We start from the raw sequence: 72,089 nt of genomic DNA, 5'->3' as shown, positions 1-72,089 counted from the left end.
TCCTCAAACCCCCGGGGTTGCTTGACATATACCAACTCATTAAGAGGATCTTTAAGAAATGCACTATTCACATTCATTTTTAGCAACTTAAAATCATGATGAGATGCATATGCAAGCAACATGTGAATAGATTCAAGGCGAGCAACGGAAGCAAAGGTTTTAGTGTAGTCTATACCCTCAACTTGGGAGTAGGCTTGAGCTACCAATCTTTCCTTGTTGCGAGTGACAACACCGTTAACATCTTGCTTGTTCTTGAAGATCCATTTGGTTCCAATAACATTATGGTTCTCCTTTGGCCTTGGCACCAATTGGCACACCTTGTTGCACTCGAAGTTGTTGAGTTCATCATGCATGGCCTCAAGCCAATCCGAGTCCTCGAGTGCCTCATGTACCTTTTGGGGTTCAATGCAAGAAACAAATGTGTGATGCTCACAACAGTTTGTTTATTGTTTACGAGTAGTTACTCCTCTCCTTAAGCTTCCAAGCACATTTTCCATGACATGTTGTTGACGTTGTAGAGTGGAAGCAACTTTAGCGGCACGACGCTCCAAAAGCTCTTCAATAGGAATTCTAGGAGCATCCTCTTGATCATCTTGAGCATTGTCTTGAGTTTGCTCTTGATCTTGAGCTAGCTCAGAGTCATGAACTTGATCTTGGGCATCATTTGGTACATCATCGTCATCTTGAGGTTGATCCTGCCCTTGATCTTTTCACTTGGTTGAGGGCCTTCACTTTGTTCTTTGCAAGTGTGTGGATCCAGCACTGGTGATGGTTCCACTTGTAGAACATTGTCCTTCTCCTTCGGCCACAAGGGTTTTCTCAATGGGTAGGACTTGACCAACCCCCATTCTTCTTATGGCTTGGGGAGGAATTTCATCACCTACATCACAAAGACCACTCTGCTCCACTTGGGAGCCATTATTTTCATCAAACTCCATGTTACACGTCTCCTCAATGAGTCCATTGGACTTGTTGAGAACACGATAAGTATGAGAGTTTGTAGCATAACCAACAAATATGCCCTCTTGAGCTCTAGGTTCGAATTTAGACAAATGAGAACCTTTCTTGAGAATGAAACACTTGCACCCAAACACCTAGAAGTACTTACCGATAAGTATCTCGTATGGAGTCTTGTTCAAGCCTTTGCGAGGCAGAGACAATTGGATGCATGACATGCAATGTTGATGGCTTCGGCCCAAAAGTTGTATGAAGATTTGAATTCCGCCATCATGGTCCTTGCAGCATCCATCGACGTCCAGTTCTTCCTCTCCGCAACACCATTTTGTTGAGGGGTATATGGTGCGGAGTATTGGTGCTTGATCCCCTCATCGCTTAGGAACTCATCCAAGGTGTAGTTCTTGAACTCGGTGCCGTTGTCACTTCTAATCATCAATATCTTTGCATCATGTTGATGTTGAGCTTCATTTGCAAAGTCGATGAGAGTTTGTTTGGTCTCACTCTTCCTCTTGAAGAAGTATACCCAAGTGTATCTTGAATAATCATCCACAATCACTAAGAATTTTTTTAATTTCCCCAAGACTATCAAAAGATGGAGGACCAAAGAGATCCATGTGAAGGAGCTCTAAGGGGCTCTTCGAGTAAATGATAGTCATGGCTAGGTGAGCCGTCTCATGTAGCTTTCCTTTGATACAAGCACTGCAAGCACCGTCTTTGGCAAAACTCACATTTGTTAGTCCACGAATGCAATCCCCTTTGAGGAGACTTTGCAAAGATCTTATATTGCCATGGGCTAAATGGCGATGCCAAAGCTACCCCACGTCAACTTTAGCCATTAGGCAAGTCGTAGTCTTAGTGGGTCGCTCTGAAAAGTTATTAACCACATAGAGACCGTTCTTAACATGCCCAACAAAGGCTACTTTAAGAGTATGGATCCACAAAAGGGTCACAGAATCAAGAATGTTGCAAAGTCCATGAGTGACAAATGGAAAGTAAATTGTATGCAAGGGTCTCAACAAGCATGGCCTTCTCAATTGATAAATCTTGAGAGATGACCACCTTGACAAGACCCAATACCTTAGATGTTGAAGCATCACCGAATTGGACATGGGTGGGCATAGATGGGCTTGGTTGCACGTCCACCACCAAGGCCTTGCTCCCGGTCATATGATTTGTCGCTCCACTATCAAGCAACCATGACACCCCACCGGAATCAAACTCCTACAAGAGATCAATGCTTGGATTTAGGTACCCATTTTTAATGGGTCCTTTGATGTTAGTAACAAGGGTCTTAGAAATCCAAATAGACCATTCAATGTACTCATAATAAGAACCAAAAAATTTGGAATAAACATGTCCATCACTAGCGCGACATAAAACATAAGAAGGATTAAAGTCGCCAACTTTGTTGGTAGGAGTGGCCTTGCCCTTCTTGGCATTACCACCCGCAACCTTGTACTTCTTCTTCTTCTTCTTCTCATGAGAACCCCCCTCCTTGAAAAATACCTCCTTAATAGGGAGAGATTTCTTGGTCTTGTGGGTGCAACCCTGTCGGCATTCTGGGAACGGGGGTCCCCAGACTTGCCTGCTGCGGCCCACGGCATGGCTTTGCGAGCGGGCCCGTATGGCCCATCTTCACTAGCACGGACTCAAGACCCTCGCGAGGGGCTAAGCCTCATGAGGCGAGCGACACAAGACCTCCTCAGGAGCGGCCTCATGAGGTTGGCTCATGAGGGGTGAAGAGTTCAAGGCCAGGCGAACCTCACAAGGTTCTAGTGACATGAGCCATGACGACCAAGGCCAGGCGGGCTCCAGGCGGGCGCCAGCGCACACAGTGTCCTTATTTCCTCTTCGGTGCTAAGGAAGCAGGCGCAGGCGCGAAGTACCGAGGCGTCAAGCAAAGGTTTCCATATCAGTGCAACAAGACCAAGACCAGAAGGACGGCAAGATGGAGGTCACCGTGGAGCCCAACACGACATCACCACCAGAGCCTTTGCCAGGCGAAGACTGCTTTTGTCAGGATAAGTTGTACTAGCTGTCCCCTTTCAAATTGGCCGCTGTTGGCTCCCTTCCCGCTCAATATTTGGGGAGGGGACCAGGGCCTCTATAAATAGGACTAGCCACCACCGTTGCTAGGAGAGATAGGATCGATTGACCGGTCTGGCCAAGAGAGACCAGGACAACCACAAGTTCACCAAGAACAAGAACACCTCTCCTCAGGAGGCTGTTCTTCCCCTTGTACCATTCATCCTCAGCCCAAGAGGAAATCCACCACACCACACTGGAGTAGGGTATTACACCACAATGGTGGCCCGAACCAGTATAAATCTTGTGTCCTTTGTGTTGCGAGTTTGTCGAGTTAGTTCGTAAGATCTTAGCTGAGTTAGGACGTGGATCGGTAGGGGGGAGATCTTCGCGCACACCCCAGTGTTCGAACCTTGAGGGTTTTGCCGGAACCCATGATCCGACATTTGGCGCGCCAGGTAGGGGTGCGCCGAAGCTTCCCTTCCATCGCTCTGCATCTCTTTGCCCCATCCTCTCCATGTCGGATGCTCGCCGCGCTCGTGCTGAGCGCTGGGCTGCCCTCGCCGCCCGCGTTGCTCAGACGGCTCCCGTCGGCGGGCCGCCCCATCGTTCTCCGTCGCCTGCCGCCAACGCCGCCACCGGCTCGGCGGGGAACGAGAAGCAAGCATCCTCGCTACACCCCTCGATGCGGCGGTATGGCTGCACCGCCACCACCAAGAAGGAATGACGACCATCACCAAGACGAGGGGGCTGGCGGCTTCCAGGAGCCGCGTGCCGTCGCCTTCATCTTGGGCGGAGCTCAAGTCCTAGCCTCGCAGTGTATATTCAAACAGTTTGCTCGCGAGGTGAACGCATTCCTCCCCAAGCTTGAGGCCACGCGCCCGCTCTGGTGGTCCCAGTGCGCCATCACGTTGAGCTGAGCAGACCAGCTCAAGTGTGTGGCTACTGCCGGTGTCCTCCTGATGCTTTGTTCACCCGTCATCAGCAACATGCAAATCACCAAGACCCTCATCGACAGCAGCACAGGGCTCAACGTCCTGTCCGTCGAGACGTTCGACAGCCTTCAAGTGCCGTATGATCAGCTTCAGCCCACCAAGCCTTTCTCAGGAGTGACCGACGGCTCCACCACGCCGATCGGTCAGGTCTGCCTCCCAGCCACCTTCAGACAGCGCAACAACTACCGCACCGAGCTCATCGACTTCGACGTCGCCCACATCCGTCTACCATACAATGCCATCCTCGGGTATCCGGCCCTGGCCAAGTTCATGGCCATGACGCACCACGGCTACAACGTCCTCAAGATTCCAGGAAGCGGCGGCATCATCACAGTCCCCTGCGAAGAAAGAGATGCGGTGTGCTCCCTTGAGCGCGCCTTCCAAGCAGCGTCAATCGAAGACCCCGACAACAATGCAGCTCGGTACCCTCCTGAGGTCGCCCCCGAGAAGAAGAAGCAGCAATTCCGTGCCGGACCTCACACTACAAAAAAAAGACACATCCGTGACATTTTGGGCCGAACGAAATTTTTTTCTGTCATACATATGACACTTCTATGATGATAAGAGCGACAAAACCCGGTATCATCATAGATGTGGTGGGCTCCTACTTCTATGACAAAAAATCATGACAGAAAATGGGCTTTTTGTCCTGGGCAGGCCGGAGACGCCGCTGCATGACATTCTTTGGGCCGTCCATGACGGAAAAAACCATGGTAGAAGCGAGGGCGAGGAAAATTTCAGGGAGTTCCCGGTTACGGTGGGAGGTCGGGGGCCGAGCGATGCGCGCTTCTCTCGTACACGTACGTGCGTGTATGCGAGGCGTTGGCTCTAACTAAACCCGAGCGAGGCGTTGGGCTCTAACTGAACCCGAGCGATTGCACTGCAGGCTATGCGCTACTGAACCCGAGCGATCGATCGATGGATGTTAACTGAACCCGATCGAGCGATTCTTCGCTACTGCTGCTAACCGAAGCCAATCGATGCTGCCTCTGGATGAACAGTGAGCGTTGCGGGGGGGGGGGGGTTGGATGAACAGTTCCCGGTGGGGGTGGATGAACAGGACCCCGTGGTGTTGCCTCTGGATGAACAGGACCCCGATCGATCGAGCCGGTTGGGGCTAGATGAACAGGACCCCGTGGAGGGGTGGATGAACAGGACCACCCCGTGGAGGGCAGGATGAACAGTAGAAGGTGGAGGGCAGGATGAACAGTAGCTCGTGGAGGGGTGGTTGAATAGGAGCCCGTGGAGAGGGCTGGTTGAACAGTAGCCGGTGGAGTAGTGCGCGGTGGAGGCTGGATGAACAGGAGCTCGTGCATGAACAGTCGCAGGTGGAGGCTGGAGGAGGTCGACGGTGGATGAACATTAGCTCGTGGAGGTTGGAGGGGGTCGACAGTGGAGATGAACAGTATCCCGTGGAGTCCCGTTTTGGGGTACGCCACACCCCTCCCGATGAACAGGACCCCCGTTTCGACCGTAGCGCTCCAACACAAGTCTGTTTCGTTCGTTTTGCGGTACGCCACACCCCTCCCGATCAACAGGACCCCCGTTTTGACAGTAGGAGGTCCGTTTCCTTCGTTTTGCGATATGCCAGATCCCTCTCGATGAACAGGATCCCGTTTCGAACGTGGCCGGTCGAACACAAGGCCGTTTCCTCTGTTCTGCGGTATGCCAGGCCTCGTTTCCATCGCCTATTCCGTCCAAGCCCTCCCAATGAACACGACACATTCTGTTGCCTCCCCATGAACACGACGCATTCCGTTGCCTCCCCATGAACACGACGCATTCCGTTGCCTCCCCATGAACACGATGACGACGCTATTTCTCCGTTCCGACCCAGCCATGTACACGAGCCCTGGCCGTACGTATGCGCGAGTAGGCGTTCGAGACCCCGCCCGTATGTACACATACGTGGTCGTATTTTCTTTCTTGCACCCTGGCCGCTGTACGTATGTGTACATGCTATGTGCGTGCCTCTACTATGACACGTGCGCACCTCTACATTGACCAGTATATATGTACGTACACGTTCGCAACCAGAATGACAACGCTACGTACGCTTCGACCAGGTGGGTCCCGACTGTCAGGCACTTCCTTGCATGCAAAAATGTAGCTGGTGGGTCCCAGCAGTCAGGGGCAGACGTTTTTTTCATGAAATACGGTGGCCCGTTCAGTGGGTCCCCGCTGTCAGGTGGAGGAATAATTATTTTGCGCGTAATAAGGAGGCACTTCCTTGCTGCGGCCGTGGAACCAGCTGTCAGCGTCTCCATGCACAGTACTCTTCCGATGGAAGTCGGTCGTTGACCACATTGACCACGCCGCGCCGAGAGCACCATGGCGGTGGACGACGGTGAGGCCTAGGAAGGGGACGACGCGGAGCCAGGGAAGACACGGCAGTGGAAGCCTGAAAACCCACAAGTATAGGGGATCGCAACAGCTTTCGAGGGTAGAGTATTCAACCCAAATTTATTGATTCGACACAAGGGGAGCCAAAGAATATTCTCAAGTATTAGCAGCTGAGTTGTCAATTCGACCACACCTGGAAACTTAGTATCTGCAGCAAAGTGTTTAGTAGCAAAGTAATATGATAGTGGTGGTAGCGGCAACAAAAGCGAAGACAGCAAAAGTAATGTTTTTGGTATTTTGTAGTGATTGTAACAGTAGCAGCGGGAAAGTAAATAAGTGAGAACCAGTATATGGAAAACTCGTAGGCACCGGATCAGTGATGGATAATTATGCCGGATGCGGTTCATCATGTAACAGCCATAACATAGGGTGACACAGAACTAGCTCCAATTCATCAATGTAATGTAGGCATGTATTCCGTATATAGTCATACGTGCTTATGGAAAAGAACTTGCATGACATCTTTTGTCCTACCCTCCCATGGCAGCGGGGTCCTATTGGAAACTAAAGGATATTAAGGCCTCCTTTTAATAGAGAACCGGAACAAAGCATTAACACATAGTGAATACATGAACTCCTCAAACTATTGTCATCACCAGGAGTGGTCCCGATTATTGTCACTTTGGGGTTGCCGGATCATAACACATAGTAGGTGACTATAGACTTGCAAGATAGGATCAAGAACTCACATATATTCATGAAAACATAATAGGTTCAAATCTGAAATCATGGCACTCGGGCCCTAGTGACAAGCATTAAGCATATCAAAGTCATAGCAACATCAATCTCAGAACATAGTGGATACTGGGGATCAAACCCTAACAAAACTAACTCGATTACATGATAAATCTCATCCAACCCATCACCGTCCAGCAAGCCTACAATGGAATTACTCACGCACGGTGGTGAGCATCATAAAATTGGTGATGGAGGATGGTTGATGATGACGACGGCGACGAATCCCCCTCTTCGGAGCCCCGAACGGACTCCAGATCAGCCCTCTCGAGAGGTTTTAGGGCTTGGCGGCGGCTCTGTATCGTAAAACACGATGATTTCTTCTCTCTGATTTTTTTCTCTCTGAAAGCAAATATATAGAGTTGGAGTTGGTGTCGGAGGGCATCTAGGGGGCCCACGAGGTAGGGGGGTGCCCCCTAGGGGGGGGGGCGCCCCCACCCTCGTGAGAAGGGTGTGGCCCCCCTGGTCTTCATCTTTGGCGAGGATTTTTTATTATTTTTTCTAAGATGTTCCGTGGAGTTTCAGGTCATTCCGAGAATATTTGTTTTCTGCACATAAAACAACACCATGGCAATTCTGCTAAAAACAGCATCAGTCCGGGTTAGTTCCATTCAAATCATACAAGTTAGAGTCCAAAACAAGGGCAAAAGTGTTTGGAAAAGTATATACGACGGAGACGTATTAACTCCCCCAAGCTTAAACCCTTGCTTGTCCTCAAGCAATTCAGTTGACAAACTGAAAGAAAGAAAAACTTTTACAAACTCTGTTTGCTCTTGTTGTTGTAACTATGTCAAGCCAGCATTCAAGTTTTTAGCATAGATCATAACTAACCACATTTGCAATAATTCTCAGGTCTCATAATTGCTCATATCAATAGCATAATCAACTAGCAAGTCATAATAATAAATCTCGTATGACAACACTATCTCAAAACAATCATAATATGATATAACAAGATGGTATCTCGCTAGCCCTTTCTGAGACCGCAAAACATAAATGCAGAGCACCTTTAAAGATCAAGGACTGACTAGACATTGTAATTCATGGTAAAAGAGATCCAATCATAGTCATACCCAATATAAATTAACAGTGATGAATGCAAATGACGGCTGTGCTCTCCAGCTAGTGCTTTTTTATAAGAGGGTGACGACTCAACATAAAAGTAAATGGATAGGCCCTTCGCAGAGGGAAGCATGGATTTGTAGAGGTGCCAGAGCTCAGTTTTGCAATAGAGATAAATTGTATTTTGAGCGGTATACTTTCATTGTCAATGTAACAACTAAGAGATGGCGATATCTTCCATGCTAAACACATATAGGCGGTTCCCAAATAGAATGGTAAAGTTTATACTCCCCCTCCACCAACAAGCATCAATCCATGGCTTGCTCGAAACAACGAGTGCCTCCAACATACATCAGGTCCCAGGGGGAGTTTTGTTTGCAATTAATTTTGATTTAATTTGCATAAAGCATGGGACTGGGCAACCCGGTGACCAGCCATTTTCTCGTGAGTGAGGAGCGGAGTCCACTCCTCTTGAGAATAACCCGCCTAACACGGAAGATAAGGACAATCTTGGTTGATACATGAGCTATTCGAGCATACAAAACAGAATGTTTATTTGAAGGTTTAGAGTTTGGCACATACAAATTTACTTGGAATGGCAGGTAGATACCGCATATAGGAAGGTATGGTGGACTCATCTGGAATAACTTTGGGGTTTAAGGGTTGGATGCACAAGTAGTATTCCCACTTAGTACAAGTGAAGGCTAGCAAAAGACTGGGAAGCGACCAACTAGAGAGCGACAACAGCCATGTACATGCATTAAAATTAATAAACATTGGATGCAAACATGAGTAGGATATAATCCACCATGAACATAAATATCGTGAAGGCTATGTTGATTTTGTTTCAACTACATGCGTGAACATGCGCCAAGTCAAGTCACTTAAATCATTCAAAGGAGGATACCACCCCATCATACCACATCATAACCACCTCAACAGCATGTTGGCACACAAGGTAAACCATTATAACTCATAGCTAATCAGGCATGGCACAAGCAACTATGATCTCTAATTGTCATTGCAAACATGTTTATTCATAATAAGCTAAATCAAGAATGAGGGAATCATCATATTTACAAAAACAAAATAGGTCGAGTTCATACCAGCTGTTCTCATCTCAGTCAGTCCATCATATATCATCATAATTGCCTTTCACTTGCACGACCGAACGATGTGAATAATAATAAGAGTGCACGTGCATCGGACTAAGCTGGGATCTGCGAGCATTCAATAAACAGGAGAAGATAAGGCAATATGGGCTCTTGATTAATTCAACAATAATGCATATAAGAGCCACTTCAACAATTTAATTATGGTCTTCTCCTACTGACCCCCAAAGAAAAGAAAAGAAATAAAACTATTTACACGGGAAGGCTCCCAACAAGCAAAATAAGAACGGGAAATATTTTTGGGTTTTCTTTTTAATTATTACTACTATAGCAGAAAAATAAACTACTACTTTTTTTGTTTTTTCTTAAGGTTTAGCAAACACACAAGAATAAAGCAGGAAAAAGAAAATAAACCAGCATGGATATTACAGTGAAAAAGTATGAGCACCGACATCTAGCAATGAGTGTGTGTGAACATAAATGTAATGTCGGTGAGAAATACGTACTCCCCCAAGCTTAGGCTTTTGGCCTAAGTTGGTCTATTGCCAGGGATAGCCTGGCGGGTACCCATAGGTGTAGCTGGGGTCGTACTACGACGAAGAATAGTTGGGATCATACTGATGTGCAGCGGTTATCGCTTGCTGAGCTGCAGTGTGGAGTCGAGCTGCCTCTGCTCTCCTCTCGTACTCTTCTGCCTCCTCTTTGGTAATAACATATCTTCTTTTTTGTCTATGAATCAAAGAAGGCAGGAGCAGGGAGAGTAATACGGAAAACACGTCGTTTATCAAAAATTAAACGATATAAGAGAGGTGATTCAGGCCTCTCGACAAACTGGTGCGAAGCCATAGATTCGTAGTCTAAATATGCAGGAGGCAACTCCGTATCACCCTCACGAATGTCTATTTCAAGAAAATGAGCTAGGCGGGTGTCGGTGTTCTGGGAACGGGGGTCCCCAGACTTGCCTGCTTGCGGCCTGCGGCGTGGCTCAAAGGGGGGCCCAGCACGGCCCATCTTCATCAACGCAGACCCAAGACCCTCGCAAGGGGCCAAGCCTCGCGGGGCGGACGACGCGGAGCTTCCTCAGGCACGGCCTCACCAGGCTGGCTCATGAGGAGGCGGAGAGATCAAGGCGGGGTACCTCATGAGGTGCCCGTGATGCAAGCCATGACGACCAAGGGCGCCAGCCCGCGCAGTGTCCTCCTTTCCTCTTTGGTGCAAAGGGAGCAAGTGCAGCCGCGGAGTACCGAGGCGTCAGGCAAAGGTTGCCATTTCGGTGCAACAAGACCAAGACCAGGAGGACTGCAAGACGGAGGTCATTGTGGAGCCCAAGACGGCGTCACCACCAGAGCTTTGTGCAGGCGAAGACTACTTTTGTCAGGATAGCTAGTACTAGCTGTCCCCCTTCAAATTAGCCCGCCATTGTTGGCTCCCTTCCCGCTCGATATTTGGGAAGAGGAGCAGGGCCTCTATAAATAGGACCAGCCACCCACAGGGTAAAAGGGGGCAGAGGTAGAGGCGAAGGACGAAGAAGAGAAGATCGAAATCGGAGAGAGAGAGAGAGAAGGGTGACTGAACTCCTCCTAGCAGTTCGTCCCCCCCAGCCAAGAACAGACCCTCGCGAGGCTGTTCTTCCTTGTATTGTTCATCATCATCAGCCCAAGAGGCAATCCACCACACCACACACTGGAGTAGGGTATTACACCACAATGGTGGCCCGAACTAGTATAAACTCTATGTCTCTTGTGTCGTTCTTCCCATAGCTTAGATCTTAGCGAGGTAGAGAGGTGCAGGTAGGTAGGAGGCGAAATCTCCACGCGCACCCCAGTGTTCGAACCTCAAGGGTCTGCCGGAACCCGAAATCCGACATTTGGCGCGCCAGGTAGGGGTGCGCCGGAATCCACCTTCTATCGCTCCATGCCCCATCGCGTCGTCATCACCATGTCCGGCGACCAGGCGGGCAACCCAGATCCATGGGCGGCGTGGCCCACCCGCGCAGAGCCGCTCGCCTCGGGCGACCCTGTGCCCCAGGCAGCTCGTGGTCCGCAGGGCGCTGCGGGCCGCAGGCGACGCGGACAGGCTTCGACAGCTCTCACACCGCAGTAGACACGGTCGGCAGCAAGGGCCTCTAATCATGCCGTGACCACGACACCGTACACCCGCCGGGAGTAGGCGAACTCGAGGGCCGCGCTCACGGTGGCCCGAGAGCTGCTGCAGTGCAGGCTACTCGCGACGTGCTGCTGGAGCGGGTGGCAGAGCTCCTGGGCTTCGCCGCCTCAGGGGCTCACCCCTTCTGCACCCAGCTCCCATCTCAAGCCCAGGGCGGCCCGCGCAGGGGCTCTGCGCGTGCACGCAGGCTCCAAGGCTACTCCAATGCCAGCGAAGCTGTCAGCACCGGACCGGCGGCGGCACTGCCCCCGCTCCCGGTCCGCGAAGAAGAAGGACTCGACGCGACCCGCGGCCCTAGTGGACAGCCACGCTGCCACCGCACGGTGGGCGCGTCAGGCAGGACCGTGTGGCACGCGGAGCACTATGGCGTGGCCTTCGGGATGACGGCGCCAGAGGAATACGTGCCCCTCATGATGGACCAAGGACACCATCACGAGGGCGAACAAGGCTCGCCCCTTAGCCCAAGCTGGGGGGACGAGGCGCCAGAAGCTGAGCCCTTCCACGAGTCCCGGGACGGTCCCACTGGGCACGCTGGAGGCAACGATTATCGGGTACCGCTAATTCTTCAGGAGCAGGCATACGCTAACCATGGATCGTAGGAGGTGCAGGTCGCCACAGCGAGCAGCTGCCCCGCTCCCACAGTCTCCTACCCCTCGGAAGGAGGGCGCAGGGGGCTGTAGGAGAGGGGCCGAGATCCGACATCACCACCGCGGCGTTCGGAGCAAGGTGTTCTCAGGAGGTAGGCCCTCTGCTGGGGAGGTGCCTCAGGGCCTACCCCTGGCGGAGGACCCGTGGTCGTCGGGGGAACCACTGGCGACCGCTCTACCCCATCGGCGGCATCCTGGTTTCCGGTCGTCGTTGATGGCACTAGAGTGTGGCGCAAGGCGGGGCCCTCGTCTGGCGATATGAAGCAAGGCCGGTACCTATGAAGAAGGCCCAGTGCCTGTGAAGCTCGCCGCCCCGTGACACTCTCACGTAATAATGAGTGGGGCTGTACACGCCCCAGAGTCTCAGGGGTGCCGGCCTCAGGCCCTGGGGCTCCCTCCCACGCCCAATGGCAGCACTTAGCTCTGCGCTGGTGAGAAGACATCCAAGACTAGATTAGGTGCCGGACGCGGCCTTTTGTCTGCTTTTGTTGCTTTTCCCTTTGGTTGTCGCTTTCCCCTGCTGGATTCAAGTTGGATTCGAATTTGAGATTTGCGTGTGTTTGGGGAAGGGGTGCTTAGTCTCGTTCGAGCAATTTCTCGCGTTTTGGTTACCACTTCGCCTCAGCTGCCTCCCCTCGTGAGCCCCTCGCGAGCCGGGTCAGGCCTAGCTTGCGCGCAGCCCAGACTGCCGCCGCCGCGTCCTCTCAGGAGGGTGTTTTACTGCAGGTCTTACGGATCCAATCAGGGAACACTCGGGACACCACAACCTCCCACAGGCTACCTCAGGGCCAGCACGGGACCAAGGTAAACTAGCCGACCAGCGCGTCGCTTAAGCCAACCACTTGGCGTGGGCGCATGGGCAATGTAGCGTCTACTGATATGATGAACACAAGTTTTACATGAGGGGCTCCCCCTCCAAAATGCTCTCACAGCCATCAGGCCAAAACCTGAGTTCTATTCATGCAGGGTAAGGAAGCAGTAACGATGCACAATCAGTCGGATAAATCCCCCAATGCATCCTCAAGAGCACCACCCGAGCCGTTGCTGGCGTCGCCGAACTCGCCATCGCTGTCCGCGTCGCCGCCAGCGGCGTCAGGGCCGTGCACCACACCGCCCTCGTCGGCAGCCACGATCACGCCGTCGTTGTCTGAAGCGAAGGCCCTGATAAGAGCATCCACATTGTCTTCCACCCAGTGCGCCAGGTTGTCTCGGACGGCCTGGGGGACTGGGGCGATGACGGTGTCGAAATCGAAGTGGGGATCCATGTTCAGGAGATGGCTGAAGACGCGAGAAAAGGCGCGCCCGAGCAGGGCGTGGCCCCTCTCCTCCACCAACCTGTCAGCCCTGACCGACCGTGCCTCCAGCTGCGTCACCACGTTAGTGAAGAACTGAAGATTGCGGCGTAGTTGACTGCGTGCGGCTCACCAACAGCCGCCTCGCAGATGTTGCCCAAGGCTGCGTTGGCTCTCTCCCGGAGCGTGGTGAGCATGGGGCCGTGCTCATGCTCCAGGATCCGCCGCTGACGTATCTCGTCCGCATTCTGGTGCGCGACGACCTCAGCCTCCTCCACCCCCTGGCGGAGAAGGAGCACCTCGGCCTGGGAGGTGGTTAACTCACCTTGCGCCACCTCGGGCGGCCCGGAAAGCATCGGCCCACCGCGTCGCCTCCTCCAGCTTGGCCCTCAAGGCAGCAGCCCTGCCTTCAGCCTCGGCCCGGATCAACCCCAGCTTCTCCTCGAACTCGTGCTCGAGGTTCAAACACACCATCGCCACCCGACGTCCGACCTCCTCCAGGACACGGGCGTCCTGTGCAACGACATCATCCTCCGCCTGCGTCACCAAGCGCTCCCTCGTCTCCAAACACTCGTACTCGTGGGAACGTTCAGCGGCTTCCAGCGTCAACGCCTCCTCACGCTTCTGGAGCTCTGCTGAGTCGCCAGAGGCCACCTTCATCGACGCGAGGGTTGCCTCACGCAGCTCCACCAGCTCCTCCAGTGAGTGGCACCAGGCCAGGAGCTCCCGAGCCCGCTCCTCCGCCGCCTTTCGCCGCCGGTCGGCATCCTGGGCCTCCTCAGCGGCCCAAGATCGGGCCTCCCGAGAGGCCACCAGCGACGCCTTGGCCTCTGCATCGTCAAGATCGCGCTGACGGCGCGCAAGGGCGATGGCACCCTCCAGCTCGCGCCTCTCTGCAGCCAGGCGCAGGCCCTCGCTGAACGAGTAAAGAGACTTGCCGGTAACGAGACTGAACTAGGTATTGGATACCGACGATCGAATCTCAGGCAAGTAACATACCGATGGCAAAGGGAACAACGTATGTTGTTATGCGGTCTGACCGATAAAGATCTTCGTAGAATATGTAGGAGCCAATATGAGCATCCAGGTTCCGCTATTGGTTATTGACCTGAGACGTGTCTCGGTCATGTCTACATTGTTCTCGAACCCGTAGGGTCCGCACGCTTAAGGTTTCGATGACAGTTATATTATGAGTTTATGCATTTTGATGTACCGAAGTTTGTTCGGAGTCTCGGATGTGATCACGAACACGACGAGGAGTCTCGAAATGGTCGAGACATAAAGATTGATATATTGGAAGCCTATATTTGGATATCGGAAGTGTTCCGAGTGAAATCGGGATTTTATCGGAGTACCGGGAGGTTACTGGAACCCCCCGGGAGGTATATGGGCCTTAGTGGGCTTTAGTGGAAGAGAGGAGAGGTGGCCAGGGCTGGGCCGCGCCCCTCCCCCCTAGTCCGAATAGGACAAGGAGAGGGGGACGGCGCCCCCCTTCCTTCTCTCTCTCCTCTTTCCCCCCTCCCGAATCCTAATCCAACTAGGAAGGGGGGGGAATCCTACTCCCAGTGGGAGTAGGACTCCTCCTGGCGCGCCCTCCTCTAGGCCGGCCGCACCCCCCCTTTGATCCTTTATATACAGAGGCAGGGAGCACCCCTTGAGACACAAGTTGATCCACGTGATCATATTCTTAGCCGTGTGCGGTGCCCCCTTCCACCATAGTCCTCGATAATATTGTAGCGGTGGTTAGGCGAAGCCCTGCGACAGTAGTACATCAAGATCGTCACCACGCCATCGTGCTGACGGAACTCTTCCCCGACACTTTGCTGGATCCGAGTCCGATGATCGTCATCGAGCTGAACGTGTGCTAGAACTCGGAGGTGCCGTGGTTTCGGTGCTTGATCGGTCGGGCCATGAAGACGCACGACTACATCAACCGCGTTGTGCTAACGCTTCCGCTCTCGGTCTACAAGGGTACGTAGATCACACTCTCCCCCTCGTTGCTATGCATCACCATGATCTTGCGTGTGCGTAGGATTTTTTTTTGAAATTACTACGTTCCCCAACAGTGGCATCCGAGCCTAGGTTTTATGTGTTGATGTTATTTGCACGAGTAGAACACAAGTGAGTTGTGGGCGATATAAGTCATACTGCTTACCAGCATGTCATACTTTGGTTCGGCGATATTGTTTGACGAAGCGGCCCGGACCGACATTATGCGTATGCTTACGCGAGACCGGTTCTCCCGACGTGCTTTGCACAACGGTGGCTAGCGGGTGACAGTTTCTCCAACTTTAGTTGAACCGAGTGTGGCTACGCCCGGTCCTTGCGAAGGTTAAAACAGCACCAACTTGACAAACTATCGTTGTGGTTTTGATGCGTAGGTAAGATTGGTTCTTGCTTAAGCCCGTAGCAGCCACGTAAAACTTGCAACAACAAAGTAGAGGATGTCTAACTTGTTTTTGCAGGGCATGTTGTGATGTGATATGGTCAAGACATGATGCTAAATTTTATTGTATGAGATGATCATGTTTTGTAACCGAGTTATCGGCAACTGGCAGGAGCCATATGGTTGTCGCTTTATTGTATGCAATGCAATCGCGCTGTAATGCTTTACTTTATCACTAAGCGGTAGCGATAGTCGTGGAAGCATAAAATTGGCGAGATGACAACGATGCTACGATGGAGATCAAGGTGTCGCGCCGGTGACGATGGTGATCACGACGGTGCTTCGAAGATGGAGATCACAAGCACATGATGATGATGGCCATATCATATCACTTATATTGATTGCATGTGATGTTTATCTTTTATGCATCTTGTCTTGCTTTGATTGACGGTAGAATTTTAAGATGATCTCTCACTAATTATCATGAAGTGTTCTCCCTGAGTATGCACCGTTGCGAAAGTTCTTCGTGCTGAGACACCACGTGATGATCGGGTGTGATAGGCTCTACGTTCAAATACAACGGGTGCAAAACAGTTGCACACGCGGAATACTCAGGTTATACTTGACGAGCCAAGCATATACAGATATGGCCTCGGAACACGGAGACCGAAAGGTCGAGCGTGAATCATATAGTAGATATGATCAACATAGCGATGTTCACCAATGAAACTACTCCATCTCACGTGATGATCGGACATGGTTTAGTTGATTTGGATCACATAATCACTTAGAGGATTAGAGGGATGTCTATCTAAGTGGGAGTTCTTAAGTAATATGATTAAATTGAACTTAAATTTATCATGAACTTTGTCGGAGTAAATGACCACGGGTAGCCTAGCCGGCTCCCCCTGGCCTTTCTGAAAAAATTACGAGCCGATCTGGCCCTCAAGAATCCAAGACACGGGGCCGCCTTCCCCTGGCCGGTTGTCTCCCAGGCCGACTGTCGGAAGGCGGCCCGACCCCAGCCCTCATGAAGAAAGCCGCAGGAGGGCCGGCTCCGAGGAGCCGGCTGCGAGAAGGCTGACTCCAAGAAGCCGGCTCCCACAAAGCGGTCAAGATCGCACCCTCGAAGTCTACACCCACAATAACGGCGATGTGACGGGGTGTGGCTACAGTAAAGCCTGCCGCCCCCGAATCCCGGAGCACGCCTGGCACAGTGCGCCGTACGGGTGGCCATGACCCGTCCGGCGCGACACTGTTGCCACGTTGACCCTGACGTCATCCACGACGGGCTGCCAGAGTGGCCCACGGGCGGTGGGCCCCTTCGGGCAGAGAGACACCCGAAGGCGGCCCGGCCTCCCCCAGTCGGCCCAAGACCTGGCCGGCTCTCCACAGCCGGCTTACCACCCCCTCGAAGGAGACGCCCCATTAAGGAGACAAGACGCGGTGAGGCTGCAGTGATCACCCGCCGGGCGGCGGCACTGTAGCCACGCCCACCTCGACGAAGCCCTCGTCACCAGGATTGAGCAACAGCACCCAGCCGCCGACAAGGCCCTGGACAGTGGGGCCAGCTTGTCGACCCAGGAGCCGGCAGCCGGCGGGACCCACCAGCCGGCGCAAAAGCCGGTGAGTGTAGACCCAGACGGCTGGGCCCCACGCCCAGCCGGATTACCATTTTACCCCCGGGGGGTAGGCCTATATAAACCCCCGGGGCACCCATGCAAAGGGTTGATCCCTGCTAGTTCTAGACACCACATAGGGAGGAGAAGAGAACGGGCAAAGCCCTTCTTCCTCCTCTAGACACCACATAGGGAGGAGAAGAGAACGGGCAAAGCCCTTCTTCCTCCTCTCGCCAAACAGCTCAAGGAGCATCGTGTAGCTACTTGTTCATCTAGTGATCATGCGGAGACCCCGTAGAGCAGCAGTAGGGGTGTTATCTCCACGGAGAGCCCCGAAGCTGGGTAAGATTCACCGGCATGCATGTCTTCGCCTCATCCCGTTTCCATGCACCGGCGACGTTTTACTGGCTCCCACAATGATAGGCCACCCGTTGGCATATGTCGCACCTACCACCCGACATTTGGCACCCACCGTGGGGCCAGGTGCACCGTCGTCCGGAGACCTGTTCTGGACGGGAACCCTCTTCCTCCCCCGCGAGCGTAGCCAGCCCGGCACGCCCGATGGCGGTTGCCACGACGTGCTGCAAGGCGTCACCAATGCTTGCGCAGCGAGCAGCCTCGCTGATCTCCTCGACAAGACCCTCATCTCCGACGAGCTCGCCTCTGACTCGGGCACCGACCACCTCGTCAACCTCCTCGGCCGGCTCCATGTCTCCGGCGAACCTGCTGCGGACTTGGAGTCGGTTGGCTCCACCGATCCGATGCCTGTCGACTCCGACACGGCCTCACTCGACACCTTCCCCAGCGACGTCACGATCTACAACGACCCTCTTCCCCGGGGCGATGGCTGCGACACTGTCACCACCAAGGTGATGTCATCGGCCACGGCGGCGCTGCTGATGAGAACGCCCACGACGCCCCACACGCGGCGGTCCACGACTTGTCCATCCCCCTCCCGGCCGATGCCGATGCTGAAGCACTGGAAGCTCGCCGCCTTGCCCTCCTCGCGGAGGGCCGGAAGTTGGCTTCCATGAGACGCCTCGCTGAGGCCCACCGACGCGAAGCCGACCGCGCCGCCTTTGGCACACCGCCCCCAGGTGGGCCCAGCCAGGTCGGCATTGTCAGACAGCGCGGCGCTGTCATTGCCGACACGTTAGGAGTCGACCGCCCAGTCTACGCCACTCCACTCGAGAACCTGCGCGCCGCCCAGGCGGCCGTAGACGAGCTAGACGGACTGGGGGCCGAGGAACTCCCCCACATGACCCGACGCATCCAGCAGCTGATCGATGCAGCCGCGCAGCGGCACGAAGCCAACGCCCGCGCGGAAAGCCCTCCCCCGCGCCGAGATCATGGCGCGACGTCCCGGATGCCGACTACGGGTAGAGACCGCGCGTGGCACGAGAAGGAGCCGGCTGCCAGCCGAAGCCAAACCCAAATCTCCATCGAGCGAGACGCAGAAGGCCACCCTTGGGCCGTGGAGTGGCGGGGCAACCCGCCTCCGCCTCGGCCCCGTGGAGAGAGATATCCCACCCCGCCGCCTGTGGCGCATCCGACTCTCAGCGGCCGGCTAGGTCGCCGCGAAGGAGTCGGCGAGAACGACGCCCGCCATCGGATCGACCGCCTGGCGCGATCCCTGGCGCTGGAAGAAGAAGACGATGTCGGCCCGCCTTGCTTTGGCCCCCGCATCCGCGACGAGCCCTGCCCCAAAGGGTTCTCGCTCCCAAGAGACAAGCCCAAGTACAACGGCTCCGTGAAGCCGGAAGATTGGTTGATCGACTACTCTACGGCAGTTAGCATAGCCAACGGCAACAGGCGCGTTGCCGTGAAGTACGTGCCTCTCATGATGCAAGGCACGGCGTGGACCTAGCTCAACAGCCTCAAGCCACATAGCATCAACAGCTGGCTAGATTTCACAGAAGCTTTCGTCCGCAACTTCACCAGCACCTACAAGCGGGCTCCCAAGCCCAGATAGCTCTCCTTGTGTGTACAAGGCCCCGCCGAGTCTACTCGCGACTACCTCACGCGTTGGGCCGAGCTCCGCAACTCTTGTGAAGGGGTGCATGAGGTGCAAGCCATAGAGTACTTCACAGCCGGGTGCCGAGAAGGCACCCTCCTCAAGCATAAGCTTCTCTGCGACGAGCCGACTACCCTCGACGAGCTTCTGGACATAGCGGACAAGTACGCCACCGCCGACTCCTCAATGAAGACCGAGCTCCGGGTAGACGCGTCCGGGAAAGTACTCAACCCGGCGCCCAAGACGCCGGCTAGGGATTCCGGTCGACGCCCACACCCGAACGACCACAAGCGCAAGGGCCCTGCGCCGCCTCCCGCCAGTCGGCAGGTGGCTACAGTCGAAGACGAGCGGCCCGAAGGGCGGTCCGCACCCAAGAAACCCAAGGGCGGCAGGCCGGCTTGGCAGCCTGCCTTCTCCTACGAGCAAACTCTCGACGCCCCGTGCAAGTTCCACAGCGGCGCGAAGCCGTCCAACCACACAACCCGGAAGTGCCATTGGCTCACCTGAATCTCCAAAGGCGAAGGGCTCGCGCCGCCTCCGCCTGCCGGTCCGCAGTCGGAGCCGTGCATGATGAGTTCCCCGACGAGCATGCCGCCTATATCATCTTTACAAGTCAGCCCGAAGACCGGCGTAGCAAACGCCGAGAGCACCAGGAAGTCAGCATGGTCGCTGTCGACCCCGCCGAGCACATGCACTGGTCAGAAAAACCCATCAGTTGGAGCCGGGCCGACCACCCAGAGGTGATGCCATCTCCCGGCTCTTACGCGTTGGTTCTGGATGCCACCCTTGCAACGGACAGACGCGCCGCCCGTTTCTCCCGCGTGCTGATAGATGGCGGGAGCAGCATCAACATCTTATACCGTGACACCCTGGAGAAGCTGAACGTCAAGACGAAGCAACTCATGCCTACTCGGACAGTGTTCCATGGCATCGTACCCGGCTTGTCCTGCGCCCCCATTGGCAAGATCAAGATTGATGTACTCTTTGGGGACAAGGAGCATTTCCGCCGGGAAGCGATCTGGTTTGAAGTAGTGGACCTGGAGAGCCCTTACCATGCATTGCTTGGCTGACCTGCCTTGGCCAGGTTCATGGAAGTTCCCCACTATGCGTACCTCAAGATGAAGCTGCCGAGCACCAAGGGCATCATCACCATAGCCGACGATTACAAGAAGTCCTCCGAGTGCGCAGCGGCCAGCAGACGGCTGGCCGAGTCCCTTGTGATTGCCGAAGAGAAGAAGATGTAGGACCGGGTCGTGGCCATGGCCGGCAAGCAGTCGGCCCTGTCCCCCGATCCCAAGGAGTATGATGCCCAAGGATCTTTCCAGCCGGCCAAGGAGACGAAGAAGATACCTCTTGACCCCGAGCACCCAGAGAGATTTGCTGTCATCGGGGCAAACCTAAACAGCAAATAGGAAGGCGAGCTCGCCGACTTCCTCCGTGAGAATCGGGACATCTTTGCATGGTCCCCCAAGGACATGCCGGGTGTTCCGAAGGAATTCGCCGAGCACAAACTACACGTCCGAGAAGATGCAAAACCACTGAGGAGAAAAGAAGGATTGTGGGAGAGGAGATAGCCCGGCTTCTGGCAGCCGGCTTCATTATTGAAGTTTTCTTTCCAGAGTGGCTCGCTAACCCGGTCCTCATGTTAAAGAAGAACAACAAGTGGCGCATGTGCATAGACTACACGAGCCTCAACAAGGCCTGCCCCAAAGATCCCTTTGCCCTGCCGAGGATTGACCAAGTGATAGACTCCACCGCCGGATGCGAGCTGTTGAGTTTCTTGGATGCTTACTCAGGATACCACCAGATAAAGTTAGATCCGGCTGACCGCCTGAAGACCGCCTTCATCACGCCATTTGGAGCCTTCTGCTACCTGACTATGACATTCGGCTTGAGAAATGCCGGTGCCACTTTTCAGCGTTGCATGTAGAAGTGCCTCCTCAAGCAACTCGGCAGAAATGCTCACGTCTACGTAGACGACATTGTGGTGAAGACGGAGAAGCGCGGCACCTTGCTGGAAGACCTCAAAGAAACATTTGAGAACCTACGCCGGTTCCAAATCAAGCTCAACCCCGAGAAATGCGTGTTTGGAGTGCGAGCCGGCCAGCTCCTAGGCTTCCTGGTCTCCGAACGCGGCATCGAATGCAACCCGGTGAAGATCAAGGCCATTGAGAGAATGGCGATTCCCACTAAGCTTCGAGACATCCAGAAGTTCACCGGGTGCTTGGCCTCCCTGAACCGCTTCATCAGCCGGCTCGGAGAGAAAGCTCTCCCCCTCTACCGCCTCATGAAGAAGACCACTCACTTCGAGTGGAATGACCAAGCCGACCAAGCTTTTCACGAGCTGAAGAAGATGCTGGCCACACCGCCGGTCCTGGCGGCGCCGACTGAGAAAGAGCCCATGCTCCTCTACATTGCCGCAACCAGCCGGGTGGTCAGCACCGTCATCGTAGTCCAACGCCCAGAAGAAGGCCGAGCCCAGCCGGTCCAGAGGCCGGTGTACTATTTGAGCAAGGTACTGTCTGCCTCGAAGCAGAACTACCCGCACTACCAAAAGATGTGCTATGGCGTGTACTTCGCCGCCAAGAAGCTGAAGCCCTACTTCTAAGAGCATCCCATCACGGTTGTATGCACCGCCCCACTGGCCGAGATCATAGGCAGCCGGGATGCATCCGGCCGGGTGGCGAAATGGGCCATCGAGCTGGCCCCTTACACGATCTTCTACCAGCCTCGCACCGCCATCAAGTCCCAGGCATTGGCCAACTTCCTCGTCGACTGGGCCGAGACCCAGTACCTGCCACCGGCTCCCGACTCCACTCATTGGCGCATGCACTTCGATGGGTCCAAGATGCGCACCGGCTTGGGAGCCGGCATCATCCTTACCTCTCCCAAAGGCGACAAGCTCAGATACACGCTGCAAATTCACTTTGCCGCCTCCAACAATGTAGCCGAGTACGAGGCGCTCATACACGGGCTCCGGCTTGCCAAAGAGCTCGGCATTCGCCGGATCCTATGTTATGGCGACTCGGACTTGGTGGTCCAGCAATCATCCGGCGACTGGGATGCCAAGGACGCAAATATGGTAAGCTACCGCTTCCTCGTTCAACAAATCAGTGGGTATTTTGAAGGATGCGAGTTCCTCCACGTACCGCGAGCCGACAACGAGCCAGCCGACGCTCTGGCTCGAATAGGCTCCACCCGGCAAGCAATACCAACCGGCGTCTCTCTACAACGCCTCCTCAAGCAGCCGTCTCCAGAGTCCGACTCCATCTTCGTGCCGCCTGACCCCGACGCGGCCGGGTCCGGCTCGAGGAACCAAGCAGGTGCCCCGGGGACTTCGATAGTCGGCCCGGGGACGTCAGTAGGCGGCTCGGGGACTTTCGTAGTTACGCCCGACCCGGGGACTGCCACACCCGGCTTGGGGACTACGGTAGTCGGCCCGGGGACTGCACCAACACAACAGCCGGTGGCCGACTCTAGCGTTTCACCGCCCAGCCCACCCGCCCTGGTCGCAGTAGCCTTGTTGGCAATAGAAGAAGTCGCAACTCCATCATGGGCTCAGTCCATCCTCAACTTCCTAATAAACCAACATCTGTCGGCTGACGAAACAGAGGCAAGACAAGTCCAACGCCGAGCCGGAGCATACACAATCGTCAACAGAGAGCTTGTCAAGCGCAGTGTCACTGGAGTCCTCCAGCGATGCGTCGAGCAAGAGAAGGGCATTGCAATCCTCAGAGACATCCACCAAGGAGAATGCGGCCACCATGCGGCCTCAAGATCACTCGTCGCCAAGGCCTTCCGCCATGGTTTCTTTTGGCCGACTGCTTTGGATGACGCCAAGGAGTTAGTTAAACATTGCAAAGGGTGCCAACTCTTCAGCTCCAAGCAACACATGCCGGCTTCAGCACTCAAGACTATTCCCCTCACTTGGCCCTTCGCCGTTTGGGGACTGGACATGGTGAGCCCATTCAAGACGGCGCGCGGCGGCATGGCACATTTGCTTGTCGCCGTGGACAAATTCACCAAGTGGATTGAGGCAAAGCCGATCAAGAAGCTGAATGGGCCGACTACCGTGACATTCATCGTAGATATAACAACTCGGTACGGTGTGCCACACAGCATCATCACCGACAATGGCACGAATTTCGCCAAGGGAGCCTTGGCACGTTTCTGCGCGACGCAAGGCATCCGGTTGGACTTAGCATCCGTTGCCCACCCGCAGTCAAACGGCCAGGTCGAGCGAGCCAACGACCTCATCCTTTTCGGCATCAAGCCCCGACTGGTCGTACCACTGGAGCGTTCAGCCGGCTGTTGGCTCGATGAGCTGCCGGCCGTCCTCTGGAGTCTGCGCACTACCCCAAACAAGTCAACCGGCTTCACTCCTTTCTTCCTTGTGTATGGTGCCGAGGCGGTCATCCCAACTGATATCGAGTTCGACTCGCCTCGGGTAGCCATGTACACGGAGGCGGAGGCCAAGGAAGCACGAGAAGATGGCGTCGACCTGCTGGAAGAGGGCCGGCTATTAGCCCTCAGCCGGTCCGCCATCTATCAGCAGGGCCTGCGCCGCTACCACAGCCGGAAGGTCAAGCCAAGATCCTTCCAAGAGGGCGATCTTGTGCTCCGGCTGATCTAGCGAACAGCCGGCCAGCACAAGCTCTCTGCCCCTTGGGAGGGCCCCTTCGTCATCAGCAGAGCTTTAGGCAACAACTCCTACTACCTAATCGACGCGCAGAAGCCAAAGGCACGAAAGAGAGACGACTCCGGCAAGGAGTCGGAACGACCATGGAACGCCAACCTCCTCTGAAGATTTTATAGTTGAAATGCAGTATGTATCACGCTAACTTTTGTACTAAGTATGAGACAATAGGCCCCCCGAGGAGAGCCCGGGGACTGCCATCTTTTATCTATGAATGAAGAGTATCATGCTTATGACCTTGTCATTTCATTTACTTGTTCCGTCCGGTACCGGGTTCGACTAGTCGGCCCGGGGACTGGCCGCCTGGAGTTATATTAGAAGTCCTACCCGCGGTCAGACAAGTAGTGTGCCGGCACCCAAGCCTTCTCTTGCCAAAAGTCACAGTTCGAAGAACCGGCTGTCCGGCTGGCAAGAGTTAAAGGCAGGAAAGGACGCCCACACGAAAAACGGCTAGGGACTAACGGACTAATATAAAAAAAATCCAGTTTCTCTCCCACCGCCGACCGACTACCAGAGTAGCCGGCCGGCCGGCTTCCATTCACTTCACTTCAATCCAAGGAAGCTCGAGTACTTGCCTCCCCAAAAGGGGAAGGCGGCAAAGGAAACAGCCTAAGGATAAAAAGCATACATGAATGGAAATCAAACATGCACATAGTCATATTTACATAAAAGACCTTCAAAAGGACAGCATTCGACATAGTTTGAATACACCCCTAGTGGGTGGAACTGCGCAAATTTGATAAAATTGTTCAAAAGGCAACAAGCAGGAAAAACGAAAGACGGCAGACTAAGCCAAGGGAGCGACTGGCGAGTCGGGTAGGTCGGTGGAGACGGCAGTGCCGGCTGGAGGAGTGGCCGGCTGGCGAACCTCGGCATGATCACCGCCTCCCGCAGAAGGCACGCTTGCGCGTGCCTCGTTGCTGGAGGCATGGTCAGGCTGAGGCTGGCTGGCTGTTCCACTGGTCGGCTCGACGTCTTCGCCTTCCTCTCCTTCGTCATCTTCGCCTTCATCGCTGGAGGCGATCTCCTCTGCCGAGTCTTCACCCGCTGCCGGGTCCAGCCCGAACCACTCCTCCGGCCGGGCAACGCCGTCATCATTAATTTCGGGAGCGAAGACGCTGATGTCAGTACACTCGGCGATCGTCGAAGCGCGCTGAGCGATAGCCGGCCGCACCTCTTCTATCTCTTCGTTGGCCTCCAGCCGCCAGGTGCGCAGCTGGTCCAGGTTCAGCCCCGGATACCAAGCTCGGACGAACTCCAACGCCCGCCCAGCTCCAAGCCGGGCCGCCGATGCTTTCCAAGCCTCGAAGCGGCCAACCGCAACCTCCAGCCAGTCGGCAGTCCGGCTCGGGGTGCGGGGAATCGTCTCGCCTGGCCAGAGGGCGGCCAACACCTGCGCTCCGGCACGCTGGAGGCGGCGGAGCATACGACGAGCCAGCTGCAGCCGCACTTGGACTGCCAGGAGTTGCTCTTCAAGCGTCCGGCTCGCGTCCAGCGCGATGTCGGCCCCCGCCTGGTGGCGCGCTTCGCGATGGGCCTCGATGGTTTGGGTAGCGAAGGCGGAGTAGCCGGGAAAGTAGTCTGCACAGAGAATAAAAAGCAGCACTAGTCAGAACACAAATCAGGCGGCAAGGGGTAGGCAAGAAGCGAAGAAGGCGGCTTACCGTCGATCAAATCCTCAATACGGCCGAAGCCTTCATTCAGCGCTTGCCTGGTCTCAGCCCAGCCCGCTGCTTCAGTCTCGAACTCGGCCTTCAGGGCGGCTTCGTTATCCTGCGCCTTCTTCAGGGCCGCCTTGTGGCTCTCCTCCTAGTCAGCCAGCTTCTTGGCCAGGCGGTCACGCTCCAAGACCAAGGCGTCATACTCGGTTTCCTTGGCGCGAAGGGCGGCCTGCGCCTCGCTGAGCTGCCCCCTCAAGTCGGCGTTGGCTCCTGCGAGCACGAAAGACAAAAGAAAACCAATAAGGTGAAGTCGTGAGGGAAGATCTGACCCGACTGCTCAGCAGTCGGCCCGAATCTCGGGGACTACACCCAGTGGGTGCGCTAACGCGCCCCCACAAGAGATGAATGAAACCAAGTACGCACTCCGGCTGCTGATCAGGTCTTCGGTTCTCCGGCCCAGCTCCTGAGCCTGGGAGTTGAAGGCGGCAGCGCGGAGGTTATGATACTCCTGGAAGATCAGACAGGAGGCGAGAATAAGGTAGTAGTCAAGGAAGATCCGACCCGACTGCTCAGCAGTCGGCCCCGAATCTCGGGGACTACACCCAGTGGGTGCGCTGACGCGCCCCCACGGAAGAAATCAAGAGAACAAAACAACCAAGGCTAGAAGACTCACCAGGATGGCGGCCCGCGTCGAAAGTAACTCCTAGGTGTATCACTGTAGCAAGGCGGCCTGAGCTTGGAGCCGGCTCCGGACCTCCTGGGCCGCCGCGTTCAGCTCGCCCGTCCCCCCGCTGGGGGTCCACTCGGACGCGCTGGTGCTGGCCACCTCCAGAGCCTCCGCCATCTGGCTGGCGCCCGCAGCTTAGTGTGTTTCCGGCACGGAGGCGCCACCCCCTGTGTGCTGGCACGATGCCGGCTGCACCTCGAGGCCGGCTCCTGCCTCCGGCTCGCCCCCGGCCGGCTGCTCTAGCGCCGCAGCCGGTTGGCCGCTTTGGCCCGCTCCGGTTGGCGTTGCTGGTGGCTCCGTCTCCACGAAGATCACGGAGTCCTCCCTCCTCTCCATCACCGGCGGGTCTTGGTCGACCTCCTTCGACGGGGGCACTGGGATGTTGGGGGCCACGACGCGGAGGGGAACGACGAGCAGCGGAGGCTGGTTGTGCGAGGCCTCCGCCTCCGTCTCCGCGGCTGCCGCCTCCGCCCGGGCCTTGGCCGCCGCGTCGGCCTGCTCCTTCGTCGCCTGGGCGGCCTTTCGCTCTGCCGCCTCCCGCTCCTCCCGCGCCTCTCGTGCGTTCCGCTCCGTGGCCTCCCTGAGGTCGGTGCGGGGGTCCACGCGGCGGGAGCTGGAGGACTCTCCAGTAGGCCCGACTATGGAGCCGCCAGGACCGCGCTCAAGGGAAAGCGGTGCCCTGTCCGGCGAGCAAAGAAAGGGTTAGAAGGGTTTTCAATCGAAAAGAACAACAAAAATATATATGAAATATACAAGACATTCGACGACTTACACCGAGATCGCCTGCGGCTGTTTCACCGCCTTGCGGAAGCGGGCCGCCTTCGCGGCCGCCTCATCTCGCTTGGTCGCCGTCGTGGAAGTCTTGGATTTCTTCGGCCGGCTGCCGAAGAGGATCGACACGGCCCGGCGCTTCTGCACGCCGCCGCGGGCAGCCGGCGCAGCGGACGAGCCCACGCCTTGAAGGTCAGGCACCGGCTGGCGGTGTTGGACGGCTTCAACCTCGTCATCATCCGGCCAGTCCTCGAAGCTGGCCCCGAGCCCCGCGCCTCCGGCCTCGTCGCCTTCCCCCATGATGGCGTCTTCCATGGCGGCCGCTCCCAAGTCCGGGTCATCGGCGTCGTCCACCGTGCGATCGGGGACGAGCTGGCACTCTACCCCTGCGGCCCCGGTCGTCAGCGGAAGGAGAGGGTTCTTCTAGGGGCAAACCGACTGATCAGAGGCCGGCTATCATGAGGCCGGCTACCAACGGAAGAAAAGAAGGAAAAACTTACGACGAGCGGAGGGTTGGCGCGAGAGTACGGCTCCTTGCCGTATCGCCAATCCTCAGCGAGCTTGCAGTTGGAGATATAATTCACCATATAAGACACCTCTGCGTGAGGCATCTCCCTGGTGCTCAGCCGGCATGGGTCGAAGCGGCCGCTTATCTGACACATCATGTGAGGCCGGCCTTGAAGGGGAAGTACCCGGCGCTCCACGAAGGCGGCCACCAAGTCGGCTCCGGTCAGGCCTTCCGACTGGATCATCACCCGAAGCCGGGAGACGGCTGCGTTCCCGGCCTGAGACAACGACCTGGCCCGGTAGCTCCACGAAGGTCGCCTCCCAGCCGGCGGGTCGGCTTCATAAGCCGGCAGGTTGACGTAGTCGCCTTGCTGGGCGACGTTCTTCACGTAAAAATATGACTTCTGCCAGAGCTTCACCGACTGGATCAGCGGGATGGGCGGGAACGGGTTGTTCTCGCCCGACCGCCTCGTGGAAATATATGCTCCGCAGGGGGCAGGCACGCCCGCGACGACGGTTCCGAGCTTGCTCTGGAAGAATTCCCCCCAGAGCTCGAGCATGGGGAGGACCCCAAGGAAGCCTTCGCACACAGTCACGAAGGCCGACAGCAGCAGCACTGCATTGGGCGTGAGGTGATGCGGCTGGAGGTTGTAGAATTCGAGGAAGGCTCGAAGGAACCCGCTCGCCGGAAGGCCGAAGCCGCGCAGGCAGTGCGAGCGGAAGATCACCCGCTTGCCCTCCTCCGTTGCCGGCGAAATCTCCTTCTCCAGCGCTTGACGAACCCGCACAAAGTTCTCGCTCGGCAGGCGCCGCGTCTGCCGGAGGAACTCGACGTGGTCCTCATGGACGTTAGAGCCATCCCACGAGCTTGACAGCGCCATGGGGCAACGCGGCGAGAAGCAAGACGATGCGACGGCGGAACGGCGCAGCAATAGGTGGCCGCGGCGGCAAAAAGAAGAAGAAGGAGGACGAGGAGGGGCGGAGCGAGGGAGAGCGTGCGAGCCTCTGCCTCTCCCCCTCCTCCCTCTACTTATAGACCGGTGCGGCGGAGCCGAGGAGGTGTGGCGTGGGGGAACGTGGGGATCAACTGCACCCACTCCCCCCACGTCCCGTGATTATTGCGCCCTGATGGCATAACAAAATCGCCGCGGGAAGGCGAGCGGTCCGCGTGGGCCGCAGAAGATCCCGCAGGAAGGCGAGCGATCTGCGTGGGCCATAGAAGATCCGCGCTCGGGCCGAGGCCTAGGAGTGGCGGGCCCGGGCCTGCGGCGGCATCCCGTCGCGCGCGTGCACTGGCAGGGTTTCCTTGCCACGTGGCCCGCGGGACGGCCTGCGGTCAGCTCGCAGGTCGACCGCGTTCCCGCCCACGAGAAACGGAGCTCTCCGAAGACCGCACACACAAGCAAAGCCGGCCCCTCAGGATAGGAAGCTGACCAAGCTTCTCGTCCCTTTGTCAGCCTCGAAGCTCGATCAGCTTCGGGGACTACTGTCGGAGTAAATGACCACGGGTAGCCTAGCTGGCTCCCCCTGGCCTTTCTGAAAAAATTATGAGCCGATCTGGCCCTCAAGAATCCAAGATGCGGGGCCGCCTTCCCCTGGCCGGTTGTCTCCCAGGCCGACTGTCGGAAGGCGGCCCGACCCCAGCCCTCATGAAGAAAGCCGCGGGAGGGCTGGCTCCGAGGAGCCGACTGCGAGAAGGCCGACTCCAAGAAGCCGGCTCCCACAAAGCGGTCAAGATTGCACCCTCGAAGTCTACACCCACAATAACGGCGATGTGACGGGGTGTGGCTACAGTAAAGCCTGCCGCCCCCGAATCCCGGAGCACGCCTGGCACAGTGCGCCGTACGGGTGGCCATGACCCGTCCGGCGCGGCACTGTTGCCACGTTGACCCTGACGTCATCCGCGACGGGCTGCCAGAGTGGCCCACGGGCGGTGGGCCCCTTCGGGCAGAGAGACACCCGAAGGCGGCCCGGCCACCCCCAGTCGGCCCAAGACCTGGCCGGCTCTCCACAGCCGGCTTACCACCCCCTCGAAGGAGACGCCCCATTAAGGAGACAAGACGCGGTGAGGCTACAGTGATCACCCGCCGGGCGGCGGCACTGTAGCCACGCCCACCTCGACGAAGCCCTCGTTACCAGGATTGAGCAACAGTACCCAGCCACCGACAAGGCCCTGGACAGTGGGGCCAGCTTGTCGACCCAAGAGCCGGCAGTCGGCGGGACCCACCAGCCGGCAGGCCCCAGCAGCCAGCGCAGAAGCCGACGAGTGTAGACACAGACGGCTGGGCCCCATGCCTAGCCGGATTACCATTGTACCCCCGGGGGGTAGGCCTATATAAACCCCCTGGGGCACCCATGCAAAGGGTTGATCCCTGCTAGTTCTAGACACCACATAGGGAGGAGAAGAGAACGGGCAAAGCCCTTCTTCCTCCTCTCGCCAAACAGCTCAAGGAGCATCATGTAGCTACTTGTTCATCTAGTGATCATGCGGAGACCCAGTAGAGCAGCAGTAGGGGTGTTATCTCCACGGAGAGCCCCAAAGCTGGGTAAGATTCGCCGGCGTGCATGTCTTCGCCTCATCCCGTTTCCAGGCATCGGCGATGTTTTACTAGCTCCCACAATGATAAGCCACCCGTTGGCATATGTCGCACCTACCACCCGACAAACTTAGTCCTGGTAGTATTTTGCAAATTATGTTATAGATCAATAGCTCACGTTGTTGCTTCCCTGTGTTTATTTTGATATGTTCCTAGAGAAAATTGTGTTGAAAGATGTTAGTAGCAATGATGCGGATTGGATCCATGATCTGAGGTTTATCCTCATTGCTGCATAGAATAATTATGTCCTTGATGCACCGCTAGGTGACAGACCTATTGCAGGAGCAGATGCAGACGTTATGAACGTTTGGCTAGCTCAATATGATGACTACTTGATAGTTTAGTGCACCATGCTTAATGGCTTAGAATCGGGACTTCAAAGACGTTTTGAACGTCATGGACCATATGAGATGTTCCAGGAGTTGAAGTTAATATTTCAAGCAAATACCCGAGTTGAGAGATATGAAGTCTCCAACAAGTTCTATAGCTAAAAGATGGAGGAGAATCGCTCAACTAGTGAGCATGTGCTCAGATTGTCTGGGTACTACAATCGCTTGAATCAAGTGGGAGTTAATCTTCCAGATAAGATAGTGATTGACAGAATTCTCTAGTCACCATCACCAAGTTAGTAGAACTTCGTGATGAACTATAATATGCAAGGGATAACGGAAACAACTCCCAAGCTCTTCGTGATGCTGAAATCAACGAAGGTAGAAATCAAGAAAAACATCAAGTGTTGATGGTTGACAAGACCACTAGTTTCAAGAAAAGGGCAAAGGGAAGAAGGGGTACTTCAAGAAGAACGGCAAGCAAGTTGCTGCTCAAGTGAAGAAGCCCAAGTCTGATCCTAAGCCTAAGACTAAGTGGTTCTACTGCAAAGGGACTGGTCACTGGAAGCAGAACTACCCCAAGTGATTGGCGGATATAAAGGATGGCAAAGTGAACATAAGTATATTTGATATACATGTTATTGATGTGTACTTTACTAGTGTTTATAGCAACCCCTTAGTATTTGATACTAGTTCAGTTGCTAAGATTAGTAACTCGAAATGGGAGTTGCAGAATAAACAGAGACTAGTTAAGGGTGAAGTAACGATGTGTGTTGGAAGTGGTTCCAAAATTGATATGATCATCATCGCACACTCCCTATACTTTCGGGATTAGTGTTGAACCTAAATAAGTGTTATTTGGTGTTTGCGTTAAGCATGAATATGATTTGATCATGTTTATTGTAATACGGTTATTCATTTAAGTAAGAGAATAAATTGTTGTTTTGTTTACATGAATAAAACCTTATATGGTTACACACCCAATGAAAATAGTTTGTTGGATCTCGATCGTAGTGATGCACATAAACATAATATTGAAACCAAAAGATGCAAAGTTAACAATGATAGTGCAAACTTATTTGTGGCACTGCCGTTTAGGTCATATTGGTGTAAAGCGCATGAAGAAACTCCATGCTGATGGGCTTTTGGAATCACTTGATTATGAATCAGTTGATGCTTGCGAACCATGCCTCATGGGCAAGATGACTAAGACTCCGTTCTTCGGAACAATGGAGCGAGCAACAGATTTGTTGGAAATCATACATACTGATGTATGTGGTCCAATGAATATTGAGGCTCGCGACAGGTATCATTATTTTCTGTTCTTCACAGATAATCTGAGCAGATGTGAGTATATCTACTTGATGAAACATAAGTCTGAAACATTTGAAAAGTTCAAAGAATTTCAGAGTGAAGTGGAAAATCATCGTAACAAGAAAATAAAGTTTCTACGATCTGATCATGGAGAAGAGTATTTGAATTACGAGTTTGGTCTTCAGTTAAAACAATGTGAAATAGTTTCACTACTCACGTCACCTGGAACACCACAGTGTAATGGTGTGTTCGAACATCGTAATCATACTTTATTTGATATGGTGCGATCTATGATGTCTCTTACAGATTTACCGCTATCGTTTTGGGGTTATGCATTAGAGACAGCTACATTCACGTTAAATAGGGCACCATCTAAATCCGTTTGAGATGACACCGTATGAACTATGGTTTAGCAAGAAACCTAAGCTGTCGTTTCTTAAAGTTTGAGGTTGCAATGCTTATGTGAAAAAGTTTCAACTTGATAAGCTCAAACCTAAATCGGAGAAGTGTGTCTTCATAGGATATCCAAAGGAAACTATTGGATACACCTTCTATCACAGATCCGAAGGCAATACTTTTGTTGCTAAATTCGGAAACTTTCTAGAGAAGGAGTTTCTCTTGAAAGAAGTGAGTGGGAAGAAAGTAGAAAACTTGATAAGGTAATTGTACCTTCTCCCTTATTGGAAAGTATTTCATCACAGAAATATGTTCTTGTGACTACTACACCAATTAGTGAGGAAGCTAATGATGATGATCATGTAAGTTGAGATCAAGTTACTACCGAATCTCGTAGGTAAACCAGAGTGTGATCTGCACCAGAGTGGTACGGTAATCCAGTTCTGGAGGTCATGTTACTTGACCATGACGAGCCTACGAACTATGAGGAAGCGATGATGAGCCCAGATTCCATGAAATGGCTTGAGGCCATGAAATCTGAGATGAGATCCATGTATGAGAACAAAGTATGGACTTTGATTGACTTGCCCAATGATCGGCGAGCCATTGAGATTAAATGGATCTTCAAGAGGAAGACGGACGCTGATAGTAGTGTTACTATCTACAAAGCTAGAATTGTCGCAAAAAGGTTTTCGACAAGTTCAAGGTGTTGACTATGATGAGAGTTTCTCACTCGTATCTATGCTTAAGTCTGTCCGAATCATGTTAGCAATTGCTGCATTTTATGAAATCCAGCAAATGGATGTCAAAACTGCATTCCTGAATGGATTTCTGGAAGAAGAGTTGTATATGATGCAGCCGGAAGGTTTTGTCGATCCAAAAGGAGTTAACAAAGTGTGCAAGCTCCAGCGATCCATTTATGGACTGGTGAAAGCCTCTCGGAGTTGGAATAAACGCTTTGATAGTATGATCAAAGCATATAGTTTTATACAGACTTGCGGTGAAGCCTGTATTTACAAGAAAGTGAGTGGGAGCACTACAGCATTTCTGATAAGTATATGTGAATGACATATTGTTGATCGGAAATAATGTAGAATTATTCTGCAAAGCATAAAGGAGTGTTTTTAAAGAAGTTTTTCAAAGAAAGACCTTGGTGAAGCTGCTTACATATTAAGCATCAAAATCTATAGAGATAGATCAAGACGCTTGATAAGTTTTTTCAATGAGTACATACCTTGACAATATTTTGAAGTAGTTCAAAAATGGAATAGTCAAAGAAAGAGTTCTTGGCTGTGTTACAAGGTATGAAATTGAGTAAGACTCAAAGCCTGACCACGGCAGAAGATAGAAAGAGAATGAAAGTCATTCCCTATGCCTCAGCCATAGGTTCTATAAAGTATGCCATGATGTGTACCAGATCTATTGTATACCCTACACTGTGTTAATCAAGGGAGTACAATAGTGATCTAAGAGTAGATCACTGGACATTGGTCAAAATTATCCTTAGTGGAATAAGGAAATATTTCTCGATTATGGTGGTGATAAAAGGTTCGTCGTAAAAAGTTACGTCGATGCAAGTTTTGACACAGATCTGGATGACTCTAAGTCTTGATCTAGATACATATTGAAAGTGGGAGCAATTAGCTAGAGTAGCTCCGTGTAGAGCATTGTAGACATAGAATTCGCAAAATACTTAGGGATCTGTATGTGACAGACCCGTTGACTAAAATTATCTCACAAGCAAAACATGATCACACCTTAGTACTCTTTGGGTGTTAATCACATAAATGATGTGAACTAGATTATTGACTCTAGTAAACCCTTTGGGTATAGGTCACATGACGATGTGAACTATGGGTGTTAATCACACAGTGATGTGAACTCTTAGTGTTGAATCACATGGCGATGTGAACTAGATTATTGACTCTAGTGCAAGTGGGAGACTGAAGGAAATATGCCCTAGAGGCAATAATAAAGTTATTATTTATTTCCTTATATCATGATAAATGTTTATTATTCATGCTAGAATTGTATTAACCGGAAACATAATACATGTGCGAATACATAGACAAACAGAGTGTCACTAGTATGCCTCTACTTGACTAGCTCGTTAATCGAAGATGGTTATGTTTCCTAACCATAAACAAAAGAGTTGTTATTTGATTAACGGGATCACATCATTAGGAGAATGATGTGATTGACATGACCCATTTCATTAGCTTAGCACCCGATCATTTAGTATGTTGCTATTGCTTTCTTCATGACTTATATATGTTCCTATGACTATGAGATTATGCAACTCCCGTTTGCCGGAGGAACACTTTGTGTGCTACCAAACGTCACAACGTAACTGGGTGATTACAAAGGAGCTCTACAGGTGTCTCCAAAGGTACATGTTGGGTTGGCGTATTTCGAGATTAGGATTTGTCACTCCGATGGTCGGAGAGGTATCTCTGGGCCCTCTCGGTAATGCACATCACATAAGCCTTGCAAGCATTGCAACTAATGGGTTAGTTGTGGGATGATGTATTACGGAACGAGTAAAGAGACTTGCCAGTAACAAGATTGAACTAGGTATTGAGATACCGACGATCGAATCTCGGGCAAGTAACATACCGATGACAAAGGGAACAACGTATGTTGTTATGCGGTCTGACCGATAAAAGATCTTCGTAGAATATGTAGGAGCCAATATGAGCATCCAGGTTCCGCTATTGGTTATTGACCGGAGACGTGTCTCGGTCATGTCTACATTGTTCTCGAACCCGTAGGGTCCGCACGCTTAAGGTTTTGATGACAGTTATATTATGAGTTTATGCATTTTGATGTACCGAAGTTTGTTCGGAGTCCCGGATGTGATCACGGACACGACGAGGAGTCTCGAAATGGTCGAGACATAAAGATTGATATATTGGAAGCCTATATTTGGATATCGGAAGTGTTCCGGGTGAAATCAGGATTTTACCGGAGTACTGGGAGGTTACCGGAACCCCCCGGGAGGTATATGGGCCTTAGTGGGCTTTAGTGGAAGAGAGGAGAGGTGGCCAGGGCTGGGCCGCGCCCCTCCCCCCCTAGTCCGAATAGGACAAGGAGAGGGGGCCGGCGCCCCCCTTCCTTCTCTCTCTCCTCTTTCCCTCCTCCCGAATCCTATTCCAACTAGGAAAGGGGGGGAATCCTACTCCCGGTGGGAGTAGGACTCCTCCTGGCGCGCCCTCCTCTAGGCCGGCCGCACCCCCCCTTTGATCCTTTATATACGGAGGCAGAGAGCACCCCTTGAGACACAAGTTGATCCACGTGATCATATTCTTAGCCGTGTGCGGTGCCCCCTTCCACCATAGTCCTCGATAATATTGTAGCGGTGCTTAGGCGAAGCCCTGCGACAGTAGTACATCAAGATCGTCACCATGCCGTCGTGCGGACGGAACTCTTCCCCGACACTTTGCTGGATCCGAGTCCGGGGATCGAACGTGTGCTAGAACTCAGAGGTGCCGTAGTTTCGGTGCTTGATCGGTCGGGCCGTGAAGACATACGACTACATCAACCGCGTTGTGCTAATGCTTCCGCTCTCGGTCTACAAGGGTACGTAGATCACACTCTCCCCCTCGTTGCTATGCATCACCATGATCTTGCGTGTGCGTACGAATTTTTTTGAAATTACTACGTTCCCCAACACGGCTGTGTACAACTACGAGTTCGCCTAGCATGGCGCAAAATAAGGGGGGCGTGGGGGAATAGTGCCGCCCACGTCCAATCAACCGCCACGCGGCACCCAAGGCCGCAGGCTGTTAGGGCCCGCGGCGCTTCGCTCTTGCCCTTCCGCCTCCCTGCACGGCCAAGTCCGGGCGCGCCTTGGGCCCGGGGGCTACTGTCGGCATTCTGGGAACGGGGGTCCCCAGAATTGCCTGCCTGCGGCCTGCGGCGCGGTTCAAAGGGGGGCCCAGCACGGCCCATCTTCATCAACGCAGACCCAAGACCCTCGCGAGGGGCCAAGCCTCGCAGGACGGACGACGCGGAGCTTCCTCAGGCACGGCCTCACCAGGCTAGCTCGCGAGGATGCGGAGAGATCAAGGCGGGGTACCTCATGAGGTGTCCGTGACGCAAGCCATGAAGACCAAGGGCGCCAGGCGGGCGCCAGCCCGCGCAGTGCCCTCCTTTCCTCTTTGGTGCAAAGGGAGCAAGCGCAGCCGTGGAGTACTGAGGCGTCAGGCAAAGGTTGCCATTTCGGTGCAACAAGACCAAGACCAGGAGGACTGCCAGATGGAGGTCATTGTGGAGCCCAAGACGGCGTCACCACCAGAGCTTTGTGCAGGTGAAGACTACTTTTGTCAGGATAGCTAGTACTAGTTGTCCCCCTTCAAATTAGCCCACCATTGTTGGCTCCCTTCCCGCTCGATAATTGGGAAGAGGACCAGGGCCTCTATAAATAGGACCAGCCACCCACAGGGTAAAAGGGGGCAGAGGTAGAGGCAAAGGACGAAGAAGAGAAGATCGAAATCGGAGAGAGAGAGAGAGAGAGAGAAGGGTGACTGAACTCCTCCTAGCAGTTCGTCCCCCCAGCCAAGAACAGACCCTCGCGAGGCTGTTCTTCCTTGTATTGTTCATCATCATCAGCCCAAGAGGCAATCCAGCACACCACACACTGGAGTAGGGTATTACACCACAATGGTGGCCCGAACCAGTATAAACTCTGTGTCTCTTGTGTCGTTCTTCCCATAGCTTAGATCTTAGCGAGGCAGAGGGGTGCAGGTAGGTAGGAGGCGAAATCTCCGTGAGCACCCCAGTGTTCGAACCTCAAGGGTCTGCCGGAACCCAAAATACGACAGCGGGTTGCATAAATTCCTCCAAAGAAATCTCCATTATGTCTATTATGATGCAACCTACGAGCTACAATGGCTCCCATATGATAAGATTGGTCTCCTAACACAGCACTCTTAAGAATGCTAAGATCAGGGACACACATGTGACATGCTTCATCCTTAGCATTTATGCATCTACCGATGAAGAGAGCAAAATAATGTATAGCAGGAAAATGAATGCTCCCTATGGTAGCCTGCGTTATATCTCTAGATTCCCCCACAGTTATACTAGCAAGAAAGTTTCTAAATTCAGATTTAGGGGGATCCCTAACACTACCCGATGATGGAAGTTTGCAAGCAAAAGTGAAATCCTCTAAGTCCATGGTATAAGATTTGTCATAGAGATCAAACATGCCTGAAGGAGAATTACGCGAAGATGAATACTCAAACCTCCTCACAAATGAACTTGTGAGATCATGATACTGGGGGCATTTGTTAGCCTTAAAATCCTCAAGACCGGCATTATGCAAATATGCTTTGAATTCTTCTTTAATTCCCGCACGGTCCATAAAATTTTCCGACGGCCATTCGCAAGGCCGTACTTGAGCGTCTCTTGGTGGATCCTCATCAGCATCGCGCATAGCAATCCTGGGTCCTTGCTTCTTAAAAGAACATCCTTGGAACATCTTCCTAAGCATATTGTTTTTCTCTGAAAAATACTGAAATTTTTAGTAATTTCAAACAGAAGTGAACCAACTTCAATAAAACTGATAGCAACTACTCCTACAAGTGCATAGAGCCTAAATCAAGCATTAGAACTACTTGGAACCATATAAATTTGACATGCAAGCTCAAGAACATGGTCACCTATGCAGCACAAATTTGCAAAGAATAAAGCACTAGAACAAAAACTAATTGGACCAATGGAGGAGTCACATACCAAGGAACAATCTCGCCAAGCAGTTTTGCGAGAGGTGCTTTGAGCAAGGAGATCGAAAATCACAGCAAAAGTGGCTGGAACTCGTGCTTGAGTTGGTTTTTCGGGTTTGTGTGAGACAGAGGAAGAAGATGGGTGCTGGGATAAGTGGAGGAGGGCCACCGTGGGCCCACGAGGCAAGGGGGCGCACCCTAGAGGGGGGGGGCACCACCCTCGTGGCCAGGTGGCAGCTCCTCCCGCGGTAATTTTTGCACAGTAAATCCTGAAATATTCCCGAAAAAATCATATTAAATTGGCATGTCATTCTGAGGACTTTTATTTTCGGGATATTTTTATATTGCACGGATAAGTCAGGAAATAGACAGAAAAATACTATGTTTACTTTATTTAATATAAACAACAGAAAGCAAAAGTGGGGTACAGAAGGTTGTGCTTCTAGTTTCATACATCTCATGTTCATCAAAAAGAATCCACTAACAAGGTTGATCAAGTCTTGTTAACAAACTCATTCCGATAATCATGTAACTGGAGAAATTTCGAATAACACTAAGTTACCTCAACGGGGATATGCACATCCCCTATAATAAGTATATCATATTTCTTTTTGATAGTAGGAAGAGGAAATTCAAAACCTCCAATTATAATCGATGGAATTTTTCCGATGGAGTTGATACTATGAACTTGAGGTTGTTTCTTCGAAAAGTGTACCGTATGCTCATTACCATTAACATGAAAAGTGACATTGCCTTTGTTGCAATCAATAACAGCCCCTGCAGTATTAAGAAAAGGTCTTCCAAGAATAATAGACATACTATCATCCTCGGGTATATCAAGAATAACAAAGTCCGTTAAAATAGTAACGTCTGCAACCACAACAGGCACATCCTCACAAATACCGATAGGTATAGCAGTTGATTTATCAGCCATTTGCAAAGATATTTCAGTAGGTGTTAGCTTATTCAAGTCAAGTCTATGATATAAAGAGAGAGGCATAACACTAACACTGGCTCCAAGATCACATAAAGCAGTTTTAATATAATTTCTTTTAATGGAGCAAGGTATAGTAGGTACTTCGGGGTCTCCAAGTTTCTTTGGTATTCCACCCTTAAAAGTATAATTAGCAAGCATGGTGGAAATTTCAGCTTCCGGTATCTTTCTTTTATTAGTAATGATATCCTTCATATATTTAGCATAAGGATTTGTTTGAGCACATCAGTTAATCTCATACGCAAAAAGATAGTCCTAATCATTTCAGCAAAGCGCTCAAAATCCTCATCATCCTTTTTCTTGGATGGTTTCGGAGGAAAAGGCATGGGTTTCTGAACCCAAGGTTCCCTTTCTTTACTGTGTTTCCTAGCAACAAAGTCTCTTTTATCATAACATTGATTCTTCGATTGTGGGTTATCAAGATCAACAGCAGGTTTAATTTCTACATCATTATCATTACTAGGTTGAGCATAATTATGAGCATCATCATTAATATTTTCATTAGGTTCATGTTCATTACCAGATTGTGTTTCAGCATCCGACATAGAGATATCATTTGGATTATCAGGTGGTTCAGCAATAGGTTCACTAGAAGTTTGCACAGTTTTATCATTTTTCTTCTTCTTCTTTTTAGAAGAACTAGGAACATCAATATTATTTCTCTGAGAATCTTGCTCGATTCTCTTAGGGTGGCCTTCAAGATACAAAGGTTCCTGAGTCATTCTACCAGTTCTAGTAGCCACTCTAACAGCATAATCATTTTTCTTACTATTCATTTCATCAAGCACTTCTTTTTGAGCCTTAAGTACTTGTTCTACTTGAGTGGTAACCATAGAAGCATGTTTGCTAACAAGTTTAAGTTCACCTTTAATATTAGCCATATAATCACCCAAGCATCTAATCATATAAGCATTTTCTTTTAATTGTCTACCAAAATAAGCATTGAAGTCGTCTTGCCTAAACACAAACTTATAAAACTCATCCAAGCACTGACTAGCAATTTTAGTAGGAGGGACTTCAGCTTTATCATATCTATAGAGAGAATTTACCTTTACTACCTATGTCGGGATATCGGGATCAGGAGGTTCTTCAGTAAATAAAGAATTGAGATCATAAGTTTCTTCAACAGGCGGTGAATTAAGACCATGTATTTCTTCAATATGAGGTAAATTCTTAACGTCTTCAGCTTTAATACCTTTTTCTTTCATAGATTTCTTTGCCTCTTGCATATCTTCAGGACTGAGGAATAGAACACCTCTCTTCTTCGGAGTTGGTTTAAGAATAGGCTCAGTAATTGGAGCAGGAGCTGGCTTAGGAGGTGCCCAATTATTTTCATTTGTCAACATATTATTCAATAGAATTTCAGCTTCATCCGGTGTTCTTTCCCTGCAAAGAGAACCAGCACAACTATCCAGGTAATCTCTGGAAGCATCGGTTAGTCCATTATAAAAGGTATCAAGTATTTCGGGTTTCTTAAGAGGATGATCAGGAAAAGCATTAAGTAACTTGAGAAGCCTCCCCCAAGCTTGTGGGAGACTTTCTTCTTTAATTTGCACGAAGTTGTATATTTCCCTCAAAGAAGCTTGTTTCTTATGAGCAGGGAAATATTTAGCAGAGAAGTAATAAATCATATCCTGGGGACTACGCACACAACCAGGATCAAGAGAATTAAACCATGTCTGAGCATCACCCTTTAATGAGAACAAAAATATTTTGAGTATATAAAAGTAACACGATCTCTCATCATTAGTAAACAGGGCAGCTATATCATTTAACCTAGTAAGATGTGCCACAACAGTTTCAGATTCATAGCCATCAAACGGATCAGATTCAACCAAAGTAATTATATTAGGATCAACAGAGAATTCATAATCCTTATCAGGAACACAAATAGATGAAGTAGCAAAAGCAGGGTCAGGTTTCATTTTATCTCTAAGTGATTCTTTGTTCCATTTAACTAATAACCTCTTAAGCTCATATCTATCCCTGCAAGCTAAAATAGCGGCAGAAGATTCCATATCAAAAAGATAGCCCTCAGGAATAACAGGCATATTTTCATCATCACTATCATCATCGTATTCAGATTCAATAATTTCTTTTTCTCTAGCCCTAGCAATTTGTTCATCAAGAAATTCACCAAGGGGCACAGTAGTATCCGACATAGAAGCAGTTTCATCATAAGTATCATGCATAGCAGAAGTGGCATCATCAATAACATGCGACATATCAGAACGAATAGCAGAAGCAGGTGTAGGTGTCGCAAACTTACTCATAACAGAAGGTGAATCAAGTGCAGAGCTAGATGGCAGTTCCTTACCTCCCCTCGTAGTTGAGGGATAAATATTGGTTTTTGGATCTCTCAAGTTCTTCATAGCGTCCAGCAGATATAAACCCAAGTGACTCAAAGAATAGAGCTATGCTCCCCGGCAACGGCGCCAGAAATTAGTCTTGATAACCCACAAGTATAGGTGATCGCAACAGCTTTTGAGGGTAGAGTATTCAACCCAAATTTATTGATTCGCACAAGGGGAGCCAAAGAATATTCTCAAGTATTAGCAGCTGAGTTGTCAATTCAACCACACTTGGAAACTTAGTATATGCAACAAAGTGTTTAGTAGAAAAGTAATATGATAGTGGTGGTAGCGGCAACAAAAGTAAAGACAGCAAAAGTAATGTTTTTGGTATTTTGTAGTGATTGTAATAGTAGCAGCGGGAAAGTAAATAAGTGAGAACTAGTATATGGAAAACTTGTAGGCACCGGATCAGTGATGGATAATTATGCCGGATGCGGTTCATCATGTAATAGTCATAACATAGGGTGACACAGAACTAGCTCCAATTCATCAATGTAATGTAGGCATGTATTCCGTATATAGTCATATGTGCTTATGGAAAAGAACTTGCATGACATCTTTTGTCCTACCCTCCCGTGGCAGCGGGGTCCTATTGGACACTAAGGGATATTAAGGCCTCCTTTTAAAAGAGAATCGGAACAAAGCATTAGCACATAGTGAATACATGAACTCCTCAAACTATGGTTGGAGTTGGCGTCGGAGGGCATCTAGGGGGCCCACGAGGTAGGGGGGCGCGCCCTAGGGGGGGCACCCCCACCCTCGTGAGAAGGGTGTGGGCCCCTGGTCTTCATCTTTGGCAAGGATTTTTTATTATTTTTTCTAAGATGTTCCGTGGAGTTTCAGGTCATTCCAAGAATATTTGTTTTCTGCACATAAAACAACACCATGGCAATTCTGCTGAAAACAGCGTCAGCCCGGGTTAGATCCATTCAAATCATACAAGTTAGAGTCCAAAATAAGGGCAAAAGTGTTCGGTAAAGTAGATACGACGGAGACGTATCAAAGCCCGCGCGGAGAGGAGTACGAGGGTTCATTGGTTCGGCTGTGGTGTGAGGCTGCCGTCGCCGCAGGGCCTGGCCAGTGGTGGGAATAGTAGGGGGCGGTGAGGCCTCTGCGGCAGCACAACCGGCCACGGGAGGCAGGAACATGCGGCACGACCGGTGCTGCTTTGGTCGGCTGGAGCAAGAAGACCAGAGGTTGAAGAAGCACTACGGCTGTTGGATGGACATCGTACAATCACTGGAGTTAGAATCATTCATATTGACTAAGTTGACAAAGCTCTTCGCCCCCGTCAACTTAGTAGGCCCACAAGTCAGCCTCCCACCAAGGTGGGTCCCAGCTAGCCGGGGGAGTATTCATTTTTTTGTGCGTAATAAGGAGGCACTTCCGGTGGGTCCGAGCTGACAGCGAGGGGAACGTTTTTTTCGCGAAATACGGTGGCTCGTCCGGTGGGTCCGAGCAGTCAGGGGGAAACGATTTTTTTCGCAAAATACTGGTGGCCCGTCCAGTGGGTCCCCGCTGTCAGGTGGAGGAATAATTATTTTCCGCGTAATAAGGAGGCACTTCCTTGCGTCTGCCATGGACCCAGCTGTCAGCCTCTCCACGTACAGTACTCTTCCGATGGAAGTCGGTCATTGACCACATTGACCATGCCGCACCGAGAGCACCACGACGGTGGACGACGGCGAGGCATAGGAAGGGGACGACGTGGAGCCGGGCAAGACGCGGCAGTGGATGCCCACGCGGAGAGGAGTACGAGCGTTCATCGGTTCGGCTGCGTGTGAGGCTGCCGTCGTCGCAGAATAACAGGGGGTGTGGGTGAGTAGAGGGATGCCCTGGCCAGCGGTGGGAGTAGTAGGGGGCGCCGAGGCCTGCGTGGTAGCACAGCCGGCCACGGGAGGCGGGAGTAGGCGGTCCCGTCGGCGCTGCTTTGGTAGCTGGAGCAAGAAGATCAGAGATTGAAGAAACATGACGGCCGTTGGATTGACATTCAACAGTTACGTCTGCTAGAATCGTTTGTTGACGTATATAATAACTAAAAAAATCTTGCATACACGTCAACTAAACAGGCCCACAAGTCAGACCACTCCCTCTTTTTTTTAATAATTTATATATAGCTCATGGCAACTTCTTATGCAATTTATTGCAGTCATTTTTTTGGTTGGCCAGGGCCAGTTTCGCATATTTATGTGGGTTCCAAACTATTTTTAATACCGAAATTTCCAGCCAGATTTAAAGTACTTTGAAGATATATTTAAATTAGGTTAATGCCCAGTGAAATAGGAATCTAAAATGTAATTAAATTCAGAAATTATAAAGTAATTGCCAATTTTGTCATCTATTTTTATATTTACAACCCATTTCATATTACTTTCAAGATTTGCAGGCGTCTTGAAAGAGTTGCAGCCCATCAGGGCGTAGAAAAATAAGTAGGCCTGGATTGGGTATTCTTCAGAAAAAATAAACTGGGCTCATTTTCACAAAGAAAAAATAGCTGGGCTGGTCACATGGTGAACATAAAATATAAGCCTGGGCTAGACGGGCCACAGCCCAGTTCAAACCCTGCTCCGTCTCAACAATACCAAACAAAAAAATACTGCTCGAGTAGCTATGTCCCAGGTGTCAGCCGATCTTGTGTTGTTCTGTTGTCTATTGACTATATATGCTCACAATGTCGTGGGTCCCAGATGTCAGGAAAACACTAGGAGGAAGCATTTTATTTTTCCATACGTTGACGTGGTGGGCCCCTACTGTCATCCTCTCCACGTACTTCTGCCGATTCCTGTTGTTTGTTGACCATGTTGACAAGGTGAGAGGGCAGCGCCGCGGCGAGCGCACCAAAGCGTGCGGAGGATGTCAGCGTTAACGATTTAGGAGACGGTGGGGCGGCGATGCATGCGCTGAGGCGCAGCCAGCCGTGGGAGGTAGAAGCAAACGACCCCGCCGGCGCTGGTTTGGTTTTGGTGGCTGGAGGAAGACAGGACTGAAGAAACACGACAGACTGTAAAAGCACCATGAGTACTTAACAACCTTAACTGAAACCAGCAGGGGCACTTAACAACCAAAGCTGAAAGCAGTATGAGTACTTATACAGGTTCAACCGTACAAAGCACGCCTCAAACAGTGCTACTTTGCGTACAATTAACCAAGGGTGAGGCCGCCAAGCCCCAGGACAAGGCCCAGGCACCACCCGCGCACCCACAACCTTCTGAAAGCGGCTTCATCTCGCAATGTGGTCAATAAATAGGATATTCGCTTTAGAGCCATGGAAAAGCATGAACATAATCTTCTGTCCTATTCTCCAAGATGGACGAGCCTTCATTATTTGAGACCACCCCATGAATAAGTATCTTTTCACCTCCAAGGGGAATTGAATAGGTCGACATAAACATCATGTTGTGACCAAGCGCAAGTCTGACCCGACCATGGTCAGGCATCTGTATAGGAACAATAGAACTCGGCAGTTCCTGTTTCAAGAAGATCACAACTGTAAAACTGTGTATAAGCAATAGTTTATGAACAACATATATAACAGAAAATAGCTCGTACCATAAGTTTCTCGACACAGTTGGACCTGTTCAACGAGTGCAGCAGTGGCACACATATCCCATGTGGCCTTCCACCATTGAAATGCCCCACAAGGACCTCAAGACGATCAATAAAGTGTAGGAACTTGTGGATGTCGATCCAGTCAACTTCAGTGCCATCAGTAACAGCCGAGTTATTACAGAGTAACAAACGAGCAGACTGCTTAACTCTGAAAAAACCTACACATGCCACCAATTATAAGAAAATATTAGTTAGAAGTAGCATCTTTGTGAGAGATTCGTTGCTACTTCTAAAGTTAAATTGTGATTAGTTAGACAGAATAGGTGGATTAAGAAGTAATCGAGGCAACAAGCAAGAACCAGATACAAAACTAACATGGATGAACAATTGGAACGACGCCGGGGTGGAAGATCGCAGTGAAGATGAGACCAGGTTCTGCTATTTCCATCAACATTCGTGCGCCAACTTTCAGTCTGTAACACTTGAGAAAGTTTATCCAAGTTCGGCCATAAAAAAAGCAGCGATCTTCTTGGTTCATGAACCCAACTCGGAACTTATATCCATGGCTTGTCTTCACTGTGACCATTAAACTAGTGTATTCAGTTATGGCAAGGCCGAGCATCTTGAGTACATGTGTTCTAGCAGAGAAAATAATACACTGCAGGAAAAATAATATGAGAACACAACATGTTCAAAAAAACCCACCCTCCCGGATAGAAAAGAGGATTCTAGGAACATACTGTGCACGTTTCAAAATGCTGTGTTAGGATGAGAAGGAACAAGTGTGGTGTCTCACCGAGGGCGCAGAAACCTGTAGGGTACTCGCACTTTGGGCACTGCAAATGAAACACACTAGATTCAGTAGGAAGAAAAATGCATCAACGGTGGCGGCTGCCATCCTAGGATTACCTGCGACCAAGGGACTTGGGTTTATCGGGGATGGATGAAGAATTCGTACCTGGTTCTCCATGAGAAAACCCGATGCAATCGCCGAGAGGGGGTTTTCTCTGAACAAGCAGACGAGGGAGAAGGGGATTCAGGCCCAGTGAAATATTGCTGCTTCGTCCGTCCAGCTTACTGCTAAAGCTGGAAAGGGGGGTTGTGATTTGACGGCTCATTGGGCATTACTGCGGCGGTACGACCGGGTTGTGTCTACCGTGAAGTTGTGCACTCTAATTTGTGCATATGGCATGTGGACCCCGTTGTCGGTTGCCCCACATATCAGCGAAAGGAAGTAGAAAGACAGGAGTAACTAGTTACACATAAATATATATTTTGATAGAGAGATACTCCCTCTGTAAATAAATATACAAATCTTTTATATCACAGGCTCACCTTGCCGAGAAATATACTCCCTCTGCAACGCACGGGCATTATGGGGGTTCAACCTTTTTTATGGGGGTTCAGCTAAAAATATAATACTCAGATAGGCTCACGGTTCTGGACTTTGGGCCGTAGGCTGACCCTGCATGTTTGGGGGCCCATGTGTTCTACCTCAGCGCTTTTCATATTGCAAGCGATCGGTACGGCGCTGGTTTTAGATGCTGTCGCAAGGCGAATACACAAAATTGAATAAAGCACGACAGCAGTTGGAATGAAATTGAACGACAGTTCCTAACCAGCAATCAGAGTTGCAATTCTATCAATGATATACCATGTGATAAATAATACTGTCGTACTACTTATACACACAGGACACTTGTTTCACCATGCCAGATTATTACATCAAAATCTCTCGGAGGATAGATCAGTTCGGCAGTTGCGTGCTGCTACTGAAGAATTTCAAAGTTGATTTGGACCAGCTCTCCTTGCCGAGAAAGTTCAATTTTTACATCATCCCTTACCATAAGATATGATTTAGATTTGAACCTTTACCATCCTTTATCATCAATCATCATGCGACCATCCTTTGCACTTACGGTATATTGAGCAGGTTCATTCACACCAAGGTTGTGCATGGTAAGAGAAACTTGGCCGCGGTCGCCCGGATTGTTGAACGACTCTCTCGTTGCTCTAGAAATTCTCTGTTTGCAAACAAGAAGACATACCCAAACAGTTAGATCAACACAGTGAATCATGTGAAACAACATGGAAAGAAAAAAGAACAAAGCACTTGGGCGGCCAATGCTTACCAAGAAGGTGGACATGTCGGTTTTTGTAAGGACTTTGGTATATGAAGTGCGAACTGCAGCCTAGTCTGTTGCCGGTGCAACTGCACGGGCTAGAGCAGATGCAAGTGCAAGTGTTGGTGCGGGTGCCGAAGCCGCCGCTGCTGCCGGAGATGGTGCTCCTTGTAGAACTGGTGCCGGTGTCGGAGCAAGTGCCGGTGTCGATGCCCGATCCTCCGGTAGATCAGACTGATCTGCTGATGCGGTCGGTGCCCAATCCTCAGCTGGATCAGACTGAGCTGCTACCGTTGTCAGTGCTAGAGCAACTGCCGGTGCTCAATCTATGCGAGATAGTGGCGATCGTGTCTGGTCTGCTATGATCAGCTTTCTAACTTGACTAGGATCCGTGACCGTGATCCAGTCTTTTTCTTCATTTCTTTTAAACACGAGAAGGACTAATTGTGGCGTTTTTGTTAAACCAAACTGCAGTTCATCATAGGGATTCAGCTTGTACTCAGACAACAGACTGATCCAATTTTTTCCAGTAATATAAGTGATGGATGGTGCCTTCATTACTGACACGACATAAGAAGTGAAACCTGCAAAAATAGCCATCGTAGAGCAAACCAAACGGTTTATTCTGTGATGAATGTCACATGGCAAAACCTGCATAGTAAAATTGTAGGAAAAGAAATAAAACATGACATTAAATCAATAAGATTTAGATAGTAAATCAATAAGATTTACTTGATGTGACACGAGTGAATCCTTACTAGGAAATCACTATGTTGAAGTACTAAACAGAAGATTGATCGTCCAACTACGCATGGCATGCAGGGGCCCTGCCTACTCCCACAAGCAGGATAGTCCAAAGGTCGTGACAAATCGTATGGACCGAACATCCATGGGGCTGGAAATCCTGGTGGGTGCGATAAACCGTGCAATGCATATAGATATTGGAGTGTAACCATAATTGATAGACCGTCCTCACAAAAAATATGATATGGATACTTCAAAATATACAGACTGAATTGAGTGGACAGACATTAACATAGACCGTTCTCGGGACTGACCACACACTAAAAGTGGTTGTACTAATAAACAATATAGGGTTCACAAACACAAATCAAGTACTGAACAATAGTACTTACTACAGACAAGCAAAGTTGCACTAACTAAACTCTGCAGACTATTTTTTGCCACCGACCTACGGGATGAACCCCGCATAACTGACTAGGCCATGGACTTCGTGTGAGATGTCTACATGCACCATCACCATCTTGTCAACCTTGGAGAACCTAACAAAGTGGTCTTTCCACTCATAAACATGATGATGAAGACAGGCCGCATCAGATGTGTTGGGAAGCTTTACAAGAACCACACCCTTCGTAATCGAAGGCACAGCCAGGAAATTGTTGTGGTCAAGTACAGCCTCGAGAACACGCCTGACAACAATGCTACAGGAAAACACTAGTTCAGGACACGTGGCGACAAGGACACAACAGCTGGATAGTTCAGCAGTAGAACTCATCATCAGGTCTTCCAGTTCACACGACATGACTTTGAGAACTTCATCTCCACCGCTGACCTGGTTCTAATTCAAACAGAAACCATATTTAATTACTACCTCCGTTCAGAAATATAAGATGATTTTCGATATTATACTCCATATATGACTACATATACGCACAAAAATGAGTGAACAAAGACACTAGAACATGTCTTCAAAGGCATGAGAGCAGAGGGATTACATGCAATATCCATAACACAAGTTACTGAGGCAAATATACCCTCTTAAAAGGTAGCATTGATGTTCATAAAGTACTCCATCCGTCCCAAAATACTTGTCTTAGATTTGTCTAGATACGGATGTATCAAGTCACATCTTAGTATTAGATACATCCGTATCTAGACAAATCTAAGACAAGAAATTTGGGACAGAGGGAGTAGTTGAAAGTAATCTATAAGAAATCAGTGTCAACCTCTTGCATGTTTTGGTCAAAAGAGGAATTTAGAACCGTCATTTGGCACACAAAAATCACATGCAAGATCACCCAGAAAGTTGTACTACTAGTACTAGTACTGCGTGTTAGATGAAAAAACACGATCAAGATCGAGAAAAAGATCATCAAGAAGAGATATTACCTGGACTTGCTTAATGAGGGATCCTGGAGAGGGGGGCTTGGAAAGGGCGATGGCTTTGAGCTTGTCTGCGGTAGTCTCGGCGGGGTGCTTGCGCTTCTTCGTACCATGAGCCTCGACGGTTTTGGCCAGAGCCATAGACATCACTTCGGCCGGTGCTCCAGCGTCCATCAAGAAACTGTCAAATAGAAATAAAATAAAAGAAACCATAATCACAAACCCAAAAGAAGAAAAGAGAGGGAGTTATAGGATCAGTCTCGGGGTTGCAAGACCGGGCCTTGTCCAGAATCAACACCATTAATGCGCTCACCTTTCCTTCTTTGGGAGAGAAGAACAATGGCAGAAGCAGGTCAGGGTTTTCTTGAAGAAATGAGGAACAATATGAGGCAGAAGCGAGGGTTGGGTAGAGAGGAAGCTGAGAGAGAAGAGTGAAATGATGGTTGCTTCGCCTGTCCAACTTACTGCTGGAAAGGATGGGGTTTTGTGATTTGACGGCTCATTGGGCATTACTGCGGTGCTTCGATCGGGGTAGTCTGCCGTCACTCTACTATGGAGTAATTTAGTGCATGGCTGGTGGACCCCGATGCTGGCTGTCCCACACGTCGGCGAAAGTGAGTAATTTAGTGCATGGTTGGAGGAGGATCCGCACGGTAGAGCGTGTCCACTGTTTTTTAGAAGAAAAAAATTATTACAGCAAGCGTTTCCACTCTTACGACGGAGGAGTGCGAAACACGGCAGCCACTTGAACATACACAGTGCTCCTACTACTAGGCATGTGCAGTGGTTCATATGTCAGTACTACACAATCTTGTTGCTAGTGTAGTAAGATATGACACTAAGAAATGATGTTGTGCGCATGTCAACTACTCCTATATGTAACATAGTACCGCTTTTACGACTGTCCGGTCGAGAATGAATGGTGAGATCAATGTTAACAGAACTAGGTCCACAGCACATGGAGAGTACGGTGCTACAGTACTCCATGAAACATGAACCATATGAAGCACGAATAATGTTAGGCAGGGTGTATGAAGGGTGCACGGGATGGGAGCAAAAGTTCCCTTCTCGACCCACTTTTGGGTGTTTGGCAAAGTGCATGAAGGGTGCATGAGTCCACACTAGTAGGTTGACAAAAATACACGAAGAGGAAACAACTATATTAAGATGAGAATGCAACCAAACACACCCACACGCTTTGTGCTATAGTGACTGATCTGCACCGTCTGAGTTTGATCCAACGGTCATGTTGCGCCGAGACATGGACATGCCCATGCAGAGGGCGCCTAACCACCACCGAAGTCCCTCTGCTTCTCGAGGCGCACGACATTGGTGATGCAGGGTGCAACCACCCACAGAGCCCACTCCCGGTCGACGGGAGCCAGCTCGTCAAAGACGGCGTCCAATGGCACGAATGGATTCCGGTGATGGAGCCCTGAAAGGATTCGCCCGGCAACGGCGACGGCAGCCCGCGACCCCTCCTTGTCCAGCTCGGCCCCCACCATCGCACGGAGACGGCTCAGCTCCTCGGAGATATAGGTGAAGAAGGAGACCAGGTCAGGAAACCGCAGCTCGTTGAAGTCGACCGGGTGGTCGAATGGGTTTAGCCCGACGGCCGGCATTGTCGCGCTGGCACGACGGTAGGCATCGCGCAGCCGCAACACGTGCGTGGCAACTTGGTTCACCAAGTGACTGAGGCGATCCTGGACCTCGTCACGATCGGCCCACTCGCGCTCCAGCCAGCTCCCGTGACGGCCTTCGTATCTCCCGCTTTCTGTAGCAACACCGCCGACGCCTCGAGCATCTTTGTGGTGGACGCCTGCCGCTTTTGAAGCTCATGAACTCCCGCACATAACGAGGAGCATGGCACTCCTCTCCTCCTTGAGCTCACGGAGCTCCACGCCCTTGGCCCTGAGCTCCGCATCCTTGGCATGGAGCTCCTGTGTCAGGAGCCTCACCTCGGACTACGTGATCTGCTGCGCCGCCATGGCACCAGGTAGAAGCAATGGGGAGAGGAAGCAAAGGGGCGAAACGGCTGAAAGGCAATGCAATCTACGGGAAGGCGGAGGGAGCGGGGAGTCTTTTGGTTTTCACCACGGTAAAACACCAGTCGACGACTTCTCACATCAGGGAGTAGTGGGTACAGGCGGAGTCATCGTGACTAATTGCTGCCGCGCCTGCTCCCATCAATCAAAAAATTAAAAATCCTGTCGCGCCTGCTCCCGTCAATCAAAAAATTAAAAATCCTACCGCACCCAAACACCAGAGCAACGCCGCGGTGGATATTTAAATTTATCTGCCGGCAAGTAGATAAAAAAGGGGTGAAAAAACAAATGTGGCGGCGGCCTAGCTAATCGGTCGAACTAGCCCAACTAGCTAGCCACCGTGCTTCACTGATGTACTCGGCGGGAAAGGTGGTCTTTCATGATTTGACGACTCATTTACTTGCTTCGGCGCTACGACCGAGGAGGACCCAGAAAACGCGCGGTAGGGCGTCCCACGTCAGGAAGAATATATGTGTGCACCACCCGGGAGGAACTCGAAACCGCGCGGTAGGGTGTGCCACGTCTCGGCACGGAGGAAAAATGTGCGTGTAAAAATATACTGTATCAGACGTAGTACCTATGGTTCGACCTCGGGACCCAGCCAGTCGGTTGAAAATACCCCACTAGCCACACAGCTTCATCATGCAAACGTGGCACGGAGGATAGATGTGGTTAGCTCCGTCTCGACCAGCCACAACGTCTCTTGTTCTAGGCGATTCTTCTATTTTCCATTTTTTTTAGTTGTAATAACACCACGGCAAGCTAGCGCCGCTCTTCGTGTGTGCCCGTGCAAAGTTTAGACGATGGAGAGAAGAGAGATTGAGATCGCAGACCTGGGACCCACCAGTAAGTGAGATAATGGTCATGCACGTGTTGACGAGGCACTCCCTCTAGTCTACTCAACGCAAGTACTGTATAAAATCAAGTTATGGGACAAAGCCAACAACCGTTCATTTTTTCAGGCTATCGACTTACGCTTTGTAGTCCAGGTTGCCAGTTCGAATCTTGTCTTTCAGATTTGTTAGTTTTAGGTCCAAATTTGATTAATGACAAGTGGGACCCCCGTGTGTTGTTTCGATATTTCAGTGTAGGATGGTTTTTTTTGAACAAACACTTTGCGCGGTTAGACAAGTAACGGCACGAGTTACATGTTTTTTGCAAGTTTACGAACAAAAATGACAGCGGCATAGAATATCACATCCACCCCGCAGCTTAGATACTATGGTGATACGAGTTTTTACACCATTCGAAGTGAGATCCAATGGCTTGGGAGTAGTCTTTGTAATTATGCGCAATTTCCAAACTCTCCAAAGGTTTTTTTGCAAATAAAACATTCAGGCCTCGTGTGTGCCGCTGAATCTTCGATCCAACGGCTCCCCGGTGCTCATATTAGGTGCTCCCCGTAGCTTAATTACCCGCTACAGTGATTAGAGTAGTTGTGGGCCAAATGCTATGAAAATATAATCTAAACCGACCGGAATAAATGCCTACACAAATTAATACAAGGTTGGAGTGCCCATCGCAATGTAAATAGCTCCGGCTTTGCGAGGGATGGAGAGGTAGTAGCTTCAACACGTGGAAGATACGGTGTGAGAAAGCGAGGTCAATCGAGAGACATATAGATAGAGAGACAAAGTGAGTGTGGTCCGACATTCATTGAACAAATATATATGCTCTGGAGAGATATTGTCTGATTGAGCTTTTTGGCAAGGGTGAGGGCTGTAAGATAGAGCTTGAGAGATGATCCAGTCACAGACATGTAGATATATTTTGTGCGTGGGAGGAAGCAAGGTCAACCGATCACATAGGGTCGCCGTGCGGTCGAAAGAGTGAGACGGGTTGGAGAGAGTGACCTAGATAGACGATGTGCGTGAGAGAGTATACAATGTGAATAGGTCGAATTGGGCTCAAACATAGTGATATATCGTTTTTGTCCGAGAAAGAGCAAGGTCAATCGAGACATACGGAGAGAGAGAGAGATTGAGTGAGCGTGGCCCACCATGAGGTCGAAAGAGTGGTGGCGGCTTGGATGGACTAACCTAGATAGACAATCTGCATGAGAGAGTATAGAGTGTGTCGATCGAGGCCCGAACAGGGAGATATATCATTTGTGTGTGAAAGAAAGTGAGGTTAAATGAGACTCAGATAAAGAGAGCGAGATTGAGCGAGTGTGGTCCGCCGTGCGGAAGAAAGAGTGAGACAGTCTCGAGGGAGTGACCTAGATATACAACGTGAGTGTGTGCGCATGCACGAGAGGTTGGGGGGCTAGATAGGCAATGCATGTATTTAGCGCGAGAGGGTGAGAGGGAGAGGGGGAGAGAGAGAGCTCGGCATGGGGTGCAATGGCGGGTGTGTGAGGTAAATACATTTGGTAACAGAGTGGAAAAAGGGGTTGTGTATTTGAGAGACTTAGAGATCGAAACATGGAGAGAAAGAATGAATGTGTGTTGGAAACCGATAGCTTCCTAAGGTGGTTAGGAGAGGAAGATTGACCGATACAGGAAGTATGTAGCGTTTGTGCGGGGGGGGGGCTAAAAACAACATTTGAATGTGCATAGTACGAGACTTAATATCGATGTTTCAATTCGGTGTACATTGTAAGATTTGAACCGAGGACGAGGCATACGGGTAATTATTTCGAATTTGTGCCATACTAAGTTTCGAAAAGTTGACATTGACTCTGTTTGTTGTGCTATTTTGTAGGTCATATGTTTGAATCCATCCAAAAGTTTTCTCACTACCATGGTGTTCATCATATACATATGAATTTGTATTAAAAAAGTAGCATGGATACAGTGAAATGCGAAATCCATGTTAGAATTGGAGATCGCTACGTGACACACACTCTAATTCAAATAACTAACTACGTGACACACACTCTAATTAAAATAACTAATTATGTGACACACACTCTAATCCACGTTAGCGTGGGTACCATTTCGATTTTTTTGAAATAAATCCTCATTAATTAATTTATAGTACTCCCTCTGTTCACTTTTATAAGACCTTGAAGACATTGCAGACAATGTGCAAAACAGTTCATTTTAAGTTGTGTGAAATGACTTAAAAAAGTGAACGGATGGAGTATCTCGTTTTGAATGACTAACTATTGCAAGGAAAACATGGGCATGGTAATACATACAGATTCGTTTGCAAATGAAAGAAGATTCGTTTACATTCTCAAATGTAGGCGCACCAGGCAAACCAGGGTCGTGTCAGGGTGGACGCTGCTTCGGTGCCTTAAAGGCAACTGCCTTTGGGTCACTGACATGTGGGCCAGCCACCTGTTGGGCCCATATGTCATGGACACAAAGGCAGGTGCCTTAAGGCACCGAAGCATAGTCCTATCGGGGTGGTCGCGTGTGTCGGACGGACGCGTAGCACCCAGCCAGCCACCCCCTCCCCCCCAAAAAAAAGGATGACGACAATATAAGTTCGCGCTTCCACGTTTCGGATTGAAATATCTGGCGGCCCCAATTCCAGCCCTGCAAAATCTCTCTTCTCCACCATCCCCTTCCGCGCCCAAATTGCTCAAATCCCTAATTCGCCGCCAACCCTCGAATCGCTCCTTGTCTCGTCTCTTTCCCCACCGTTCCCCACCTCTGTGCCGGACGACGACGACGAAGAGGACGGTCGCGCTTCACCACCGCACCGGAGCTACCTCATCTATGCCCTCGTCCACCGCACCGGGTGGTCCACCGATAACGTCGGCCGCCGCAACCGACGTGCCTCACCAGACACCGAGTTCCACCGCATCAGGTGCGCTTCACCGATGCCGTCTCCCAGCTCACTGGGGCTACTTCACCGAGCACATCGTCGCACCTCCGCCCTTGACGCCATTGGGGCTTCACCAATGGTCTCATCCGCCGCATCATAGCGCTCCGCTGCCACTCAAGATCTCCATCCATGCGCGGCCAGCCAACGCCAACGCATCACCCTCAACGGCTCTAAAGTGACCCGCACTCTAGCTAGGCGAGGATGCCCAAACGCCGGCCCGAACTAGGTATCCACACATCACTCCCTTGTCCACTATTCCGATGATGTTTGGATATCCTTTCATTGCTCTCTTAGCTTACACACCTATGCAACTCTGACCTTAACTCTTATTTCTTCTGGAGATATCATCTGAAACAAGCAAATCCATATTTTAGCGAAGCATGACGGCGCTACGGGATCTGGTACACATACTGCACACCCGTATAACCTTGTAAGTATCTGTCCTACGGTACAACATCAAGGTCGATTCCTCTTATTTGATCAACCATTCGCCATGTCAAAAATGCAGAGGGGGATGCAAGGAGCACAAGGCCTGCACATCCAAGCAAGTGGTAACATGGACTTGTACATGGAACATCCCAAGCGCAAGCAGAGCTGTAGTGAGCCTGTACAACGATCTAGCGTAAGTCCCTGCATTTCATTTAATTCGTACTGGCGTTCGTGTATGATTTGTGTGCAGTGGCTGATCCACGAATTCAAGTTACCAGGGGCGAACATTTAACTTAAAAAATATGAAGGCACTTGCACTCCGGAAATCAACATAACTTGAGAAATGTGAAGCTACATGCACTTTGAAAACCAGCTAATGATCCAAAGTAGTTTAGATTATAAACACTAAATGATGCAAGCACCAAAAAACACAAAATGCAACATGGTGTACAAGGACTACAAACATGGTCTGTACCTTCTTGAATTATTCATTCTCTGGCTGAAAATATCAAAGTGTAATTGCACGTATAACCAGTGCGCAAACTGCATATCAATATATCTATCCTGCACAAGTATGCCAATAGTTTCAAACAACAGATTAGAAAAGTATTTATGCTATGTTGTCATGATACGGGGACTTTCTGGTAGATGGCCTCGATGTTTCCTCAAGCTATGAAAATGCACTATAATTTGCTTGTCATCAATGCCTGCAAATCTCTGTCTCTCTCAACATAGTAGATCATAATTAGACACTAAATCCTTCAATGAGCTTGCAAAATGCTTTCATTACATCCCTCATTAGACATTATATGCTCATCACCAGGAGCATGTAAAATTTTTGTATCAAATCCTTCATTAGCAGTCTGTTCATTAGACACTTCAGGCTCAAGAACAACATGAGCTTATATGTTTGCACCGGAAACTTGATTAGATACATCAGATTCAGTCAGTTCAATATTGATTGGGGGAGTTATAAAATAAGTAGAAATTGGTTTCATTTTCTCATAGATTCCCTACATACAAGCAGTTTTACAACACCGTCAGGTTTAACTATTGGCCACAAATTGAAGAGTTGAATTAGATATAATCAGGGATGTGATGTACCTGCTCGTTGCACATGCTACTCTTGCAAGTTGTGACTGTCCGTTTGCGCAAGCTCGATGCCATGCCCGTGCTTCCGCCGCTGCCTCCCATGCAGGCTACACCGAGGGTTGGATCTTCATCTTCTTGTCCTTCTGTTCGCTTGAAGCCCGGCGACTGCCCTCCAACGAGGGCGCGAGGAAGTGCTGTGTCGGTCTGTCCAGCGGCAGCTAGGTTAGGAGCGAACCAGACTGGAGGCTGGAGCAAATGAATTGGGATTTTTCCTGCTGTCGATCGATATGGGAGGCGCTCGTTTGGGCCGCGAGCCTGCTATAGAGCCTGCCTTGCACTTATGTTATTGGGCCATCCAAATTGAAACATTTTTCTTCATTTTTTACATTGCCTGCTCGTGCGTTGGGATGAACAAAACTAGCATGGGCCAACCTGGACGACTCAAACTAGGTGCACACTTTCCAGCCACCCGAGGCGGCCGCCCATACCAGCCCCTATGGTGGTGTCGCCCCTTTTTGCGTGTATGATTGGATAGTGAAAAATATTCTAGTGGCGCTTTTGATTTACCCAAAGAATGGTTGAATTGCTTGTTTCTATGAACTGAGTTCACCAATAATGTGAAGGATGCCAGTCTTTTCATCCTATTGTAGATTGCTTAGATCTCGATATGCCAAAAGTAATCGCATGAAATATACAGTAAAAGGATGCACCATCTTACCAGATTAACCATTCGACTTACCCATGCAGTGTGGGAAGAAAGAAGTATTGGGACTGCGTATCCAAGCAATTGATGCCATGTACTCCTTCGTACAACCTTGTAAGTGAAAAAGAAGTTGCAGTGTGCCTGTACAAAGAACTAGTGTAAGTTCAGTTACCTGCTTCTCAGAATTTTAGTTAGCCACTTATTGCAAAATTGTTCAATTACGTTGCTTGGCTTAATTTAGTTTGCTACTGATTACATAATGGCACAGCCTGTTAATCATATTGTAGACTGCGCCTATCTATGTGTTTTATACTTACTGTTAAGAATTACCTATTTGCCTTAACTTAAATATCTACTTGTTTGTTTAACTGCTTTGCTGCTGCAACAGCAGGTTACAATGATGTTAATAACTACTTTTCAGCATCCAATTGAAACTCTTTAATTCCTTCTTTGTTTAACTGGTTTGCTGTTATAACTCCTAGTTGAGATGTTTTGCTAACTTCAACTTTTCTGAATCCAATTGGAACTTTAATGGCAAAACAGGTTAGCCCAAGATCAAAGAGCGAGGTCCCCATGGATGTTGCATCATCCCACAGCAGTGGCACCGACCCAATCGTGCATTATGAATTGCCAACTGCTGATGCTCTAGAGGCTAAACTAGTGGTAGAAAGAGATTCTGCTTCTGCACTTAGAGATGAAGTTGACATGTTGAGGAAGCAAACAACACAATCACAAGCAGTACTCAAGACAACCATTAAATATTTGGTGGATTTCAAAATGAAGCAAGCTGAGACTCACTAGATTGTTAAGGTCCTGAAGGAAAAAAGGAAATTAAATTCCTACTTGGTAAATCATAGGTGAAATGTTCTTTCCATAGTTGAATAACCTTTGTGTTGTCTGTTCATGTAATCAATCAAACCATTTGTTTTAGAGATCATGTAATAATTGTTTTTTGTTTGTAATTTTATTTGAGCACAAGTCTGTATTAATTGATAAGACTCGGAGACATTTCATTTGGATTGCTGTGCCAGACCTACAAATATGCCAATCGGGCTGAATGTGTATTCAGCAATAGTAGTATAGATGGACCATAAGTGGCACGCATCAGAAAGGGCCAAGATGCTGGCTAAAAAAAGGATGTTGTTGTAGCCAAAAAAAGTACAGCGGCCTGGCTTATGTATGTTAGTTGATATTACTGATCCACATACTCTATAAGTGTTTATATGTCTATTAGTTCCATACATTCTTGGTTGATTGACTCGGTATTTGAATCTTGATACATCGCTTGTGTTCATATCTAAATGGGAGTACACATTATGCTGCGTGTGACATTTGAGTTGGACATGAAGTGTTCCAAATATTCGAATTCACCTTAAACTGGATTCTAGTTTCTGAATTTGAGTATCGGCATTTGTAAACCATATTCATATATGACAGTGGAATACATCTTTGTCGTCCTTTTGAAGATATATAAAAACACATAGAATGATTTATAAAGATTCATATAGGAATATAAAATGGATTCGAATTTAGTGGCCAGGGTAAACGTGGATGCTTATTGTCCCAAAATTCGAAAGAAAAAGCAAAATGTCCACTCCCACATCGGCTGCCCGAAGCCAAGTGTTTGGGAGATGGAAATTACTGTCTACCCATTACACGGACAATCCATCGGCCCGATTTCCACTGCTCTAAATAGGGGTAGGTTAGTAACTTCAATTAGACGTGGCACGACCGCCTCTGAGCCCATTTCGACACGGTGGGCGTCAAACATGGGCGGCAAAACTCATTTGAATCAAGCTCGTCCAAAAGACCTCTGTTTCTCCCTCCATTCCCCATTCATACGGTGGGCGGCAAAACACCCTCTCCTCGTCTGAAATAGATGTAGGCCAATATTTTAAATAGGGGCAGATGTGTAACTTCCATCAGACGTGACACAACCGCCCTACCTGGCAGCCCCGTTCATACACCGTGGGCGCCAACCATGGGCGGCAAAACACCCTCTCCTCGCCCGAAATCGATGTAGGCTAATATTTTAAATAGGAGCAGATGTGTAACTTCCATCAGACGTGACACAACCGCCCTACCTGTCAGCCCCGTTCATACACCATGGGCGCCAACCGTGGGCGGCAAAACACCCTCTCCTCGCCCGAAATAGTTACGGCAAATATTTCTAGATGCGAGATTACCGTCCTATCCCCAACCGACGAGACGTGGAAATTTGAAACGGGGGATAAGTTTGTAACTTTCCCATATTTCAGACAGGCGTGTCCCAAAAACATGGTTCCCCGTACCTCTCCCTCCATTTTCCCATTCATACACCGTCCGCGCTAGAACACCCCATTCCCACACCAGCCTCCGTCCGCCACCCCATCCATTGCCGTCGTCCTCCACCACATCCATCGCCACCTTCCTCCACCATGCCGGAGCGCCTACCAAGACTGTGTCGTCCACTGCTAGAGATGGACGTTTCTCATCCACGGCGACGAACCAATAGCCTTGCATCGCGTCCTCACGCTTCATCGGCGCCATCGTCCTCTTTGCCGGGGCCGCTCACACGACCTTCTCTTCCACCGCAACGGGAATTATCCCCTGATGCACCCGTCTACCGTCGCAGATCTGCTTCAATGCCACTGACAGCCATCACACCCCTGATGCTTGACGTCGAAAGTGCATGTTCACCGCTCGGGTGTCTATCTCTGTGTGTGGTCTGGTCAGCACGGTTGGGGAGGTGAACTTTGCATATGCAGGGGTTTATAGGGAGACACTCTCTGACTTGAAACCGCAATGCATTCTGTAGATAATCTGACTATTTTTTATGTTTTCATGAATCTCAGATTCTGAACAGCGTCATAATGATTATGAGATTGCACGCATGAAAAGAATAAAGCAGAACAATGCTATGGCTGTCAAACTTGGCATTAAGGGACTGAAATCAAGTCTGGATGCAATGCAATGCAAACACTCTCCACGTACAGATTCATGCTCAGAATATGATCCTAACAGTGATTCTGAGCTAGAGGGAGACCTAAGTCAATGTAGCTCCCTAGTGGAGGAGTCAGAGGAAGATGCCCTATCTTATTCACCCATCAAGGTACTTGCTCTAACTTTCCAAGGTTACATTGCTCGCACATATCTTGCAACTGATGCTTTGCATTGCTTCTACTTTTTTGAATTGCCATTATCTTAGTTTACACATCGTGTATGGGAATACGCCCTGCCTATCCATTTTTAGTACATATTCCATCTGTCATCATACCATATTTATCCATTCAAATGTTGTTCTTGTGTATCAGACGTTCAAAAGGAAGAGGGCGATTCATGATCGTGGAGGAGCACAAGAAAAGTATTTGGAAAAGGTAGTGGCACTTGATAAATCAAATAGCCCATTAGGTGTAGTTGCAATATCACCTGACCCACAAAATACCCCAAATCTAGCAGACTCTAGACCTACTACACTCGTCATTTCTGATGCCCCAACTCAGCAGACCCCAACTGCAGCAAACAGTATGATTATGCCAATTGACATAGCACCAGCTGTACGACGCAAAACCCCCATTCCAACAAAGAGTACACCAAATCCAGTTGCCAAATCCCTTTTCGAACCAGAGAGAGCCCCAATTGCAGCAAATAGGACCCCTGTTCCATTTCTTCCCAGTTTAGAAGACGAAGCATATGTTGTTGTCAGGAACTTTGTGCGCATCTTTCCTTCATGGAAAGATTATACCGCAGACACAGAACAATTTCCAGTCTTCGTCCGCAACTTACGCGTAAGTAATGTACTAATGTTATTCATGGTCATTACTGCATATGTTTCTGCTGATAGAAGACACAAGATTTCATTCTTTTAAATAGGCGAGGCGCAAACTAGATTGTGATGACGAGCAAGGGTTGGTTGCGCTTTTCAAGCACTCGTTGATGAAGTATCGTTCCTACCTGAGGCAAGCGCACTTCGATGGCAAGCCTCTGAACGAAATTTCTGTAAAGTCTCCGGTGCTACATTTATCCGACGGTGACTGGAATAATCTTGTTACACATTGGTCTTGGCTGCAGCGTAAGGTACTGTCTATGATATCACATCACAATTTGAACTACATTTATGCATTTGCCTTAATGTCTCACTTGTACGAAAACTGTTAGCAGAAGAACATTCGTTCTCAAGGGACCACAGAATCTCGCAACTATACTGCACACTGCATTGCTCTTGTGAGTACCTCTTCCCTGTATGACAATACTTACTTTCATACCTGTTTGATTATGTAGCATCACTGCACATGTTAGCCTCGTAATCGTCCATTTGGTGGACATTATAAGATCCGTATGGACTCTTACATAAATTTAGAATCAACCCAATGCTTTTGAAGAGGTTTAGCTCTGCAGTCCTCTTGTAAGGACTGAGCATGGTCTATCACTGTACTTACATTAACAGCTACTCCCTCTATCCCATAATATAAGAACGTTTTGTACAGTACACCAGTGTTCAAAACACTCTTGTATTATGGGAAGAGGGATTGGTTCATTTTGTAGCATTCTGCATCTTATCTCCCTCGCCCACCATTTACTAAAAAAGATCAGATCTATATTTAATCTTACCAACAAGTAGAATACACAGACAATGCCAGTGCAGAAGGGTAGCCCATTGCTCTTGTCAATACATTTTGTCCTGTAATGCTTGTACTTCCAGGGATTGGTAGTTGATTATGTAGCATCAATCTGCATCTTATCTTCATTATCCTCTATCCCTTCCAGTATTATCATATCTATAATTACTCTCTACAAAATGTAGAGTACGGGCAATGCTTATGAAGAAGATTCTGTGCTGAAATTCTTGAGTTATCCTTCCCTTGCCATGGAGAAGGGCATTATAAAGCCGGTGTTAACTGTTAATGTAAGTCGGTCCTTCTAAAGCCTTTATCCTCAACTGCTGTTTAATTTGCTCATACTCCCTATCATTTACTGTTGTTTAGTTTGCTGTTTCTACCAAAATGCATGTTCGTAAGAACCGTAAGTTCTAAGTTTTACTTGTAATACCAAATTCCTTATTCATACCATGCACATTACTTAATACTCCCTATATGTATGCTTGCTTTTGTGGATCTATAATCCAGTGTGTAGTGAAGCAGCCCACGTGTTCAAGTTACTTGAGACTAACGGTCAGACAAGCCCACAGAATTCGTTGTCTGAATCAGTTCGACTTCTTCAGTCCCAAGTTCTAGCAGAAAGGCATTCTACAACTCAACTTCGACTTGAAGTCTTATCTCTAAGAAAGATTGCGGAGAACACCAATGAGAACCTCATCTCTAAACAGCTACACCTGGAAGCTATGACCGACATGCTAGGCCGGTCTCACAGCCTTGCTCAGCAGCTTGCGCAGCAGTTCCCCCGCAAGGCTAACCTTTCTTGAACTGTCTTGGAAGTGGTCTCGGTTCAGTATTATTTTGTTACGCTGCAATGGTGCCCAGTTTTTGTAATCTGCTTCTTTGTTGCGCTTTATGATCACTGGTGGCGAACTTTGATGCCCAGTGGATGTAATATACCTTAAATCCTTTATTGTTTAGTGTAGGTTTATTCTTAGTTACTATGCCGTAATTTCTTTATTGTTAGAGTAGGTTTGTTCTTAATTCCTACTAGTTACGCAGCAGACCGAAATGAACCCCGACCCATGATTGTGCGAATCAAATCACGGGCTTTTAACAAGCCAAAATTGTCTGGGTCCTTGTTTGGCCCAATCAGATATCGGCTGCGAGCAGGCCGGATGCAAACCGGGCCGTAGTTAGGCCCAACTATATGACAGGCTTTTAACAGGCCGAAATTAATATAGGGCCAAAATGTTAAACGGGCCCTTAACAGGCCAAAACTAATATCAGGCCGAATTACTAAGTGGGCCTTTAGCAAGTGGGCCCAAAAGCATAGTGTCCAGTTGACGGGCCGAATCTGATATGGGCCATAATTGAGCCCAAAGCCTCTTAAAGGGCCGGACCTGATCTGGGCCGTAATTTGGCCCAGAACGTGGTAGGCTTTTAATGGGCCGGATCTCATATGGGCCACTATTAGGCCCGGAGCGTGGCAGGCCATTAATGGACCGGATCAAATATGGGCCGACATTTGGCCCAAAACATGGCATCCAGTTAATGGGCCGGTCTACTAGGGTCCTCAAAATCTTGTGGGCCTATAGCTGGGCCGACCCATTAATGTCAGCAAAATCTTGTGGGCCTTTAGCTAGGCCGGCCCATTATGACCCGCAAGAATCTTGTGGGCCTTTACCTGGGCCGGCCCATTATGGCACACAAAAATCTTGTGGGCCTTTACCTGGGCCAGCCCATTATGGCCTGCAAAATCTTGTGGGCCTTTAGCTGGGCCAGCCCATTATGGTCCGCAAAATCTCGTGGGCCTTTAGCTGGGCCGGCCCATTATGGTCCGCAAAATTTTGTGGGCCTTTAGTTGGGCCGGCCCATTTAAACTTGTTGGGTCGTGCCACGTGTCGACGTATCATAGGCGCCTTCTGTCCAGTGAGTGGATGACATCTGTCCCGACGATGAGTCGACACGTGTTTCCTCTAGCCAATGATGATTTTACACGTGGAAAATCCCCATTGGTCAGGGCTGTTAACGGGTTATCGGATCCAAAACCCGACCGGATAGCTTAACGGTGTTCCGTTACGGTGGATGCCACGTGTCGGTCACCCTTGACGAAAGCACTTCTATGACGCGCGATTTATCGTCATGGAAGTGGACACTTCCCTGATGATAATTTTGGTAATGTCATGGAACACTTCTACGACAGCACAGGTATGACTATCTTGATTCTATCATAAATTTGTCATGGATGTACATGCATGACAAAAAAGCGACCTACTGTGACAAACACGTATCATCACGGAAGTGTATTTTTTGTAGTGTCAGGAGGGCAGCACCGCAAGTGGCACCTTGTCAGGAACAGCGCACGCACCTGGGGCACTTCCCTCTATCGCATAGGAAGGCACGCTCGGCGCCCTCCTCGGGCAGGGATCAGGGGCTCTCTTCTGGAAGGCCTCAGACCTCGCCAACGTCACGAGGGATGTGCTCGGGCACCACTTGGAGGCGTGTTTCACGGCACGTCTCCTTCGGGAGGACACTGGGCAAGGAGTGCCTGGTGCTCAGGAGTTCATCACCAAGGTATCTCAGGAGCTTCAGGAAGCAAGAGCAATACGCAGCGACTGCCGCCTACCTGGTGCTGCTCCCCACCAACGCGAGGGTGGTGAGTTCCGCACCTGCATTGGCATACCAGAGGTCAACCGAGCCGCATCTCAGGAGCGCTTCTGGCCTTCGCATGTCGGGCGCTGCGAAGGTCCACCTCACAGCTACGTTCGCATGTCGTTCGGCCTGCCGAGCGTGGCCGCTGCCTTCCAGCGCAACCTGCGGAGTGTCATGACAGGTCAGGAGGCCAGGCACCACGCATTCCTGACGGAGATGGAGACGGTCCTCAAGGAACCGCTGGGACCCCCAGAACCTCCCGAGGCTCAGGGCCTCGGTGGCTCGTGAGGGGCAACCCCTTCGCCGCGTACCTTCAGCTGCCTCAACACCCCTTCATCAACGGAGCCAGGTGACATTTTCCAAGTTCATTTAGCTGGGAGCGCCTAGAGGGCTGCATTATTCCTAGGCCCCGTGGGTCCGTCCCTGTGGCATGTATCTTTCCTTGTTTATGTCTTTAGCTTACCTTGCTGGGGGCGCCCCTCGGGCTGCATCATCCCCAAGCCGCTCGGGCCGGACCCAGTGGCGCGTATCGTTTATGCATTTACCTAAGCTAGGTTGCCTTTCATGCTTAATCTATCTATGACTATCACCTGCTTGATTGTCGCCCATCGCGGGAGCCATGCGCCGATCGTCTTTCTTCAGGACCCTTCGCGTGAGAGGATTAGGCACGGCGTCTGTGCTCGCGCCCGTCCCTGCAACATCGATAAATCCAACGGCCGAGCTCTGTCTGGCGGGTCGGCCCCATTCACGTCACCTCCTGGGGCCGTTGGCGCTTGGCCTCCTCACGCGATAACCTCAGGAGATTCGTTCGGTGCAGGTTGTCTAACCACCTCGCAGGACCAAGACAGTGAACAAGAATCAAGACCAGGCGCAACCCGCCTTCAGGTAGGGCCTCGTGAGTCCCGCGCTGGCTCATGAGTGCTCAGACACACCTCGTCTAGCCCTGCCATGCAAGCCACATGTTAGGGCGGGGCTGTACACGCCCCGGGGGCTCTCTGCAGCAGGGAGCCCCCTCCCACGTACCAGAGGCGAAACGGCAATCGCCACGGCGATCGGTGCACTCCCTCGCGTTAACTTGCAGGAACTTCCTGAAGGCTACGGCAGGCGGTACCGCGGACTCTCCCTCTCCTCTCATGCGTTTTGCTTGCGTGTTAAAAGGGGGGCTCATGAGCATCGCATCTCAGGAGCTCTTACTGGCTGCCCTCACCCCCTGGCCTTGACCATGGCACGTGACCTGGCATACCAGCGGCGGCTGAGCTCGCTCGAGGGCCGGGACCTGAGGACGTAGAGCACCAAGAAGAACATGGAGAGGAAAGGGAGGCCCGCGCGAGTCTGACCTAGCTACTCATCAGCGGCCGACGCCCAAGCCTGGCGTCTCGCGAGGAACCAACCCCAGATTGCCAAGATAAGTTTCGCGCTCAATCAACCGCTACAGCGCAGAGTTCTCATTTGTGTAGCCCCACTGCGCCAAAGGGGACCTCCTGAGCATCGCGTCTCAGGGGCTCTTACTGGACCTCGGGCCGCTCACCTCCTGGCCTTGACCACGGCACGCGACCTGGCATACCAGCGACGACTGAAGCCTGCCTTGGGACCGGGACCTGTCGGCGTAGAGCACCACGCCGCCGCGAGGTTGGAAAGGGGAAACCAAGCCAGAACGGAGCACGCACACGCACAATTTCATAATAAGGATAATGTCAACAAAGGACACTACAAACGCCTTACACGCCCCAATGGGGTCCATTTCTTGATTCCTCGCAGGGAACAAAAGACAAGAACCTAGGGAGTCCTAACTACGCGTGGCCCTGTGGATGACGCCATCATCAACAATGGGCCACCCGAGGCCGGCGCCAACCTCATCTAGATCAGCGGCGGCAGCGGCCTGACACTGCAGCCCTGCTCTAGGCTCGGCGGGAGCTCGGGGGCACGTAGCTATCGTCGCTTGTCTCCGGAGACTCCACGAGCCCGGGAGAGTCGCTGGACCACCAGGAGACGCCGCTGTCGCTGGAGGAGCTGCAGGCGAGGCATGCGGCAGGCCCAACTCCCGCCGCAGCGCCGTCCTGGCAACCTCCTTCAGGGCAGCACTCCAGGTGGTGGCCTTCCTTGTCGAAGACCTTGAAGAACAGCACGGAGGCGCCGTCGTACTCGAAGTGGATCGCGAGGGCGCCCTCCGCGGGGCAGACTCGGGAAATCTTGCCCCAGCCTCGAGTCATGAAGATCTTCCTAGAGGCAACGGCTCCAATCTCCACTCCAGTCGATGGGGCGTCGCAGTCGGCGTGTTGCAGCCAAAGCTTGCGAGGGCCCCTCGGCGGCGAAGAACTGCGGGAGGCAAATCCAAGTGCTCGGGGGCATCGCCACCCATATCACGAACTCGCGTGAGGAGTCCATCGCGTGGACCCCTGGGGCGATAGCATGCGCCTCCGCGGCACGACGGCCACGGCCCTGGCACGGGCGGCGACGCTCGTCGCTCCTCCCTCCAGAACCATCGGTACAGGCATACAAGGGCAGCGGGTACCCAGACGGCGGCCTTTCGTACCAAGGCCGGGACACCACCGGCCTCACTACCATCTCGCGGCGATGGGACCTCCTCTTCTTCGGTGGGAGCAGCTCGGGCCCGGTGAGGGGAGCCTTGCCCTTCTCTACGGCCGAGAACCTCCAAATCGGCGCCATGACTGCACCAGAGAGGAGTGGGGCGAGGAAGGAGAAGAAGCGGGAGAGGCAGAGGAGAGACTGGTGATGGGGCTCCGCCCCCACCTCCCATTTATAGCCAAGGGGAGGCCAATCGCTGGCCTCCATGATCTAAGGTAATAATGATGTATTTCCCTTGCATGCAGCAGGGACTCGTCAAGTCGAGCAGTTGCCGAGGCAGCATGGGGAAGCGGAGACGCCCATGTCCAATCAACCGCCATGCGTCGACCAAGGCCGCAAGCTATTGGGGCCCGTGGTGCTCCGCACTGGCTTTGCCTCGAAGCCAAGCCCAAGCGCGCCTTGGGCCCTGGGGCTACTGTCGATGTTCTAAGAACGAGGGTCCCCAGACTTGCCTGCCTGCGGCCCATGGCGTGGCTCTGCGAGCAGGCCCGTACGGCCCATCTTCACCAGCAAGGACTCAAGACCCTCGCGAGGGGCCAAGCCTCGTGAGGCGAGTGACACAAGACCTTCTCAGGAGCGGCCTCACCAGGCTGGCTTGCGAGGCGTGGAGAGTTCAAGGCCAGGCAAACCTCGCGAGGTTCTAGTGACGTGAGCCATGACGACCAAGCCCAAGCGGGCGCCAACGCGCATAGTGTCCTTGTTTCCTCTTTGGTGCTAAGGAAGCAGGCACAGGCGCGGAGTACCGAGGCATCAAGCAAAGGTTTCCATATCAGTGAAACAAGACCAAGACCATAAGGACGGCAAGATGGAGGTCACCGTGGAGCCCAAGACGGTGTCACCACCAGAGCCTTTGGCTGGCAAAGACTGCTTTTGTCAGGATAAGCTGTACTAGCTTTCCCCTTTCAAATTGGCCGATGTTGGCTCCCTTCCCGCTAAATATCTGGGGAGAGGACCAGGGCCTCTATAAATAGGACTAGCCACCACCGTAGCTAGGAGAGAGAGGATTGATCGACCGGTCTGGCCAAGAGAGACCAGGACAACCACAAGTTCACCAAGAACAAGAACACCTCTCCTCAGGAGGCTGTTCTTTCCCTTATACTATTCATCCTCAGCCCAAGGGGCAATCCACCACACCACACTGGAGTAGGGTATTACACCACAATGGTGGCCCGAACCATTATAAATCTCGTGTCCTTTGTGTTACGAGTTCGTCGAGTTAGTTCGTAAAATCTTAGCCGAGTTAGGACGTGGATCGGTAGGGGGGATCTTTGCGCGCACCCCAGTGTTCGAACCTTGAGGGTTTTGCCGGAACCCGTGGTCCGACAAAACCAAGTCCGTCCTTTGCCACAACTTCCTTTTGATTGCTCAAAAGGTCATTGAGGTTCTTCTCACCTTCTATGCATGTCATAAGGCCCTTCTTGAGTTGCTCTTTAAACTTAGCATTTTGCTCCACAAGGTGCACATGCTCACAGCAAGGGTTAGTAGCATGGTCATTATCAATAAGTACAAAAGGAGGACAAGTGGACATTTCCTTGGTTAGCTTCACTTGGAGATGATCATGAGACTCCTTGAGAGAGGCGTGCGCACTCTTCAAGGCCTTGTGAGCCTTGTAAAGTAGCTCAAACTCTTCCTTGAGTCTTGCATGGCGAACCCCAAGTTAAACCTTCTCTTATTTAAGAACATGAGCAGGAACAAGCGCATGATCATGATCTTTCCTTAATTTAGCAAGGTCAACATTTTGTTACTCTTCAAGAGCCAAACAAAGACATCTCTCTTCCTCAAGAGCAATGAAAAGATCTACAATCTCATTGGCATAGTCACGTCTATGTCCTTCCATCTTAGTGATGGTCTCCTCATGAGACTAAATGATGTCATTTGCCTCACCAAGTTGTTCCAAGAGAGCAACAAAGTGCTTCTGCATCTCACCTTTAAGCTTACGCGAAAACTTGTCAAATTCATTCTCGCCCACCTTTACTTCCTCATGTTCAGCCACACAATCCAACAAGGAAGGATTAGTAGTTATGGAAGTTTTGATGTTGGAGGTTACCTTGTTGATGCCTTTTGCCATGAGGCACTTGGGGATGAGGTTCTCGTTGGGAGTGTTGAAGAGAGACACTGAGGTTGGAGTAGAGGTGGCAATGGCCACGGAGGCTATAGCCATCCCTTCACCACTTGCAACATCATCATCATCCTCGGAGTGTACTCTTCATGCGCCACCAACCCCTTTTGTGGCACCTTCTTCATGAAGTTCTTGTTGGGGAAGGACTTGGCCTTGTCTTTGCGAATGAGCTTGCCACCATTGTCTTTCCTCTTCTCGTAGGAGCAATCCACCACAAATTGACTCACATTGCCACAATTATAGCAAGTTCTCACACGTTGCTTGCCCTTAGAGCCACTTGAGTTGTTCTTGGAGAAGTTGGGCCTTCAGTTTCTCTTGTTGCCTCAAAATTTCCTTGACGCTAGAGCCATGTGCTCGTGGTAAGCATATTTGGTGTCTTCGGGGAAACACTCTTCTTCTTCTACTTCCCCTTCTTCCGGAATGGCCTTGGCCTTTAAAGCAAGGTTGGGCTTCTTTAACCGTTGGGCTGATGCAAGGTCATTGTCGGTGATCTTGTTCAAGATATTCATAGCAATGAATTCATCCAACACATCGCTTGAGGACAAGGTGTGGAAGTCCTATCTTTGACGAATCATGGAGGATCTGGCCTTGTTGTGAGGCATGATTACCTTGAGGAACTTCCGCTTGATCCAACTACCATCCCTATCCTTTCTCCCATGATCTCAGAGAGAGACCGCAAGAGTGGTCAACCTCTGGTAAAGCTCACGAGGATCTTCATCATCATTCATCACAAACTCGTCGGCCTCATCAAGCACCGCCACTTCAAAGTTGGAGAGGTGAATGCTCGAGCTCCCCTTGTACAAAAAGAAAATGTGTTCCCAAGAATATTTTGCAAGAGTGAATGGGCACAGGTGAGCTAGCTCTTCGGGAGGCATTGCGTCTTGAAGAATTAACAATGCAGAGTGGTTGTATCGATTTTCCACTTCTTCTCTTGGAGTGAAGTTGTTTGGATCATGCGGTTAGAAGCCTTGTTCAATGATTCTCCAAAGATGAGTTGAGTTGTGATTCAAATGCGACTTGATGTGAAAAAACCCAATTAGGAAAGTCATTTAATGCAATCTTAGTAGGAGGATCAAGATGGTTAATATGAGGTGCATGGACCGACCCATCATAGGTCGGGAGAGGAGTAACCGCGGCATGGATGTCTGTCCCATTCTTCCCTTGAGGCAAAGGATTCTTATCACTACTAGACCCCTCCTTACTGGAGTTGGCATCTGACTCTGCGGTAGTGGGTTTAACCACTTGAAGCGGAACGGTAGAAAGTTTAGTCCCTCAAGGAGATCTTTAAACAAAGATTTGACCTCGGTCATCATAGAGGTCCTAAGCGAAGCAATAGCCTCGTTTAGGTCCTCTCGTGTGACTGCGGTCACCACTTCGGCCGCAGGTAGTTCAGCCGCTCGAGGCCCGTCGTCAACCATACTCTTTAGAAAGTTAAGCCCTTAAAAAGAGATGAGGCTCTGATACCAATTGAAAGGATCGATGTGGTTGATTAGAGGGGGGTGTGAATAGGCAACTACCAATTTTCAGCCTTTCATCACAAATTAGGATTGACAACAAATAGGTTGTCTAGATGAAGCAAGTAAGCAAACAAGAAAGCAAGCAAAGGATAAAAAACCAAACAAGTTTGCACAAAGTAAAGGTAAGAGATAACCACAAGTGGAGCCGGTGAAGACGAGGAGGTGTTACCGAAGTTCTTTCCCTTTAGGGGGGGTACGTTTCTGTTGGAGCGGTGTGGAGGCACAATGATCCTCAGGAAGCCACTAGGCCAACCGTATTCTCCTCACGCCCTCACATAATGCGAGAGTCGTGACTTCACTAGTGGTGCCCTTGAAGGTGGCAACTAAACCTTTACAAACAAGCACTACTAGGGAAAAGCCTATACACAGAATTTTACCAGCAACGCGCTTTAAAATAAGGCGCTGCTGCTAATTAGTAGTAGCGTGGGTTTATAACCAACACTACTAGTAAGTTGATAGTAGCAGCGCGGGTTTATAACCCTCGCTACTGCTAAATGATTTTCATCATGCCCCTCGGGACCAGTCATAGTAGTAGCGCCGGTTATAAACCCACGCTATTACTAAGTTGATAGTAGCAGCACGGTTTTATAACCCTCGCTACTGCTAAGTTATCTCCTCGCCGCCCCACCTCAGCCTCTCACCCTTGCTCTGTCTCTCCCCCGACGCCTCTCCTCGTCCTCCACTCCCCACTTTTCCCCCAACCAACCCCGCCGCCACCGCCGACGCCGATGACCTCCTCTCCCCCAACCCCACCGCCAGCACCCCCCACCTCACGCGCGGATCCTCCTCCTCGCCGTGCCCTTGTGTCGGCCCCAAACCCTAGCTAGGGGCCCCCTTCTCCGGGCGCGGCACGGCGCGGGGAGGGCCCCTCTTGCCCGCCGTCGATGCAGACGGCCCGCTCGAGTGGCTCTTCCAGTACGAGGAGGCGCACCCGCTGCTCGCCTGGATCTTCTCCTGCCTCCGCCCCTCCAACGTCCTCTCCCCGTCCCACCTCTCGCAGTGAGCCCTGAATCCCCCCGCCCCCCTCTCCTCCCCCAGCCTACTTCTTTCCTCTCTCTACTACCGCAACGACTTTCTTGGTTTCATTTGGTTTCTGCTGCTGGCGAGGGCGGTCGCGCTGCTGAGGCCAGAGTGCGCTTGTTCGGGTTGTGGTTCTACTCGTCGACCTGCGGTTTGATGCTTGTAATTGGAGGGGCCTGCTGAACTCGGTGCCCGTGAGATTCGTCTTGCTGTAAATGGGCTGAATTGCACTTGCATTGATGGATTTTTGGCCTTGCTCTCGCCTGAATTATATGTGCATGACAACATTTT

Source organism: Triticum urartu, chromosome 7, assembly GCF_003073215.2.
Source record: "Triticum urartu cultivar G1812 chromosome 7, Tu2.1, whole genome shotgun sequence".
Classification (NCBI taxonomy): Eukaryota; Viridiplantae; Streptophyta; class Magnoliopsida; order Poales; family Poaceae; genus Triticum; species Triticum urartu.
Note: the sequence above shows the minus strand (reverse complement) of the source record.